This window comes from Grus americana, chromosome 2, assembly GCF_028858705.1.
Source record: "Grus americana isolate bGruAme1 chromosome 2, bGruAme1.mat, whole genome shotgun sequence".
Lineage (NCBI taxonomy): Eukaryota > Metazoa > Chordata > Aves > Gruiformes > Gruidae > Grus > Grus americana.
Window position 1 is genome coordinate 107,112,875 of NC_072853.1, and position 60,948 is coordinate 107,173,822.

Here is a 60,948-nt window from a genome sequence, read left to right on the forward strand (position 1 = left end):
TATCATTCTGTATTTAGAAACCTTGATGTGCAGCCATGGGCTCAAAATTATCCATTTTCATTGGCTAAGTAGAAAAGGGAAAGGCACAGCTTAGCTCTAACCTAGCCGAGTCTGATCCCCCCATCAAATAAATGTTTGAGTGCTGATGCTTTGTGGGGGCTGACTTCATAAAAGTTTAACAGAAGATGAATGGATAAATTATCAAAATTTATAATTAACTCTCAGTAATTGATAAAAGGCAGTTGAACTCCTATGGAGATCTCTTAAAAATGCCCTGACTCTAGAAAAAAACACTTGCTGTCTTTAAGACATTAAAATCAGTAACTCCTGAGTAGCTGATTATTTGGTAGAGGACTGAATGGATTTGTGGGTTAGGTTTTTTTTTGGCTGGCTGATGGTTCTTGCTTCCAAGGTCCATAGAACTATGTCTTTTATTATTTTACTGTTTTTACATTCACTCCTGAAAAGAAGCAGAAAAGACATTTTTGAAAGACTTTGTCCTTCCACTGATCTAAGTGCCCTTTATTCACTGTACCTAGAGCATTTCCCCTAGCTGTCTCTGGTATTTCGCTGTTGTTTCTGTGACATTTGGGCTGCTTGTTTCTCTTCTGAGTGCATGCACAACCCTACCCCAGCAATGCCCAACCCCTGTGTTTGTGTTCAGCTCCCAAAGAAATCCTTCCACCCACACAGCTAAGCATCTGACCAGCCATGCATGTGGCCTGTGTTTTGGGCAGTGGCTCCCTACTGCTTCAACAGTTTCCTTGAAGAAGGAAATTTAACTGTTCCTAATGTGTACCCCAATGAAGGGTGACTGCTACACTCAGCAGCTTCAGCTACATTTCATTCAGTGTTAACAGTATTTTTCATTGCGAGTAATGCAAGGATTATTTGCTTTCTTACGCTTCAGCTTGTTGGTGGTCTTTCATAACAATGGAATGAAATGATATGCAAAGTTTTAACCAGCTCTCATTTGCTTGGAGTATTATAAACCTCTCTCTATTCTGTACTGAACTATGCCAGTGTATGAACAGTATTTAGGGGACATGATCTGTGCTATTTAAAGGTATAAGTTATTTAGATGCCTGTAATACAATAAATTAAAGTAGGCACAGTTACCGCAGCAATCAGTGTTACAGTATATCATAATAGTGTGAAAGGTATTGCACCATATGGAAATAATAATGTCTCCAGAAGACATAAAATATTGCCTTCATCTTACTACTACTAGAATATTTTTAACGCACGGTTGAAAATCATGGTACTGTTGCTTTTGAAAGTGCAAAATTCACAGTTTAACAGATTAATTCCAAATGTAGATTTCTTCTAAGAACTTTGTGTTTTTATATCATCTGTTATTGCCACATCTTGCAGATCCCACAACATAGGACAGCAGATGACTTAGTTCAAATGATTCTCCATTGTTTTTAATATTTTTAACATCCCAAAGGGGGGGGGGAGTTATTTATATGTTTAATAATTTCCAGATTTTTGAGCTGCTAGTCTGTTCAGTTGTCTGGAAAAAAATCTGATGGCTATTATTCATCTTTTTCGGTCAAAGATAGTTTTGGACCTCTGGTTGGATTATTAAAGCAAAACTGCTCAGTTTTGTTTAGGCATATTTTCACCTTTTGTTTATATCTAATTGAGAATATTTTTTTTTTTAAAAGCATTCCATTGAGTTCCTTCTTCTGGTCACATATATGGGTGTGGGAATGACTGTATGACCCACATTTTTTGATGGCAAATTTAATATAGTTATAAATGCCTACATCTGCATACATTTCTCCATATAGTTATTGTTATTATATATAACTATTATTATATATAATAAAATGTGATTCCTATAATAATAAATATTTGGGGAGGTCAGGTCCTTAGATTAATATAGAGGTTGCCTATCTTGGAAAATATGACCTAATCTCTCCTAAAGTGGCTTTAAATTAATCCAGTCTCATCTGAGTAAATTCTCAGTGTAGACTGTTATAAGGTAATTCATTCCTTAAGCAGATTTAATTTAAAATACTAAATAACAAAAACTTCAATTGCAAAGAAGAAAAATAAAGTCATGCATTGCTTTCAGATAAGCTGATTTTTTGCAGTGCTGAGAACTTAAAGGAGCAATGAAGATTTTATGGCAGTATGAATGAAACTGGCAGTATGAGTGAAAGTCTTACGGTTTGCTTGTATGTGTTATCAACAGCAAGGCTGCAATAGGCTTTTTCTTGAACTTACTGTTCTCATAATTTGGGGTTTGAGAAGTTCTGATGCAGCCTTGTCTGTCGGTAGACCAATTATCATTTGTATTAATTATAAAATGCTGCTATGGCTTATTCCTTTCAAAACCACATTGGACATCTATTTTTTATTCACATGAATAGGGATAAAATATGCAGTTGTATATGCAGTCCATGGAAGAACGTGACCATAATTGTTGTGCTGGTGTTTTCCTTAGAGAGGCAGTTATGAACTAAAACCAATTTAAGGCAATTAATTAGGGTGGTTAAAATGAAGAGTAAACTTTTTAATGGAAACATGAAAAGAGACAGCCTTTGTCTTTGGCTCTTGTCTGGAAAAATAAAAACTCTTGCTAGGAAGTTTGATTGTGGATGGGCCCAGAAAGTTCAGGAAGCATCTGCTTGAAATCACTTTTCCAGTAGACTGAAACAGTTGTACGTTGTACAAAATGCACATAGGAGGGACACAGCTGCAGAAATAGGACTATTATCTTTGTCAGTACAAGCCTTTCCCTGTCCTCCTGTGATAACAAAGCTATATATATGTAGTTTTAAATACTTATATATATATATATATATATCAGTAAAAATTGCTATCGTCATACTTCTGACCAATCTGGCAGAACTCAACAAAAGATTTTTAGTGCAGAAATAGTCTAAAGAAGAGACTAAGATATAGAAGCCAATAAGGACAGGGGTAGACTGATCGTTCTACAAGTCTGTGAAATCTTTCTTGTTTGTAGGGGGAGGAACTGCTGGGCAATGTGAGAAGTTGCATCAGATTCTGTCAGCTTTCATCCATCTAGGACAGCTTCCTTCAGAGTTGAATTCTGGATTTAAAACCACCATCCGATACATAACAACTTCTTGAACAGGTTGTACTTTGAATACCATCAAATAATAATAATGCTTAGTGTTCTTTACATTTTCTAGCTAGTGAGGTGAGAGATGTATTCATTCTCTTAATCTCCTTGTGAAGTGTTATTTTCCCAAATACACTGCCAAGTGAGATCTGATACGCAAGGCTTCATTCTCTTTCCCCTCCTGCCAACTTTTCACTGTTCTACCTCCATTAATTTCAGCGGAGTTGTTCTTAATTCTTAGCAATGTTATGAAAGGACAATTAAACCAGTGAAAGCACAATGTGAAATGGATTCCACAAATTATGTGACTGCCATAGTGTGCCGTCCTAAAACTAACTCCCCATGAGAGATTATTTTGTTTAACTGACAGCTAGTAATGTTTCATTTGTAGAGACATGCTCCACAATGACTTCTCTTCAGACATCATAGAATCATTTATGTTGGAAAAGACCTTTAAGATCATTGAGTCAAACTGTAAACCTAACACTGCCAAATCCATCACTAAACCATGTCCCTAAGCACCATGTCTACATGTCTTTTAAATTCCCCCAGGGATGATGACTCAACCACTTCCCTGGGCAGCCTGTTCCAGTGCTTGATAACCCTTTCGGTGAAGAAATTTTCCCTAATATCCAAGCTAAACTTCCCCTGGCACAACTTGAGACCGTTTCCTCTCATCCTAAATGCCAGTAGGTGAGCCTCAAGTGCCCACATTTTCAAGTTACTTTAAATATAATGTTCAGTAATATACAGACCACAGTCCTTTTCCTCTAATAAACAACAGAAAATTTCCAAGGGATTGTGCTGCAACTCCAGGTGCCTATAAAAATCTACATGAACAAGTAGTTTGTTGCAGTGCTATCAGATCAGTAAGTTGAAACAGTGAGCACAGAAGCTCCTATTTCTGTACTAGGTGCACATCAGGGCTATAGTTTGGACTAGTCTGTTAGACCTAATGTCTCTTTATGCACATGGATCGAAATGCCACTCATTAGTTCAGACCCAAATGTCTCCAGGTCATCAGGAAAATTGCCAATGACTTCAGCAGCAGGAACAGGATTTGATTTAACCCCCTTGTTTTCTGGTCACGCCCACATATATAAAAAGGAGATGTGCATATCTTTCTAGCATCATTTGTGACATTTATCCTTCTGAGAAACTACTGTACACAGAATAAGCAGAATGTTTGTTTGTATGATGTGATTTGACTTTCCAGATTCTCCTAAGAACTGACAGAGTTTGTGGCTCAGAGCCAAAACCAAGACATACAACACTCTTGTGGATTGCAGAGATAGGCTTTGTGCAAGGATAACTATGCTGAAATTTGGAACCAGCCTATTTACAATCTTTTTTTAAAAAATCATGATAATTTTCTGGCTAACCTTCAGGGAGATGGAATTTTGAAAAACAGAACAACAAGAAGCATCAGACATCACGGGATACTAAGCATGCATCATCAAATATGTCATATGTATTTCTATTCTCTTTCTAGGTATGGCTTCCCAGACTTGCGAATGGGACTATATTTAAAAAAAAAAAAAAAGTTAAAAGTGTTTTTCTATTGTATTCCTGGGAAATTCTTCCTTTCAGTCTGTAGCAGATCTGAGGATCCCTTTCTATAGTTTCCACATCCAGTGGCCAAATTCATGTACAAAGCTATACTTCAGGTAAAGACCTTAACTAATGGCATCCTATTTGATGGATTTAGGATCGGATCAATCATAGTGATACTACTGCACTGTGTCAGTCTTCTGTCATCAAGAGATACTTCACTGTTGTGGAGCCATTCAAATATTCCAGCAAGTATTAAACTCAGCCATGCTTTGATTTTGTTATTCCTGTTCTGCTTTGGGAAAAGGCTGAAATGCTCACTGATGACATATTTGCAATCAACAAAGCATCTATTGAACAAAACTTGCTTGGGAAACAAGCAATTAATCGCCTCATACATAAGACTTTCTCTTACACTTTAAGGTGTCTACACTAATCCTAATAAGTATAGCAAACTTATTTTTCCTACAGGAAGGTACAATTTTTGTACCCTGATTTTGCTCCTTTATACTTCAGTGCATGGTCCTGCACTACTCTTGTTTCACACCATTGTAAAGAAAATAGGTTTAAGACTGAAAACCTAACAAACAGGCCTGTTAGGCATATATTGTGCAATAAGTGCTATGAAGTGCGTAAAGCTTCAGAATCTACAAACTAGTATCTTTTATTGAAAGTATGCCCTGCATGTCCAAGAGAACAATATTATTTCTGAATTCTTAAAAATATGGGCCTACATTGGGGGGAAAAAAAAAAAAAAAAGATTAATTTGGAATTGATATTTGAGACATTTTACAAGGGGTCTGCTGATCAGAAATTACTTAGTATTTGGTCTGTGTCAGCATTCTCATGGTGGACATCAAGATTATTTAATTAATTAGCAAAGGTACTCAAAAGCTGCTTATAAAATTGAAAGTATGCACACTGCTGTCTTCCAAGAGATGAAAATCCTAGTCAAAGAAATGCAATAGGTAAGTAAACTGAAGTAGAGTTGGAACTGGTGGTAATTAATATGAGTGTTTTTCCTGATATTATTTGCATACCTGAGTTACTGGTAAAAATTATGTGTATAATAATTGGTTATTATAAGATTGTAGTCTATCACTTCCTTAGGCATTAGCACCCAAAGGGTTGAGATACATAACAGTAGACATTCATATAGACCTGAAACCTTCCCCGTGTGATCAACAGAAGGACGGACCTCAACTCCTATGAGGCCAAAGAGGCTTTGGGTATCCCATCCTGCCCAATGTTGGACTAAGATGCTTAGTCTATACCCAAGATAAAGCAAAACAAAAAAGTAGTGTTGCAAAGAGAGAAGGTATGCCAAATATTGCCAATTGATTTTTTTAATTATTTTTTTTTACTTGCAGACACTTGTTCAAGTGTGTCAGTAAATCTAGCTCGAGCAGACCATACACTTTTGAAGCAGCAACATTTCTTCTTTTACCTCCTATGACACCTGCATTTTGGAACTTGCACAACATTCAGATTGCTGGCTGTGGTGTGGATGTGGAGAACATTTGGTCCAGCAGCAATCTTTTCTCTACTTATGAATTAGTCCTGAGAGCTAGATTTTTTTTCTTCATTTCCTTCTCCTTCTAATCCCCCTGTTCTCTTTAAATTCCATAAGACTTTTATTGCCATGACACACTACATAATGTCTAACTAGTACATAAAAGAGATGAACACCTCTCTGGATAAGACCTTTGTAATAGGAAGCCTATCAGCTATCTTCCCTTCTTCTATTATGGTTAACAAGACATCTCAATTAGTAAAAGGGAAGTGTTTGATAACTGTTTCTGTGATACTGCCAATATATGTCCTTTCATTATGTATGCCTCTGGTAGCAAAGAAAGGCACAAATCCTGAAAAGTCTTTGCTAATGTGTAAAATGTCTCAATGCAGTTGACTTCCTAACAAAGGATTTGTTATTTCTCCTTTAGTTTCCTGATTTTATTTGCTTCCAAATTTGGTTCTCATTTGTTCTGTCACACTGAATTCAGATTGCCATCTTCAGACAAACAGCACAGGGTGGCATTTGTGAGGAATCAAGTACATTTTCTACTTCACAAGCCTGCATGCTTGTCTAAAGAAGGGGAGCCAGAAAATGCCTGAGATGTTCATTTCTAGCCCCAAACCAGAAGCAGATCTGCAGGAAATTTTCATTAAACTATGTTTTTACAGACAGATGACAAATATGCTGAGATCTCAATCCTTGCCTTTGTGAAACAGTGATCTAGAAAGCATCATTTAAATTAAGTTTAAAGTACGTATTATATCAACTGACTTCATTGTAAATCTGAGTATTCTTCCTCTGAAAAACAAGAACATACTGAGGAAATCCTACTTTCTGCTGACTTCAGAAGTTTATTGTACATAAAACTCCAAGGTCTGCAAAAAGAGCAGAAAGACCCAAATTAAAGGATGCTTTGTAAATATGGATTTAGCCCTCAACCCAAGATGAGCTATATATCTCTAGATTTCTGTGAAGGCTTTTTTTTGGTGTGAAAAAGGAAAACAGTTGCGAAATTAAACAAGTTTTAAAATGGCATTATATAGGGAAGCTCACATTCTTGAGAGTTAAATTTTGGGTTGTATAACCATATACAGTACAATGGGACTACACTAAAAAGTCTGAATTTCTCCAAAACGTAATGTAACCATGCAACGGAAAATAGAACTACTACAACCACAACTCCAGTTCCCATGTCTTGTCCCTGTAGCAAACGCAGCCACCAATAAACAAGTACACAAAAGGTACAAGTTCAGCTAATGCACCAGAGAGAGCTGAATATGAAGGAGGGGGGAGAATAAAGTGGAAGGGGAAATAAAGTGCATCCTTTTTGCGCTTCCATAAATTACACGTTCACTCCCTAGAGCAATGGGAGGAGGACGTGAGATTCTCTGAAGCACAGCACCTTTCAGCTGTTCTTCTGCTTTCCATCGTGTAGAACAGACTGTAGAGGTTCAGTATAACCCTACATGACTTCTGTCTCTCCCTCTTCTCTCAGTAAAACTGAATAAACAGGGAGAAATTGCAAAGTCTATAGAATAAACAGGAAATGTAAGTATGGAAGTTCAGATTTGGTACAGTTTTATAAACAGTGCTGCTTTGCATATGTAGCCCTTGTCCTTGTCCATATGGAAGAGTTCCATCAATATTACTAAGGGTTGGTCTATATGTGTAATTCAACTGTTAGCTGTGTTGTTGGGGTTTTTCAGTTTTTTCTTTATAAATTTCTTATATAGCTTTCCAGATACATTGGTATCAGTCTTCCGATTGCCAAGTAGGGCTTTGAACCAAATTCTGTCATTCATAAAAATGCATTGTAATGCAGTTCCCATTGGTTAAGACAGTGCAAACAGCTAATTGTTTAGCAAAAGCTGTTAGGGCGACCTTATCTTTGACATATCACTGGCTTTCTACCCACTTACTGCAAAGGTGATTCAGCCACATCTTTAGCAGTGTTAATTTTCCAGTTGGAGTACTTTTTGTTCAAAGCACCATGATGTTGCATTAACCTTGATTTATGCTGTTTAAAAATATATACTAAGTTCACCAATTCTGTATTAAAAAAAAAAAAGTGGACCACTTTCATTTTGTGACATTGCAAATATCTCCTTGTATTAACAAGACTTCAAAATGGTGCACCACAAAGTTAGTGGAATGCTATAAAAGAAAGAAGAAAAAGAAAAAAAAAAGTCTGTCTGATGGTGGGAATCAAATTTCAGTGTGATAAACACATTCATGCCACAGTTTGAAATACAAGTTACATTAGTATCAGTGTGTAAGAGGTGTACGACTGTTGTGATGGAAAAGGGTTGCTCTCTTTCATTCCTTTCATCCTCTAATTCCCTTTCCCCCATTTTACTTATCTTCTCTCAGCATTTCCCCGGCATTATTGTTTCAGTTTTGAAAGCAGCGTCCTATAAAAGCTCACCCCAACTGAAAAGGTGCCTGTATACACACAGTGTATAGTGCTACCCTACTATGTTACTGCTAGAGCAGAAAGGAAGAAGGTCTCCTCTTTCTGCTAGACCTAATCTGAGTTCTCCTGATACATGCTGCCAAACAATCCCAAAGATTTTCAGACTTCATCGCCTATAAACAGTTATTAAAACCAAAGTAAAATAAAAAGGTAACATCAAGCTTTTCTGCAACAGACTAAAAAAAAAAAAAGCCCCAAAACCAAACATGCAGTATATTGTGTTTGATCAATTCCCCCTTTGTAGATGGGCTCACACAGATTTATTGAGCCTCTAATTCAATCCTGGACAACCTGCGACCTCTTTTGGTCAATTAACAAAATGAGCAAGAGGACAAAAGAAGGCTGAAAAGCCTGGGTGCAGTCACCAACTGGGGCATTAAGCAAGATGGATTTCTCTTCCAACACATCTTTAATTTAATTTCCGGAGGAAAAGTTTCTACCTACTCCTACACCATATTCTTCACACATTAAGTCAGGTACTTTTTATCCTGTAATGTATGGTTCCTTTCAAGATGGTATCAGAAAGGTATCATTACTGAATAAAGAACAGAGAAAACAAACTGAATAGCTGATTCCAATTATCTAAAAAGATCTGATTTGTATAAAGTGCAGTCTTTGAGATTTGCAATATCAGGGCCAGTACCTTGAACAATAATGTACATACTCCACTCTTCCACTTGAATTTGGACACATGAAAAGCTGATGAATTACTGGAAGGTGAGCTTCACTGTTAATGATGAAGCCGTCGTCTGCCTCTTATCATTCCTGTGGCAGAATATATTTGTATAAGCCAGTATCTGAGAGCATTATTAGTTTTATTTTGCATGAGGAGCAGGCTCCTATGGCTGAAACATCATATATATATCTCTCTCTCTCTACGTATACACCTCACCATCCGCTTCCGCATCAGCTCGCAGATCTTCAGAAATGATGGTCACAAATTTTGGCATTGCCAATTCAGATTTTTTCCATCAAAATTAAGCCAAGTTAACAGGGGGAGTCAAATAAGCCAAGCAGAACAGGGGTGGAATTTGCAGTGGCTACAAACAGAACGCAAACACATGCATTGCACAAAATCGACGTCAGGCTTTGCTGTTAGGGTTTTTTGGGGTTGTTTGTGTTTGCTTTTTTCTAGGTACGCAAGGATGTTGCAATGGAAACTATTTTTTACGGATGGAGGAAAATGTTTTAGGAGTTCAGAAAACACTTTAAAATGATAGTTAAGGGAGGTAGATCCACGAGGCGGGGGCACCACATGGACCGAGTCCTGTGCCAGAGAGCAGTATCTGTGCAAAAGCGTGTGTGTGCGTGTGCGCATATACATTTCCCCTCATCATCCTAGGAAACGCAGTTCTCATGTGAGCTGTAAGCCGGTCCCAAGGTATGCCCTGAACCTGCGTGCGTTCGTGTGTGCGCGTGAGCAAAGGCACGCCTCCTCGATGGCCGGGGCTCTCAGTCAGCCCCAAAGCAGACAGGATTGTAGACAGGAGTCCAAAAAAGGGCACTCTGCGCGAGCTTTGCTCGTGTCTCCTCTGCCGGTGCCAAGGAAACGAACGCAGACACACGCACACACCACTTTTTCTTGAAACAAAAGGCACACGACGTGCCCCTCTCCTCAAAGCCCCTTACAGCTGATTTCTAAGAAGTGCCCATAAACCCCCGGCACCGCCGCGCCCTCCTCCGCCCCCCCCCCCCCCGCGCACCGCCCTCCCAGCCCTCCGTGACCGAAACCTGGATTTGGCGAGAGCCGCCGCTCCCCACCGCGCCGCGCCGCTCGTTATTCATGGCGCGGGGCGGGCCCGCGGCCGCGGCGCTATATAGGGCGGGCCGGGCGGCACGAGGGGACAGATGGGCGCAGAGTGGCGGGGAAGGGAGGCGTATGGCAGGCGGCAAAGAGAATAAAAAGAAGGGAACCTTGCTTTCTTAATTTATTTTTTTCCCTCTTTTTTTTTTTCTTCCCTCACCTCCGCTCTTTCTCCTTCTTTCTTTTCTGAAGCGTTTTTGGACTGTCTGGGTTTGGCTTTTTAAATATTTTTAATTTTTTATTATTATTATTTTTAGAAGGCGTTTTATTTTATAATTTTTTCCAGAGTGTTGTGTGTGGCAAAAAAAAAAAAAGTTAGTGTCGAGCCAAGTGATTCAGGCGCTCTGCAGGGAGGAGGGGGGGGAAAGAAGAAAAAAGTTGCCTTTGTTGCTAGCGAGCTCTTATTACCTTTACGTGATTAAGGGCAGGCGGCTGAAGAGAGGGTCGGCGTGCGTGTGCCGGCAGCGCAGCTCTCCTGCCTCCCCGCGCTGGTAGGGGTACGAGCGGCTGGCGGCTCCTCTCCCCGCAGCCCCTCGGAGGCAGCGCGGGCTGTGCGCGTTGCTCCGCTCCGCTCCCCTCCGCCCGCGGCGGCCGCGCTCCCGAGGGCGAGCAGCGGCGTGTCCGTGCCCGCGCGGGGCTCTGCCCGTCCCGCTCCCCGGCCGGGGGTGCGCGGGGGCGCCTCCCGGCGGCCCCCCTCCGCCGGTTGCCATGGTGCCGCGGCCCGGCGTGCTGTGGGCAGTGGCGGCGGCGGCGCTGGCGCTGCTGGTCCGGCGGGCGGCGGCGGCCGCGGCGCTGGCGGGGCCGGTGGTCCGCTGCGAGCCTTGCGACGCCCGGGCGCTGCAGCAGTGCAAGCCCCTGCAGCCCGACTGCGCCGAGCGGGTGCGGGAGCCGGGCTGCGGCTGCTGCCTCACCTGTGCCCTGCGCCAGGGGCAGCCCTGCGGCATCTACACCGAGCGCTGCGGCGCCGGCCTCAGCTGCCAGCCGAGGCGGGAGGAGGCGCGGCCGCTGCAGGCGCTGCTGGAGGGCCGCGGGCTCTGCACCAACGCCACGGCGGGCGGCAAGCTGCGGACCTTTCTCCTGCCGGGACCGCACGCTGCAGGTAAGGGGGCTGCGCCTCGGGGCGGGGGCGAAGAAGCGTAAAGAGATCGCGTGCATGCACCCCTCTTTTCTTGTTCGCTGCTTCTTTGCCGTTGGTTGGTTGGGTTTTTTTTAAATAAAGTTAAAAAGTAAGTTGCTCGCAGCAGGAGAGGGGGAGGCGCGGGCAGGTCCTCTGGAAAGGCCTTTCGCTCGCTGCCCGGCGCTGCCGGCCGGCTGCCGGTCCGCGGGGGGCTCCTCGGGCAGCCACGTAGCCCAGGCCGAGATCGTTTTGAAGGAGGGGTGCCTCTGCCGCAGGAAAGGAAAATTTACCTCTTATACCTTATTTATGTATATATTAGTTTTCCTCAACGCTGATGCTAAGAAGTAGCTCCTCGCAAAAGAGCCAGAGTTGCTCCTTTTTTTAAAAAGAAGGGGGGGGGGGGGGGGAATTCCATGTTGCTCCTGCGGGTGCGTGCGGCTGCCAGGCTGCAGAGCCTGGATGGAGAGAGAGTGAAATCCTCGCGATTTGTCCCCAGTGTTCCTGGAAAGAGAGTGCGAGAAAACTGGAGAGTGTGGGCTAACTCCTGCGCTATAGCGTGGCTGAGCACAGAGAGAGAAAGAAAAAAAAAAAAGAACTTAAATATTCCCCTGGGCCGGGAAGGTGGTTATTCGGAACAAAGCATTTGCACAGCGGTATTTAAGAGGACGTTGTTTTTTTGCCTGCACTGCAAATAAATCTTTGGTCAAACGAAGCTTTCCTCTTACATCCTTTTACATGTCTTGTAAATGAGACATTCACAGAGCAGGTTTGGTTTTGTTTGAAGAGGAAGGGATGATTGGAAAAAGTTCTGTTAGCATGCACATTTGGAAACTCAAGACAGGGAAACTTGGGATTCAGATCAAGAAAGCACAGTCCCTCTGTGCAAACATTTAATTAAACTGTTTGCTAACCAACAGGAAGTATGTTAACAGTTGTTTAATAGAAATGTGTGTCAAAAGGCTATCCACTGTTTGCATTTTTAAAAAGCCAGGATTTTTTCTGCTAGGTTGCAGGGACTCTTTGGCTGGCCTTTCCTTAGCTGAGGAAGTGGCACCAGTGCTCCAGTTCACTGGCTGCTATGAGAGTAGGAGATGCCTTATTATACTTATTTATGTGCTGCTCCCAAGCTGTGGCAATTTGAATCAGAGTTCAGAGGTACTCACTGAAGTTTTAAATCTCACTGGAACATGGAGCAGCTTCCTTTATCACATGAACTTGGCTCTGAATATTCATCCTTCACATGAATTGGAAACAAGGGGCGTCTCCTCCGTATTTGAGAGTTTGTGCTGTTTAATGGAGGGGTAGTGCTTTTAACAGTGACTGTTAGAGAAGGAGAAAGGGGAAGACAGAGCTGCATTTTGCTGAAAATCTTTCAATTTTTAGCCTAAATAGTCAAAATAATGAGTTCCTGTTTCTGCATTCTTGGCTGAGAGAGAACTCTGATTTTGAAATCAGTAGGACCTTTAATTCCTTAAAAAGTGCAAAGTAGGACCCTTACAGTTCACGTTCAAGGAGTGAAGGTTGCAGACCTGGGGTGCAAGAAGGAAGAAGTATGCTGAATCTGTGTGACGCATAGTACCCACTTCCTCACAGGAACCATTCTGCTTTCAGCTCGAAATCCAACACTCCCTGGTACACACCTTCCACGAGCAGGATCACATCATCTCCCTTATGCACAGCTAGGTCCTGCATCACGTGCTACGCTTTTGGTCATTTCTAGTTTACAGAAATTGCTAGAAATCTGTACGGACTGGTGTATATTACAGTATCTTCTTAACAGCAACTCTAATAGGCCACTGAGTTTACAGTTCAGTTTATTGGGGCACTAAAGTCCTAAGTAGCAGTGTGCATGTGCAATCCTTCTAATCTGTTTTTTTAAAAGAGATCAAGTAACTCTCATAGCAATTTTGTTTCTGTTACAAGGGTGTAAAGCTAACATGGCACCAAGTTTTTGAGTTAATCAAATATGCCTTATGTTTTAAAATGTAACATTACATCCATTCCGAATTGAAATGTAAGAAGTGCTATTGAAATGACCAGCCTGGTAATTGTTTAATGCACATTAAGAGTATTTTCTACTTATATTTTGGTAGAGGAAGCAAACTAATGAACTGGACTGATTGCAGAAAACCTAGTAGACATAGTATTTATATTTAGGAGATTCAGGTTTATAACATTTTATTGTGTTATTTCTTGCAAACTTCATTGAGAATGTGGAAAAAAATACCACTGTTTAAAAACAGGACATTAAACCACCAAAAATGTGTTCAAATACCACTGAGAGTCTGAGTTAAACCCACAAAAGCCAGGAAATTTAGATTTAAGACATAAGCTTCCTTAATCCATTTGCACTGGGAGCTGGATTTTCCTGGTCAATTATGTCCATTGCCAGCAGTGGCTACACTAAAACCACTAGTACCGAGATGTTAACTTAGATCCCTCCTCCTCTTCCTCATGTTCCTCCCCTGTTCCTGTGTGTTGGCAGTGGCACTGTACTGCCTGTGTGAGTCAATGGGCTACGTGAACGTGGGCTTTCAGGTTTAGCACTGAATTTCTTGGCTTTTGTAGTTTTTCAGTGAGCCATCAAGTAAAATTTTAATATAGATTTCCAGGATGTTCCTTGCACATCAGTTATCCTTGTGCACTCCCAATATGATTTCCTACATACACACACAAAAAAAAGTGGCCAGCAGCCAAGGCAGCAACTAGTGGGACTTAGCTACTTAGCTGGTAGAAATATCTAAACTTGAAACATTCCCTGGAGGAAATGGAGCCAGTTACAGTTACACTGCAGGAGTCTCCTAAGCAGGAGAAATGCAGTGTAGACAAATACCTCAGAAGGTACAGGAACACTAGGCTTATGCAGTATTTTGGAAAAATATGCTTCTCCTGTATTTTTGTGGATGGTAGTTTAAAGAGAAAATATTTTTGAAGCTCGTAATGAAAGCAGATGTTTGTCCTTTGACACCGTTACAGAATGAATGGTTTTTTTTTTTTTGTCCATTACCTTTAAAATGGATTTTGTACACTTAGAAACGTTTCTGATTTTAATAGCAGAAAAGTGAAAACATGCTATTTTTTTTCTTTCCTGTTCTGTATGTTGAATAAAATCAAGAAAACTAAAGTGTTAAAAATAGCTGACTAGAACCATGAAACTCAACGTGGTAGAATTTATTGTATTAACGCCTCCTTAAAAGGAAAAAGAAAATATTACCTTCCCGGGGAAGACAAGAGAGTCACACTACAGCCCATAAGTTACCCAAGCCAGCCGCGTTTAACTGAAGTTGATTAAATCAGCCGTGGGTCAGCAGTGGTGGAGGGGAAGGCTCCGCGCCCCCGGCGCCGGTGGGGCTGCTGCGGGCTCCCGCTCCATCGGCGGCCGCTCCGCCGGCGGCGCAGACCCGCCCCCTCCTGCCGGCGGGCGGAACTGCAGCGGACACCGAGGGGCGAGAAACCGGGGCGGTGGTGGCTTGCAGCGAAGTGGAGGTAGCTAGTTTTCAGGTGTTGGGCTGCCAGCGCGGGCGGTGCAGTGGGGTACCTTGCAAGGCTGCCGGGAGCAAGGGGATGCTTCAGTTACAAAAGTCATCTCTTGGCAACAAAGGTGCTGATGCATGCGGAATGCTAAGTTGCTCATCTTTTTTTGTACGTTGCTATTTTGTAAAGGAAAATTAAGCACGTAGACTGATCTAGTGGCTTGTTGCCCTTCCAGACGCAGCTGCCAGTTGATTAACATTGTTTCTTCACTGCATTTGTTCTTCTCAAAGGAAATTCCAGTGATTCAGAAGAAGACGACCGGAGCACCAGCAGCATAGAAAATCAGGCCATCCCAAACTCTCACAGGGTGCCAGATTCCAAATCGCATCCACCACACACCAAAATAGATATCATCAGGAAAGTGCAAGCCAAAAATACGCAGCGCTATAAAGTGGAATATGATTCACAGAGTACAGATACACTGAATTTCTCTTCTGAATCCAAACAAGAGACTGAATACGTAAGTACTTCTGTAAATGGAAAGACATTTCCCAGCATGTGACTGTGCGCATGTGTGTGTATGTATACGTGTGCTGTGCGTAAGACAAGATAAATACATAAACTAAATAACTGAATGGTGGTAATTGTTGTAGCCATTTAGGGCATTCTGGCTGTTTAACCGGTAAAACTATTGATTCTGCAAATGCAGACAATCAGCAAACTGAGGAGATCAGGTTCAGAAAACACGGAGGTCTAACGCAATGATGTTTACGTTGATACAAGTATGATTTTCATTAAGTAATTTCTTAGAGATTGAAAGTTCTTATTCTGCCTGTAATTATCACACATTTGTGTGGCTGGACTTGGGACAGGTTTAATAGTGTCATCATTAAATTTGGTTGCAAACAGCACTATTGGGTTGCAATAATGGAAAAAAGATGTTTCACATTCAGTGTAGTGGCAATGTGTTCACACTCCAAAGCGCAAATCAGGGGAGATAAACTTAGGCTGGGTTGAAGGACTAGTATCTGGACTGATTAGTCATTGTTTGTATGATGTGCTGAACACCGCCTCCACTTGCAGTCATTGTTTGGTGCCACTGCCTAAATGCAAAGGCTCACGGGCATACAAGCTGCCATTGCCTCCTACTGACTGTTGCCCAGTGGATTTGCAGGGCAGCCGGAGGGTGGTGATTCTGAGGGGAGAGTAATTCCTGTTCCTGGACATCCTGGATAACCCAAGTGGTTATCCTTATGCCTGTGCCAGACGGCCTAAAAAACTATGTCTGGATATACTTTGGTGTTTAATCTAAACAGTCGTCGTGAAACCAGATGTGGCTTCCCATCTGCAAAAGAAGGTTTTGAAACCTGTATGAGGTGGAAAGTTGTATCTGAAGAGAGTGTGGTCTCCAAGTTAACACAGCAAGGGTGGTGAAGTGTTTAGTTTGTCACTGATGTCCAGCTGTCTAGTAAAAACATTACAGTATCTCCTTTCTAAGGTGTCCTCCTCCCAAAAATATGAAGTAAACTGCCTACAGTAAAAAAAAAAAAAAAGCTTTGGTAGCTCTGAGAAAATAGGGTCTGGTCTTGACTAGGATGAACATTTCACTTACGTGGTAGTTGGGCCCCATGAGCAAAGACATGCCAACTTAGGCTGCTGGTGTCTGTAAGAAGTAGAAATAAGTCCATCGGGGACAGGTGCCTTTGTCAGCAAACGCCCTTCTAGCTGTGTCTGCATGTTAGCTTTTGGTATTGATCTTGCTGACTTTGGAAGCCTGCTTCAAAATAATAATTAGATAAAAGCCGTTGATCTTTTTGTAGGCCTAACTTGGGACCACATCTTGAACGTGTGTGATTTGCAGTCAGCATGTCTGAGCAGTTTCATTTTTTTAAGGAATGCCAATAAGAGCAGCAATTTAAAGCACATGTTTAGAGCTTCTGAGATTGATAGTGAAAGAAAACATATGAAAGCAGCAAGGAAGGTCTTTGCTAACAAAAAAAATCAGTTTTAAACTCCAGTAGAACTATGGAGTCTTTATGCTTTCAGACACTCACATGAAAGGCACTTTACATGAGCAAACTATTAATATTACCACTTGAAAATATAAATGTCATTACTCCAGTAATTAAAAATTGCACCAAATGAGACTTTGTGTTGATACAGCAAGTTAAACATTTTAAACCCATGCAGCCATGCAAAGAAATTTTTTCAGGTCTCTGCAGAGTAAGCAGGCTGTTGGACCAAGTCAGTAATGTGCCCAGACCGGAGTATAGCTAAGCACAGAGTTTGTAGGCTGCGACTCTTGAATCCCGATCCCACTGCTGACACTGCCTTCTTGGCCTCTGGCAAAACGTGAACTCCTCCGCTCCTGGTTTTCTGACTGCAAAGTGGGGCTTGTAACACTTTACTCCCTACCCTGAAGGGCTGCAGTGAGAAATAATTAGTTGGCATTTGAGATATGCTCTTAAAAGTGCTTCTGGAAGTTCTTTTTGGTTTGTTGTCCTAGAGCTAATCCTCACTACATTGTTGTCAGCCTTTTAAAGATGGAGAAAGTGCGGAAAAAAGTGAGATGCTTGTCTAATGAGAATGTTGTGTGCAACCATTCCTTTGCATGGCTGCATCCATTTGGTCCAGTTGAAATTGGGAGTTGTTGCCAAAGTTGCAGTATTTTTCTATATACATGTACATTATGCCAAACTACTTGTTTTCAAATAATCCATTTCAATTAAGCTTTCAAATACAGCAGAATCATCAAAATGAAATCGCATTAGGGAAAATCTACCAAGCGGTGTATTTCCAGTTGCCTACCTTCTTCTTTTCCCACTTGGTGCAAGACCAGCTTTTCCAAACCTTGGTTATGTTATACGTGATTGATTTACATACTGGTTAAGCCTTCCCGTAGGTATATGTGGCTGAGATTTCAACTGGAAATGCCAGTCTGTGCCTCAGCATAGCTTAGGACCTTCAGTGTTTAGAAATTAGTTTATTCTGAATAACGCAGAAAGTCAGAATTTTATCTGTGAATCATCTGCCTTTTGACATATCCAGCCATCCCTTTTTTTAATGGATTTGTTTGGGTTTATGCTTCTTGCCCTTTAACTCTTGTGTCGAAGACAGCATTTGGGAATGAGGTTTCATCTGTGTTTTCTAAAACATGCTTGTTAACAGGGTCCCTGTCGTAGAGAAATGGAAGACACTTTAAACCACCTAAAGATCCTGAATGTCTTGAGTCCCAGGGGTTTTCATATTCCAAATTGTGACAAGAAAGGATTCTACAAGAAAAAGCAAGTAAGTACAGTCTTGATCATTTCAATGAATGCACTTTACATTTTTTGCATCTTTGCTGAAGGATCTTGCCAGCAAGGAGCACTATGTATCATTTTACAGAGGAACTAGTTCATTTCCAGTTTTAGGACCTGATCTGATAGTGCTGAACCTTGTCAAGTGGGGACAGTGTTTTTATTTTCTGTTGGTCATGACAACAGATTCATTTGAGAAACTTCATACCTAATCACACATGGGTTGGCTGGTGTCCTAGATACTAATGTCCTTTGGTTTAAAAAAAGCAGTGCCTCTGTAATAACCCACAGAGCTAAATGTTGCAGTCACCATATGACTGCAATAGATCAATGCTTTGAATTGTAAATAGCTGCTTCAGAGTTCCTAGAAGAACTGCACTGGATCATATTACAAAAAGCAACTTGAGAAAGGTATATATCTGTCCTTTATGGGCTACACAGATCACTTCCAAAATCCAGGTCATGTTATCATGAAAGTGATACATCTAGTAGTTACTCTGCAGCAAGGATGGCTTCTCAGCCCTCTTTGGTTCTGGGGTTGTGACCTCTCTTGACAAATGCAGACCTAAACTGCAGGTATTTATGCTTTAGTTGTGTCAGACTGAACTACGGCAGCATTCCCCATTCAGTGCTGCCCTCGAAGCTCATTCAGGAACTTGGGGAAGTGCAAGACATGCCAGGTTCTTTGCTTAGTGTCCACATCCCATCTAATTCCAGTATTGAGTTAGTGATCTGCCTCCAAACGTGTTTCTTGGTATAATTAAAAAATTTCCTGAATTCAGAAGTTTCTTTAAGATTTTCGTCACGGCAAACCCTCTGTAAGGACAGGTTTTGTTTGTGGACCGTCTTGTCTCTCCCATTTGGGTTTACACGAGGCAGCCTCTCTCTGGTAACCAAAGGAGTGGCTGACTCTGTGTCACTAGCTAATGCAGTTCATTGGTTGGAAGTGAGAGGCCAACCTCCAACCAGGCAACCTTATTTTAGGAATGGTATCTCTCCATTTTTTGGCTTCCAGCTTTCTTAGAAACAGTCTTTCCCTTCCGGGTATTCCCTGGAGCTCTGTGTCAAGCTGGCAGTGTCAGGTGGGGCATTTGCAATAGGGGTGAGGTTTCCAACCGTCCCTTCTGCCATCAGCCCAGCATTGACTGCGCTGTTTGACCTTCGATGCATGCTGCTGAGCTTGTCTACGGTCTGCAGCTTTTCCCGAGCAGGTGGTGGCAACTCCCAAGCAGGGACAGTGTTTCTTTTTGTCATCTGGAGTTTTGAGAAGCCCGTGTCATTCATGTCCCGCTGTGTGTAAACTAGCAGAGAGCAATGCTCACATCTCGGTCTGCGTTTGTTCAGAAAATACGTTGGACTGCTATGTGGAGCGAGGTTAGGATTGTGTTTTGTGCCTGTGCCATAAAAGCATTTGTTTAGCTGCTGTAGAACAACACATCATTTAAATGTGTTCAAGGCACACAAGTGTACCGTAGCCCTATTCCTTTTCTAGGTATTACAGAAGACCGCAGATTGGTATTTACTTTGTTCAGTAGATCTTCCTTTCATCCGTCTTCAGACTCTGAGGTTTTTGCTTCATCAGCAAAAAGGTAGTGGTTTGCACGCAGTCTCTGGCATGTGTATGCAGTAGATCAGATCCACAGTAAGCACGTATTAAGGTGCCTTACTTCAAAGGATGACTGTACTTTAAAGAGCAGTCATAGTTCTGCTACTGAGGGAGGAAAAAAAGGAAATACAGAGGAAAAAAATAGGAAAGACAGATAATACCCTTACCTAGTCTTTGTTCCTAGAAGTTGGTTTATGAGAATAAGGTGTTGGTATGGAGCAAAGGCATGCTTCTGCCATCTGTGTAGTGTTTGTGCTGCCTGGACACTTTCAAACTGCTTTAGGAAAGGTTCCTGTGCTCTGTGCAGTAGCCTGTCAGGACAGCAAACATAGAGGATGAAGTGGCACTTTCATACCTGGCCAGCCTTGTCAAGTGCCATGCCAATTTACACAGGTCCCAGTAGTTTCAGTGGTAGTTTGAGACAGCTCAGGATCTTGCAGGAGATGCCCACTCACATGTGAGTAAATACTCTATATGAAATGCAGTTGGAGTGCTTCTGCTGTAAATGAACCTTAATCAACCCTGGGAACAGGCCTTCACAGGTAGGGCTTACAGAGGCAGGCTGCTTCTCATACAAACAAAATACAAACCAAAAATAGTGCATTTGACTTGCCCTTGTAGAATTAACTCCTAGAAAAAAGCATCAGTTTGAGAAGTGAGTGAGTCTCGTCCAGACTGAATTCACTGTCTGCAAGGCAATGCAACAATTGTGTTTGTTTGGTTTTCTTTTTGGAGCCTCAACATGTAGGTCTAATATTTTAGGCACTGTAAGCAGGTGTCTAATCTCATTAACAGAATGCTAGGCTATTTTATTAATTTCCTTCATTGCTATTATTAGCAGCATTCAATCTGTAATTCAATTATATTCCGTTGTGACAACAAAATTCAGAATAATAGGTTAGGAAATAGACAGTAAATCTGTCCAAAAATGAGTGCAAGCTAGGTATTTTTAATTCTGGAAACAGCTGCCAAAAGCACTGCCTTAGGATGATAATGTAGATAGGTGTGTGATGGTAGGAATCTCATAATTATGACCACTCTGGAAACCATTAAAACTCATTCAGGAGGCACTTCACATGTTAGTATATTCTACCTCCCTCGTCACCTGCTCTTCCAGTCAAGCTGAAAGCAGTTATTTTTCAAGACATTTCTGCACATCTAGAAATTGACTTTTGAGGAACAACCATAGGGAGTAATTTGCATGTGTGAAACAATTTTAAGAACATAAATTTATCTGTCAGGGTATAACATGAAAAATATTTCACACCTTGTGTTTATATATAAACTTTGTTTAAATCAGGCCTATTAAAATTTAGAACTCTCTGTCTTAATAATTCACACATGTAAGGTTGTACTATTCAACTGTGGTATATAGGTATATTTACGTGGAATAGGTTGATACAGGCACATTTCTGCCTCAAGCATGGAAAAAAAGGTTTTGATGAAATTAGAATTATTATATGGGGCAATTCTAGTAATTGCCCCGTATTTGTATACCGGAGCCAGATACTCACCTAAATGTTAGCTGGCATTGTTCCACTGAAAACAGAGCTGGGCTTGGCGGGAGCCAAAACGGCCCGAGGTATATGTTAGTGCTGTCTGCAGTCTGTTCCAGGAGACCACAGTTGTAGTTCCACGGAGACCTCTGGGCTGACCAGGAATTCAATAGGATACCATATGTTTTGCTGTGCCCCACAAATGCCTCTGCGGCACTTCTTTGTGGAAGGGAGAGGGGCAGGTGGCATGGAAGCTGGCAGCTGGTGTTTCTATCAAAAGTAATTATTGGCTCCACCGCTTGGGCAGCTTTCCAGCTTTTTGGACTTCTGAAGTCATACAGAAGAGCTGCGCAGAGTCTTGAAATGGAGTACAAAATTCAGAGGAGCGGATATTTATATATATTTTTTCCATATGAACTGTCCACCACTTCTGCAGGGAATGCATGCTAGCTGCTTCAAGATAAAAACATCACTTTTGAATCAAAAGTGCTTTACTACTGATGCCATGGCTGAGCGGGTAGTACAAAATCTCAGATTGGAAAAGGTAAATTGTTTGCTCACAGAGCGTTATTTCAGCTGTGGAATGATCTAAGCATTTCATTTTCCAAATGGGTTGTCTAGAAGAAATAAAAAAAAAAAAAATAGTAGTAGGGAAGGTGTTCCTGCAGACTAACTTCATTTTTTAGTTAATTCCAAAAATTGATTATGCAACTGTAAAAAGCAATCAAAACCTCCAACAGCGTGAGATAACTTTAATTGATCATTTGTTTTGAGAGTGATGCAAGCCTATGAATCAGCGAGAGTTGTGTAACACGCTTCATATAGTACTTCTAAAAGGGGAGGCTGTGTTACTATTATTAGCAGAAGTGTAGTTTCATTACTGGAGCACCAGGCTGGCAGCCAGAAGCCCCGTGCTCTATTTGGGCTCCATCTGTGCCTGCTCTTGGGAAAAACAACTCAAGAACTGCTGCCTCAGTTTCCTTTTCTGTAAAATTTAAATTGTGCAAAGGCTGTTGTTTATGAATTTATGAGTTTTGAGCATGAAGAATTTAAGTCTGTAAATGTTAATACCACTTAAGCTAAAGTCCAGTCCAGTTGCCACCAAAATTGAAGGGAAATTTCCCATTGACGTCAGTGGACTTTGAGCAGCCGTTCACAGAAATCCTGGAGAGTATGCACAAGCCCTAGTCAGGCTATTGAGACAATATACAGGTGTAAAACTTATGTTTAAAGATTTAGTACAGAAAACCAGCTGAACAGGTAACTAGAACTCAAATGCAGCTAACCACATAGTTTAGCAAATTATTAATGTAGCTGTTCTCTCAGTAGGTTTGAACTTCTTCACCCTCTCCTAAAGTAAGCTGATATGTACTTTAAGCTCAATCTTGTCATCCTGCTGCCATCCATTTGCATAGGGCTAATGCAGGAGGACTGCAAATTCAGACAAGAGAAGGCATTGCATTATTTCTGCATTGGGCTTCTTACTCAAAAATATATCACAAAGGTAGATTAATTTGCAGTTATGGTAATTAGCATTACCTCATTTACTCTAAAATAAAATAAACAAGATGGAAACTTGTTCCGAAATTTGTGTCTAATGTGTGATCTGCTCCCATCTCTCTTTAACAAGTTCCAAGTGAGGAGGACTGTTTACCCTGCTCCATGCTGCCACAAATTGCTTAGCTCAGAGGCTAATCTGCTGGTTCAGGCTGTCCCAGGAGTGACCCATATTCACAGTTCTGCCCAAGATACCACCTTTTTGCCTGAGGTCCTAAACTAGATGTGGAAAGGATCAGGCACTTTGGGCAGCCCAACACTTGCTTGATGTTTCCTTGTGTACCTACACATGGAAAAGACACTTTGCTTTGTGAGCCACTGCCATATCCACATGGGAGATGGGGACATGCCTATTAGACTCTGGAGAACAAGCAGTTGAGCGGTAATGGCAAACTTTACCTGACTTGTACCAGCCTGAACCTCTGAAATACTTGAATTGCTGTGAGTGTGATCTCAAAGGCAGCATTTGCTCTGCTTGCATTACAGCCCTGACAGTGCTGAGGGCCATAAGTGGCTTCAGTCTAGCCTATCTTCCTTCATGTTGGTGATGCAACAGATGAAACCTCAGTCTTTGAAAAGCTAGGTATATTTGTGTCATTGCCTCCTTTGTAAGTCTGTCCTGACTGAACAGCGACCTCTGTTAGCATTTGCAGCAAATCCTGTATCACCAAATCTCAAAACTTGAGCTGACATGGAGGCTGTCTTGGCAATGAGGTTGACCATGGCAAACCTAGTGAGATAATCTGTGTCCTGGAGACACGTGTCTTTTGAGTGCAGGGTACCAGAGGTTCACAGTATGTAACTGTGTCCAGGGCTGCATACTGAATGCAACCTGCAGCAAGTCATCTCCTTTAGTCCATTTTTTAACATTCTTGGTTCCTTGGGGAAAGCATTATTTAGTACTTACTGGACTTTATAATGCATTTTTACTGCATATTTCTAAAGAAGTTCAGTGTCATTGCCGTTCTAGTGGTAGTTTCAGGTTGGTCAGCATTGCTGGCAAATTCCACCAGGCAAATTCTAAAGCTGACATAGGTTACAGACTGGTATATAAGCAACCTTATTTATAGGAAAATATACATGTAAAGTTCTAGTACGCCTAACAGTTGTTGAAGTGTTAACTCCATTACAGAAGGATTATGTATCTCTTAATAAATGTTAACTACAGTGTTGAAATTCCTCCAGCAAACAGATGCAAGCCAAGGGTGTTTATTGCTGCAATGGCTCTCTTTGCCAGACCTGTGCTTTAGCGTAGAACAAATCTGTTAACTTTCTTTTCCAAAGATGGGTCCCAGTCATCAGCCCGTACTGGTGCAAGTAGTCCTGCTATTCAAAGGGGGCAATAAGGCTGTTTTCTGGTACTTCTTAGAGCAGTTTTATTATAATTAGACCCAAAGGGGTTGACGGGCAGAGGCGGCAAGCTTTTATTGTAATACTTTGTAGTGGTAATAAATACACTGTTTGATTCTGTCGGATATGGCCAGGATATGGAAGTGCAGCGATCAAATGAGCAGGAATCCCTGCTATGTAACACTAAGAGCTGAGAAAGCAAAAATAATGCTAACTGGGTCTTTTATTCTGTTTCAGTGTCGCCCATCCAAAGGCCGAAAGAGAGGTTACTGCTGGTGCGTGGATAAATATGGACAGCCACTTCCTGGGTACGATGGGAAGGGAAAAGGAGATGTCCACTGCTATAACCTGGAAAGCAAATGAGGGCTGGGTGCCAGCTCTTCTGGCATCTGTGCGTGGCCACTGGACCTCACAGAGACCTTGGAGGGGCTGGGCAAACACTGTGGACTGCGTTGTGCGTGGAGTAACGAGCTCTGCCTTTGTGGCCGATGGGGAGTTGCAGCCTCTGTGGATGCTGCTGCAGCTGCACCCCTCCACCGACACGCGTGGGACTTCCTATAGGACTTGTAGGGAGCTCTGAATTCCCACGTAAACCTGCACTATTGATACCCAGAGAGAGAGAAAAACAAAAGGCACTTCAGAATGGATTCAGGGAGTCTCCACTGACTTTTTAAAGAACGGCCTGTGACCAATTTGATCCCGAAAGATACTGGTTTTTTATTTTAAAGAATTTATAGATTGTAAGCTTGTAAAAGTATTAAAGCAAAAAAAAAAAAAAAAAGAAAAGGCAAAACAAAAAAACCATGAGGATTTAAAGGTTAAGCTTTTTTTACAGGTCTGACGGGAAACTTATCTTCACGGGTAAAAAGTTTTATAAAAATCTCAAAGAACTTTTTAAAGAAACGTATTTCTAAAATAAAGACATGGCTATTTTTTCTGTAAAATATATTATGAATATTCTGTTAGTCTGTATTTAATATAATTGTTTTTTAATAAACTTTATTTAAATGTAACGTGAATACCAAATACTACACCATACTTCTAGTGTATACTTCTGTATGCAAGGAGAAAGTAAGGGTATGGAATGATTTACAAATATGTATAGATCCATATGCATACACACTGACCTATTCTAGATAATAGAAATGAATTTGTGGAGCGAAGGAAGTGTTTTCAGAAGATACTAAGTTTTGTTATCTGAAGTAACTACAAATACCAAGATAATAATTTTTAATTTTTTTAAAATTATTTTATGTTATTGGTATTTGTAATGTACCCATCACTGAATTATGCCACTGGAAAGGATAACAGTTGCACTGAAGCTCTTGGTAAAGCATTCTTCTGTCTGTCCTTTGCTTCAGTTTGTGCAACAGAGCTTACATTTCCTCCGTTTCCTGCTCACACTAATATACAATATTCATGAACAAAAAATTGCCATTACAGTACCACCCTTTGAATTTGCTTATTTATTTTGAAAAGCTGTATCTATTCTGTGTTGTCTTGGTACACTCTACCAAAGCACATACTCTGTATGAGGAACTCCTGTTTAAAACAATGCTGACAAGATGGGGGGATCGTGGACCTGTGTGTTGAGACCCATGCGCTTCATTTACGCTGCACACAATTGTTGCTTGCTTTGACTTTGGTAGAAATTATTTGCCTGCATCTAAGCATGGAACAAGAACCATTGGGTTTAAATATTTAAACCAACTGTCTGCCATGATGTTACATGCCCTTTTAATCGGAAGAGAAGTGATTTGGTTTTGTTCTGGTATATGATGTTTTTGCATAAGGAAGACTGGCAATTTTTTTTTTTTTGAGGCTGATGATTGTTTACTGAACTTCATGACAAATTCTGTATCACAATGAAATCTGGATAAGGAAAGGTGGCCTGTGAAATGTAACATCTCTCTGGAAAGTAATGCCATATTTTGTATATGTATTTATTTATATATTTTATATAAATATTTTATATATTTATATAAATATATAATATATTCTTATATTTGTCACTATAAATGTTTGATGTCACTGTAGAAAAATGACCCCATCAACACTGTAATTTCCTGTTGGGTTGGGAACTCTATATAGAGACTGAGGGCAGTGGGTTTCCAGCCAATGGGGCCAGAGGTTGTGCTGATGGAGGTGAGACCGCGGAGCCGAGGAGCCCGTACCTCTCCCATCCCACAAATTACAACCACCTTTGTTCCTGCCAGGAATGGCAAATGTCTTGAAACTCTGACATGGAAAAGTTTGGATATGCAGTTTGCCAGGATCGAGACAATCACCGTAAATTAGATATTTAAAGCCTTAGCATTAAATGTATTCACTGAACAGCCCTGTGTGCATTCTGCACATTTTTCTAATTTCTATCTAATTAAATGAGTTCACATCATCATTAAAACTGAAATTTTTTAACCTTAGAGTAAGAAAAAAAGTATACATGAAGTGATGCTTACTCCAGGCTAATACAGATTTCCTGACAGATGGTTACAGAAAGCTTTGTGAGGTGAAGATTTATTGCAATATTTTTATTGCTAATGCAAATGTAATGCCTGCAAAGATTTGTTGGCAAAAAAAATAAATGCTGGGCTTTTTTTTTTTTTTAAGTTGTAAACCAGTTCCTTTCAAATAATTTCAGAGGGAAGAAAGTTATATATACACCAATATGTGCACACTTAATCATAGATATGAAAATAAGGGTTGGATTACTGAAAGTGACTTAGTATTTCCTCCTTTTTTTTTTTTAATTGCTATCTTGTGAGCCATCTGAAAAAGAAAAGCAGCTTCTCACAAAAAAAAGGTGGATAACTGCCTTGCAAGCCACATTTTGCCAGTATGCAAGAAATGTTTTAACAGCCTGTGGCAGTATTTCTGATTTTGTCAAGTTTTTAAGCTTTTTATGTTTTGCCCTACCATTAAAATCAAATAAGTATAGAAGAAGCTGGCTAGTAAAGATCCTTAAGTAATATTAAATTCTCTAATCTATGCAGAGCCTTAACTTTATTAAAAAAAAAAATTACATCTCAAGGAACTCAAACTGATTCAAGCAAGCAATCTGTCACATGAATTATTTAAGAAATTGCATTCAGCTCCTTTAGTGGTAGTAATGGTCTTTGATACGTAACAGAGAAAACACAGCCATAAGGAGAAAAAAAAAGAATTGCATGGTTGTGCAAGTCAGTTTGGTTATTTTGCTTCCAACAGATGTCTTTAAAACAAAGACTGTGTCTAAAAATAGCAAAAAAAATTTCTCACCTGTAATTTAAAGCTTCCCCTTGTTCAGAAGTTGCCTTTTAGATATTTTTACAAGCACAGTTGCTTGCAGTAGTATTGGATACTTCCTGTTGTCTATCTGATGTTCCTGGCAGCTGCCGTTCTTGGTATGAAATGCAAAATAACATTATTACACCCCTCCCCCCCCCAAAAAAAAATCACTCTTTAAAATTAAGTGAATCAGTGGTGGCTTTTTCCTTTTTGTTTTTTTAACATTCCTATTTCTATGAAGACAAGGATTCAATTCAATAGACAAGTTACTTGTCATTCAAAGATTTTTCTCATGGCTATGGTAGCCAGGCTGCAATTCAAACAAAAATATTTGTGGGCTACATCGAAGCAGCAGAATGTGACCAGCATGAAGCAAATGTACGGTTCAGTATCAATTCATCAGTTCAGGGGAAGATCTCCCTCCATGCACAGGTTAGAAATGTTTCCTGCTAAGAGCTGCAATGAGTGGAGGACTTTGTTTTTGGTGGCAGAAATGGCACCAATACGTTAGAAAAATACCTCCTGTTTTGGTGCCTTCACTGCCTTCAGCTCAGCAGGTTTATTTTTTTAAGTGAGTATTTGTCAGCTTTTTTCTTATTTTTAACAAGCTCGTTCAAGAATCTCAGGTGATTTGGGTGAACTTTATAAAGTCTCAGAAAAATCTTTGTAACTGCTAACAGTATTTACACATCAAATATTTGCATGGGAAGGCACTACAAAAGCTTAATGTATGTACTGCAAAAGTTGGTAATTTCTTTTTGAGCATATTTCATCTTTAGATGCTACATGGGTACCATATGTAGCCCAGATTGATGTGGTAAGTATTTATTTTAACCAGTGTAATAAATAGTTGCATAAATCCCTATAATTGACCAGAATGCAAGTAAAAGCTGCCTGCAGGCAGCTCTATTATCTTTCGAACTATTTGAGAAAGTTCCCTTTTTTAACAGACCTACTGTTCTATAGTCTTTTGAGCTCAGAATATCCTCTTCCACCTTTTTGGCATGCACACCTTTCAGGGCATAACGTTAGCTATTTGTGCACAGGGGGAGGAGGCTTCAATGAATACCAAAACCACAGAATTAATTAGTTTTTAGTACAGGCTAAACTTTTTATGACTAAATTCCATAGAAACCTTAACACAGCATAACTCTTTATTGAACTGAACCCTAAATTTAAGTAATGGTTTTACAAACCTTTTGGGAAATCATTTTTTGGTATCTCTAGTCACTCTCTAAAACTGTGTAAGCAAGGATGGCTCCACAGAGATTTTACGTATTAGCAATAGGAATTATATTTAAAATATGAAAAGTGCTGAGCGATCTTCCTGGATGCCAAAGCATATTATAATTAAAATTAAATGTTTATATGGGTAGCTGTTTTATACGTGGTCCTGCTGAGCTTTTAGGAACTCTTCACATCTACTAATTTCTATGAGAAGAATATGCTTGCTTCCTACATTAGAAGGGACCCCTTTTTCTTCCCCTACTCCCTCTTTCTTTCTGAGAGATCCAAAAATAAGATCCTATTGTGGTCTAAGCCCAGCTGGCAACTAAGCAGCACGCAGCCCCCAGGTGGGATGAGGGGAGAGAATCAGAAGGGTAAAAGTGAGAAAACTCATGGGTTGAGATAAAGACAGCTTAATAGGTAAAGCAAAAGCTGTGCACACAAGCAAAGCAGGACAAGGAATTGATTCACCACTTCCCATCAGCAGGCAGGTGTTCAGCCATCTCCAGGAAAGCAGAGCTCCATCACGCGTAACAGCTGCTTGGGAAGACAAACATCATCACTCCGAACGTGTATTCTCCTTCCTTCTTCCCCCAGCTTTATATGCTGAGCATGACTTCATATGGTATGGAATATCCCTTTGGTCAGTTGGGGTCAGCTGTCCCAGCTGTGTTCCCTCCCAACTCCTTGTGCATGCCCAGCCATCCCACTTCTGGGGTGGTGTGAGAAGCAGAAAAGGACTTGGCTCTGTGTAAGCACTGCTCAGCAGTAACGAAAACATCCCTGTGTTATCAACACTGTTTTTAGCACAAATCCAAAACATAGCCCCATATTAGCTGCTATGAAGAAAGTTAACTCTACCCCAGCCAAAACCAGCACAGATCCAAAAAAGAGTGTCAGAGTATTCTGAGGACAATCTTTTTGTGGTCAATATCAGTAATGCCTTCATCTGCAAGTGTGCAAAATTTTGTTTAATGCCATTAGAAGACAAGTGTTTTGGTATGTCCAGAGGACCTGGGTATCTTCTTCCAACTGCAAAATATTTAACCTTCATTTGATTTTGGAGTCTCCATCCTTGGAGATATTCAAAAGATGTCTGGACATGGTGCTGGGCAACTGGCTCTAGGTGGCCCTGGTTGAGCAAGGGGGTGGGACCAGGTGACCTCCACAGATCCCTTCCAACCTCAACCATCCTATGATCCTATGAACTTGTCAGGATGTGGTATCTTGGGTCCAGAGTTCCACCACAGGAGATTGTATTATACAATGCATTGATTGAGGAAATGCTACATTTTTTTCTGCTAAACAGAAAATTTCCTGGTAAAATGGCAAGTAGTGCAAATTTGATTGCCACCAGAAGTTTCAGTTTTAAACCTCTGCATTTTATGTATTATTTCATCCATTTGAGATTTTGCAGCTATAGAAGCATATACACGAGTCAGAGAAAATCTCGTTGTAAAAACCTTTGGTTTTGCCCTGTACATATATTTTAAAATGCGAATGACTTCAAGGCTGAAGGTTGCAGCTGAAAAAAACTGGAGACCAGGTATTAGCAGAAGCAAAGGGTAATGCTGCAAATCTCAGTTTATCCTTGCAGAATGTATGCCCTGCTGCAGTATGTATCCTGGCTTTCCACTTCCGCTGACCTATCCAAATTCCTTAAGAGCCTTTCTCTGTCACGGCTAATTTCACCCCACTGCTCTCTCCGTGAGTGGGGATGTAAAGAAAAGGCAGCAAAGTTATTGCTGCAGAAAGCAGCTGTGATTTCCTCCAGAAAAATCTGTGAAGCTGACGAAAATGTCGTTGAGAAGGACTGCTTCCCACAGCCACGTGTGGTAAGAGATTCCAAAAGTGGGGTAGTGAATGGACTTGCTTACAAGAGCCAGGCTGAGTGTACATTTCCCCTCACTCCCTGCAACTGGAGAGCAGAGGCTATTTTTGCCTGCTTATGCCACACAGAATATTCAAGGTGAAGACTTGTTTCCTATGTCTGCTACATATCACATAACTTGCACCCAGTAAAAAAGACCTAACTGACTGAGCTTGAAAAGCTGATTATTGCTTTATCACAGGGCTGCCACACCTTCAGCCCTCAGATCCTGCCATGCATTTCCACAGCTGCTATTACCCCACTCCCAGAGACATGTTGCTGCTCTTGTTTTTCTGTTCCTTTGCTGGGGCTAAATGGTGAGGGCTCAGCTACCAAAGCAGCAATAAACAGAAGCCACAGGCAAAGAGAAAATATCAAAGATGATGATGATAGAGCCAGTATTTGCTCTAGGCCTCCAGAGACATCCCACACTAAGATGCTTTTCCAAGGAACCTCAGCATCTACACATCAGCCCGTTGAACTACAAAGTGCCGTCAGTGAGAGAGGAAAAAATCACACGTCACCACTGGCATAATTATGCAATTAAAAACCTCAGTGTAGGCACAAACGGGCTGCTCTTAGTGTAACAGCAGTTGGAGGAGACTGAGAGCAGGAGGAAGACTGCCTGTGCCATGTTCTGCACGGCACGACTGCAGCAGGCGGGCTCTGCTGGAATAGCTGTGCCCGCTGGCCAGGCACTTCCCTGCTGGGAAATGTGGTTCATAAGGAAGCAGCAAGGAGCCAAGCATGTGTGCAGCCCTGCCTTCCCCTGAGTGCCCTTGTCTCTGCTGGGCTGCCCATACTGCCACTCAAAGGTGATAATCCAACACGGAGTCTGAAAAGGCGAGCAGAAACTTTCACAAAATGAAACAGCCAAGATCTGAAATGGGCTAAGTTTAGATTTGTTCATTTGATCTTACTTTAACATCCACGAGCACCCTTGCTTCCACGTGTCTCCTGCGGGAGGTTGCCCCTCTCCCTGGGCTCTTGCAGTAGCTTACTTGCAGATGAACTTTGTACCCCGGGGGAGGAGGTAGGTCAAGAGAGAAGGAAATGAGGGAAAATAAAATAAAATAAAATAAAATAAAATAAAATAAAATAAAATAAAATAAAATAAAGCAAAGCCCTGGTTTGTTGACAGACCAATCATCCGAACTAGGATGACATGTCAGTAAGAGAAGCCCTCCACTTGCCCCAACTCTGCTACAGTTATTCACTATATACCATCTATCCAAGTCTTAAAGAAGGCAAATGTGCTAAACACAATTAGGTGTTTGTTGACATGTTGATACTGCACTTTCCTGTGCAGTCTGAATCCCTGCCTGATTCTCAATGCAATGTACAACAAGTGCATAAAATAATTGGTCCATAAATACGAAACGTGTCAGCAAATTGAAAGCCTGGGACCTTGTTGTCAGTGCAGCCTGAGGCGGCTGTTTAGGCTAGTGGTTTACCAGTGAAGTGATAGCCAAGGAAAAGTAGATCCACTTCAAAGGTGTTGTCTAAAGACAGAGATAGGACTTGTCCATTTGATATGCAGCATGGGTTGAAAGTTGAGCTTGAAATAACTCACTTGGATTTTTTTTTTTGCAGATTATTATTATTGTTGTTGTTATTTTTTTTATTATTATTATTATTGGGTGGGTGGGGATTAGTCATTGGTGGTATTCTGCAATAGCAAGGCAGTGATGTGGGTAGAAAAATAACATTTCTATTTCCACAGAGTCAGTGCTGCTAGACTGCTGGTAAAGCACAAACATCTTTGGTTCTGACTTTGCAGAAAAAACTACTCTGGTTTAGTATTTTGTCTGGGCTCCCACGTAGTGTCTGATGCTATAGGAGCTGAGCACCTTCCAGGAGTGCAGTAAATCCTATGACAAGCCTCTGCCATGTGCCATTCTTCTCCATCCGACTTTTCTTCCCCTTGAGGAAAGCAAGCCATGTGTGACGCATTTTCTGTTTGCTTTTTTATTTTGTGATGTGTTTAGGAGTCTTATTAGCAAGTCCAAGGTCAAAGGAATATATTGTTTTTGGAAAGGATAAGGCTAAATCTTGACGTGCTTAATATCTGATCATGTTTTGGGCTGGGTCTGCACAAAGCTGTTCCCTGCATAAGTTTTGCCTTTGCAGAGCGTGTGTCCTTATGGTAGAGAAGTGACAGAGATGATGATGAGCTTTCAGCATTAGCGTTGGCTGCCCTCCACTCCCATTTTCTTTCTCTCCTCCTTTCTCTCCCCTTGCCTCCTGCCAGCACTAGCTGACACAAATGTGTCTCTGCTGTACCCCAAAGTGATGAGCGGAACTGACTCAGTATGAGCAAAGCCCAACACCAGGTGACTGTAGGTTATCTTGGACAGCTTTAGGTAAAAAAGAGGATAGAAACTAAAGTGCAGAGGGCAGTGACCTCATTTCTGTGCTATAAGCATTTTGCATCTGGCAGTAGGCCAGGGGCAGGAGGAGGCATGGCTGGAACAAACCCTGCTGCAGCAAACCTGGCAGGGTTTTGGCAGGAAGAAGCACAAACTGAGTAGGTAGGGTTCTCAGATAATGTGAACCAAACATTACAGATGCTCATCTAAGACCTTCCTACCAATTAATTTTTTTCAGGTGAGGTGGGAGGGGTGCAAGAGGGTGTGAAGGGAGGGAGCTGAAATAACAAGGAACAGTACATCCCCTTTAACCATTCAGCTGCACACCAGATGAACTGAGCTGCTAAGAGCATCCTGCGGCACCTTCACTGTTTCCCCACTCATTCCCACCAGGCTTAGCTTGCCAGTGCAGGTGGGACCACTGCAGCAGGCACACACTGAAGCCAGGATTGCCAGCTGATGCATGCCAAAAAAAAATAAAAAAGAAAAAAAAGCCCCACAAGCAGAAAAAAATAATCAAAACAAAGGAAAGATACAGACCTTTGAGTTTTCACCCTGTTACTGAAGGTGATCGTAAAAATCAGGACAAATCACAACACATGGCATCTATGGCCTAAATGTAGTCCTAGCTCCTGGCAGCACCATGATAGGGGAGATAAAATTTGCCGCCTTTGCCTCCTTGCATTAGTCCTAATCCCAGTATATGCAAGAGTCTGGCCCAAGTCAGCCCATCCCAGAGCAGCTCAGCAGAAGCCTGTCCTGGTGAGTCCTGGCAAGATGTCACATGAGGCCAGATTGCACATAAGGAGGTACCCACCCCCTGTTGCTTTCAGTGGGACGTAAGGAGCTAAACCCCTCTGAGAAATTGCCCTGTCATGCCTGAATGCTGTATGAAGCAACTTCTGCTCCTGGGACTTAACATTTAAAGGAAAGAGTTCTCTTAAAGACTTGACCCTGTTAAAAACTCTTGCAGCTAGGATGGGAACCTGCCACCCTGAGAAACATTGGAAGTACCTGTCCACTGCAAACAGACTGTGCTATTAATAATTATTAATGTGATGAACATTTCCCCTATATATATAATGATCCCAACAAAAAGGACCAATTTCTGATCTTTAGAGATCAGCCTTTACACAAGGTTGATGGGATGAAAGCAGTCAGAGTGCTCTTAAGCGTGCACTGTAGCTGTGAATATGATTTCCCCTCCTTTCTTCACCATCTTCCCTTGGCAGTGCCACATGACAGTTGTTCAGTGCTGGGTAGACTCCATGAAAGGACTCTAAGGTTCTGCCCAAATTTGCTGCTGCTTCATTATTTTGATACGATGATTGCCAAGCATTTTGACACAGTGAATGTGGTGGTGTAACCGTTTTATCCACGTCTTACTGTAGCTCATTACTGGGAGGTTAGACGTTAATTATTTATACCACCAATGCCATCAACTGCTTTGCAGTGCTTTCTTTGGGAAGATCTCAAAACACTTTACAAAGAAGCTCAGTAGTATATCTATACTTTTAAATCTGGAGCAGTTTATTACACCCCAATTGGATCAGCTGACATTGAGATGCAAATACAGCCAACACATTCAGCAAGCACAACATGCGATGCCACAGAACTGTGATATGGACAGCAAAGATCTCCACGCTTTGGCTTTGCAATTTCTACAAGCCGCTACCCGCTCCCATTTAAAACCCAAAGCTTGTGCCAAGAAACGGCAGGAGTTTACCTCCTGCCAGGCTCTTAGAAAATGTTATTACTCTCCTCTCAGGCTGTTTTCTCAGGCAGGGCTGGTGCAGCTTGTTTCCACCTCTGGGACTTGCTAACTCCCACACCGGTTTCTCCATGGACAAAACCAGCTTGAAGCTGGCAGGGCAGTCACTTGCTTTCTCTTTTTTTCTCTGCAACCCGTAAGTCGAAGGAACATGCGGGGGAGGGAGAAGGACCACATCCCAAGCCAAGGGGACCCTCTTCTCTGCTTGCAGCAAAAAGGGTAAGGCCTTTTTCCCAGCCTCCCTTTTATAATCTCTGACTTTCTGTGCAAGAAATGGCTCTTTCTAGTCTCGATGTCATCTTTTAAGTGCACTAATGCTGCTGCCTTGGGCTTCTGAGTGTAGAAAGACATCCAGCTTTCCTATCCAGAAAACCTTTTAGTAACTTCCTTTGGAGGCTGCTGCTTTGCCCCAGGCAAAGGCTTGCAGAGCACAGCCAGGATTGGAGAGGACGGAAGAAGTGGAATTGGACGGGGAGAGCAAAAGAAGAAAAATCATTGCAGGAAAACAGAACTAGGGGTTCAGGAGGCAGATTTGCAACAGGCATGTTTTCCTCTATGCTCCAACCTGCTGCTGCAGTGTCCTGCCAAGGTTGGACTGCTCAATGGGCACACACACAAAGCAAGAGACCAGAACAGTGTAGAAGACACTATTTAATAGCTCATCTTAAATAACATGACAATGTCAACATGTGAACAACTTACGCCTGTCAAAGGTGGCACAGAATATCCTGCTGTGTTTTGCCATTTATCTGGTGAACATGTTTGGAAAATAGAAACAAATACTGTCCCATCAGGAGCTTCAGTATATAATCAAGGTTTAGACTTTCTTTTTTAAGAAACAGCTTGACATTGAAACAGAGGTGCAAAAGCAACATGATATATAAACAAAACAGGTTTTAAATAAGTTTCTAAGGGTTTTCTCTACTGAAAGCTATTTTTTAAAATTCAGTTTTACGTCTATAAATACATAGTACAAAAATGCAAGTTTACAAGCCATTTTTCCCAATAGAGTTGGGCCATTTGAAGTTTTAAGTAGCAACATTCCTCCAACATAAGATGCATACATTTAAAAGCAATAATATTAAGTATTTACATATAAAGTTATGAAGTGTTTGAGCATATAAATTAGTAACAACACACAGAAACAAAAATACACGTCCTGTGAAATAAATAATTCAGCAGCTTTACATATGAGGGTATCTATAATATTATACAAACAACATATACAAGATTGTAGGACTTGATCTTGCAGTTGCTCATTATCTGTCACTCAAGCATCTGACTAATCCCAGTGCAGTAAAAAAGCTACTTTATGGGGTTACTCATATGCTGAAAATCAGGTGCATGAAACGGCTCCTGACTGAAACAGCTCCTGACTAGATCAGGCCCCACAGAAAACTTGGTGTGAATGAATATGTTTATTTTTAGTCTTGTGAGTTGAGATACTGTTGGCATTCAGGGTCTCCTTTCATTTCTGGAGATCCAGGAATTCTTCTTCCATTTTTTGGATAGACACACCAGCATCCAGCAGACTCTCCATCCAGTGAAGTTTCACACTAGAATATTATTAGCAAAACAAAACCCACAATAAGTAACTGTAAGCAGAAGATTATCAGTGAGATACTGCAAGTAGAGGTCTTGGACAGAACTAGGATCAGAAGGTGGGGACCTGTGGTGCACAGACCTGTTTTGAATGTGGTGGTCCCTGCTCCAACAGAGGCTTCAACCAACACGCTTGGTTAGGGAGCCGTGACCCAAGCTCAGGTACCACAACAGCAACTTCAGATTTAAAACAGTTTGCCCACTCCTTGTTAAACAGCAGTATAAACCAGAAATATCTTCCAGCGTGAGAAACCAAAGCAAGGCAGAACATACGAGCTGGCAGGGTGAGAGCAATGACTGGATGGTCTGGCTCTTCGTGCAAGGAGGCAAATAGAGTGGGTTTTTTCTTGGGGAGGGGTTTAAACACATTTCTGTTTGTGCCTGATTAGATCCCAAGTCACATTGTGAGTCACACAGTGGTGCCATGCCCAAAAACAAGGAGCCTCGGTGACACAGGTTTATGCAGACCTACTAAATTTGTGTGCACGACCTGTGGTTACAAGGGTGTGGCTTGAGGTTTGGAGCTTTAGTTAAATTTGCAGATTACTCTCGGTGTAACTTGCAGTGGCTTTTTTTGAGGCTATAATGGCAATGAGCATAGAACATATTCCATAGGCAGCACAAATCAGTATTTTTTTCTACTTTCAGAAGGCTAATTTTGCTCCAGAGAGGTTTTTTTGCTGCCAGTGTGAGTTTTTCACTGCCTGGGAGCTGAGCGCCTCCTTTCTCCATAGTGATCAGTATATATTCAATGGGCTTTGCAGGCAGCATGGTGGATATTATGAATTAATGTCAACTGGGAATATGCTAACAAATTAGGTACATGGAGCTTGATTTGGCTGGGGAGCAGACAGGGTTAAAAGATTTTGGAGAAGGCCTTGTGCGCACCTGTTCTGTGAACGGAAAAGACTCCTGCCTCTATTGCTGTCAGCCCACAGCATGCGGCTCACTTTTAAGAGAAGAAGGACAAACCATCTGCTCCCACTACTAAGTATCCCTGTTTTCACAACCTGCTTTTCCAGCAGCTGCAAACTCGTGAGTCTGGGAGCAGAGGGCTATGAAAGGGTTGGCTGTGTCAGGCTGGTCGCAGTGCTGCTGTGAGCAGACAGGGGAAAAAGCACGTACCTGTTTACTGTGGTAAAATCCATTCTTGTTGCAGTTGGGCAAGTAGAATTTGTAAATCTCCCCTCCGTTTCTCTGCTGAGCCTTCGCCAATTTATACAGGGCTCTGTAGAGCTCTTTCTGACAAGGTCCCTACAAGAATACCATGCAAAGGTTGGCAACACCAAAATCACAAAGACACCAGCTAAACAAAAAGTTATCAGTATAAAGCTAACAAAAAGCTGAAAATACTTATTAGTCATATAATCTGCACCAGGCTGCTTTGCATGTAGTTTTTACTTGCTTCAGTAGGAACAGGGCCAGAAAATTCTGGTGTTGCATTTAGGCCTTTGTTTTTATTCTTTGAGGTATTTTCTGTCCTCAGAAACATGAGGATTTAAGTCCTTAAATTGCCACACAAGGAAATTTAACCTGTACTAAGTAAACACATTACTGTTCAGAGGGTACAATCTCTCCTATTATGGGGAGGTGCATGTTAGGAGGCTGGTGTACGTGAGGCTAGCCACGTTTTCTGGGTTGCCATGGCCCTGTGCTCTGTTGATGTATGGAGAATAGGTGCAAGACATATATAGACAGTGCAAGAACAAACATCTGAATGTTTGTTATCTTTTGTACAGGACAGAGCTGTCGCCAAAGCAGAATAGAGAGCACTTCTGTGGCTCTCAGACCCAAATGCAAAGTTCCTAGAACTGAGTATGAAGATTATTTGCAATATTCACTGTTTTCATAATTTGCTTGCTCCCATTTTCAAAGTCACAATTGCTGCGTATTAATAGTACCTAACGTACTTAAATGAGTGAAAGGGTATTAGAAGTGACTGAACAAATATTTTTACTTTAGAGTGAAAATAATCATACCCTCAGGTTTTGCAAGACCTCCCCATGTCAGCCCCTCACATAAGCAGTCCTATTCAAGTCAACGGGCTTATATGTGGCTCGGGGTGAGAAAAGCAGAAGCCTAAAAATCAGAACTGGAGCTAACAGCACTTATGTATAATAGTTCAAACTAAATCAGTGATTAACTCCTGTTCTGGATGTGGAATGAGGCTTCCTAGGGTGGGGTGGTGGTTAGTAGGTGGTGGGGTGTTTTTTTTGTTTTGTTTTGGTTTTTTCCACGTTGTCTGTGACCATTATGAAACTGGGCTTCTGTGGTGCCCAACTCTTAATTCAGCTCCGTGCTGCGAGTGGTGCTGGCTGCCTGGAACTGGTCTGACTGTGGTTCTCTGGTGCCCTCAAGTGGAACACGGACCTGTTTGCAAAGGCCCCACACCCCCATTACCCACTGCGATTTCGCAGTGTTTAAGGTAAAAGCTTATTTTAATTGCTGACCTTTCTGTCTTTTTACGTGCATCTACTTAATAGTGTTTCCTTGTGATCAGAAAGAAACATGTTTTGGTTTGCATTGGAGTTTCACCAATAACTGTATGTAAGGACTCTTTTATTTCACTGAGCACTGGACAAGTGCCAAATGCCTTTTGTTTTTTAACTAGAATACAAAAAAGACTCCAAGATTTTAATATGGGCTCCTGGAAATTAAGGGCCCATGTTATAATATGATATGAAATGCAGAGAAAGATTCAGCCTCTGCATGGAGTCTGTATAGGATATATCTGATGCACACCTGTTTTTATTGCTCCTGCTATTTTGCCTGTTCCTCAAGCATCTGATGGAGGCATTCCAAAAGTCTGTTTGCTGGCTACCTAAAATACTGACATCTCAGTGTTACTGCTAGAATTTCATATACATTTTCATTTTGCATTTTGAATCAATAGCATCTACTGAAACGGTCTTTGAAAAATTTGCAAAGAAAACCCACCTGCTCTTTCCATTTCTTGAGTTCAGATATTCTCTTTGCTTTCATGTTTTCATATGCAGTGATTGCATTCCAGGGGATGGATTTGTCCTGGCCTATGGCAAACATCAACTGATAGCTCAGCAGTTGATCCTGTGTCATTTCAGTGCTTTCCAAAGGCATATCCTCAGGTTCAATAGAGTCTGGAAAGGAATGATATTAAGGTGAACATCTTCAGTGAACTTTCGCATTTGTTTCTCCAAGTTAAAATGTAAAGAAAAAGAATAATCAACAAGAACAACAAAAAAGTAATACCTAAGACAGATCCATTACAGTAATTCTTGCAGGAGTAATAAATTAAATGTGCAGCACAGCAAATTGATCTTGTGTCATAAATGAGGATGCATCAGCTGTTCTCTAACAAGTTGGTTATTTTATGATCTTTCAGAAGCATTCTAATCCCAAAGATGAAATTGCAGCCAGGCTGTTAGAAATGAAAAAATTTTCTTGACCACAGTGGGTTGTAGAGACTTTGCTAAATGAGAAAAGACTGGAGTTAAACTTGTAATGAATTTAGATTTTTGCCAGCATTATGTGTTTCAGTTTTTATTCAGCAGAGGAACTGGTCCACACCTGATCCCATGGCATCCTGTACTTTGTTCCATGGCTTGCCTTGCATATAAGAAAGGGTTGCAATTCACAGGAACCAGCAGTAGCTCACGCTGGCCTGCAGTGGATCAAATAGCAAGGGAATGGCAGAAGCTGTTGGGATCTGCCTGATCATGGCCTGCACGCTAGTGCCTAACTCAGCGTATGTGAACTCTCCCACTGGCAGTAACAGCCCTTTGCAATTGCAGGGGCTTATCGTGGGATAAAAGTTTTACATGTGTCTAAATAACTTGTTGGATCAAGGTTGTAAACAATCGTCCAATGGATTAAAAAGCACCTGTTTTTCCCTTTGACAACGTTTAAGAAAAAAAATGGAGATGGAAAATTGAGGAGGGAAAGAAAGATTAAAACCAAGGAAAGAATCAAATCAAACCAAATCAAATCCTAGGTCTTTTTAACTGCAGGAAGCTTAAACACTCAGTTTAGCCACTGTTCTCTCCCCTCCCCACTCCTTCAAGTACAAGAGAAACTCCACTTACTGCCACCAATGGCCATTGTTATTTTGTCAACAATGATTATTTTTTTAACGCTATTGAGTTACCTTAATCACCACTGCATGAACATAGCAGTTATGATGGTGAAAATAATAATAATAAAAAATTATAAAATAATGAAATAACACTAAAGAAGCTCCTGATCATCACATAGCATAAGATGTTTGATATGTCTTTTTGCTCAAAGATAGTTTGGATAGCACTGCACTACTTCAGATATGTTTTATTCTTGAAATGAAGCCAGGCAGAAAGCCTGTTTAGGTCTTTTCATTCTCTATCATGACTTTTGGAGATGGACATAAACAAAGTCTAGAAAACATTTGTCCTACTCTAGTTACTGTTTACTACTAAAGAAAAACTGTCTATAGCTTCCCAGAAAGCTTACTCTGATTATTCTGCATCATCCCATTACTACCCTTTAGGATTGTCCTGCTTGCTGGCTGTGGCATAACAGCCTGCTGCAAACATCTCTCGGCTCCGCACCAGGATGCGTCTCACCTGGCACAGGTCAGAGAACGTTTTCCTGGAAAACGCAGTCTGTCTCCCCTATTTTTCAAACGCCTGCCTAACTCGGCTCATTTTTCCAAGCTCCTGACGCTCAGTGCCCGCAGCTCCTTCCCTGCTCTCAGGCGCATCCCGCCTGCCGAGCCCTCGTTCCCCCCGGCGAGGGGCTCTGCCGCAACGCCCCGGCGCGCAGCTCCCCAGCCCGGCGGCGCGGAGCGGGGACGCGATCGCGCGGTACCTGCCGGCTCCGCCGTGCGCATCCCTCCGGCCTCGCTGGCGGGCAGGCACGTCCCTTGCCCCTGGATGAGGGCGGAAAGGGGCTGGGGCTCTCCCGCGGGGACGTGGCAGCGGAGCCCCTGGCGGCAGCGGGCCGTGTAGACCCCGCACGGCTGGCCCGGCCCGAGGGCGCAGGTTTGGCAGCAGCCGCAGCCGGGCTGCCGGGCCGTCTCCGGGCAGCCGGGCGCGACGGGCGGGCAGAGGGCGAGCTTCTCCTGGGTGCACGGGGCGCAGTGCACGGGCTGCAGGGCCACCCCGGCGGCGAGACGGGGGCCCAGGAGTGCCGGCAGCAGCAGGGACGGCAGCCAGCAGCGGCGCAGCAGAGACCGCAGGCTACTCATGTCGCTGATGAGGAGGGACCACAGAGAGGGTAGCTCAGCAGGCTGAGGAGCAGGAGGCAGTTTACATACATTCAGCTCGTCCGGGCCATTTATACAGTGCTTTGCCTGGCTATTAATCTTTAACCCCGAGTTAACTATTATCTGCACAGGAGGGCTGGAGAAGCATCATTTCACTGGCAGTTCAAGTCCCTGACCACTCTTCCCCTCCCCTTTCACTTTCCCCCTTTATCTTTTTTCTTTCCTCCAGACATGCAGGAATGCTTTTATTCCCTCACCCCCACCTCTCTGCCCTAGCACAGTTAACAAGGAAAAATGTGGCTGGGTGGAGGGGAAACGGGCAGAGGCGAATGGATGAGTGGGAGGTATCCCCTCCCCTTTTGCCTGTCACAAATATCTCCTGTCTCCTATTCTTGACATTTGGTAAAAATGTAAATGTTTAAAAAAAGGGGGAGGGGTGGAGGCAGAGGAGGAGGGAAATCCCATTGAAACTAAAGCAACTGACTTCATATTTCCACAGCAACAAATGCAACAAACCCTTGTTTAATTTTCGTCATGTGGCTGCAGGTTAGGAGGACACTGACATACCAAAGAGGAGGCCCCAAGGGTAATAAAGCCATCAGGATCCTGTAACCACTGCACACATGCACGTAGGAGTCCTTGCGTTAACCTCCGGGAGGGGCTGCGCAGCCGAAGCTGGAGAGATGTTCCGCATCTGGGCTCAGCTTTGCTACTGCTGCTGGGATGAGAGGAGTATCAGTCCTCAAAACATGCACTTGGGGGAAACCAGTGTTTGTCAAACAGTCCAGAAATAAATGAGATAACTGCTTTTCTGTCTGTCCTGTTACCCTCTCCATCTCCTCATATACCACCTGGGGGGGGGGGGGGGAAATCTTTCCTTTTCTCCTTTGCATGCAATGGTTGTCACTACAATAAAAGCAAAAGTATTCAAACTTCACTGTGCTGAACAGATTGTTTTATCCTGGTATTTGCAGTATGTACTGAGCTTGAAATAGCAAATTCCACTGTCAAGTCATCTAATGTAGCGTGATTTTTGTTTGGTTGGTTTTTTTGCATTTAGTTCTCCTTTTTTGTAAATACACTATTTGTATGAAAGAAAGTGAAGCAGAACTGCAGAGGATTGTTTAACGTTCTATTATTCACTCTTCTTTTTTTGGTATTAATGCCAAAGGTTTTATTTATAATATTGTGCATTTTTAATCCCCTATATTCATAACTTGGTCATAAAAATATTGTTATTGGTTACAGACTTTTACAACTTGAGACATTTTCACTTAACTACTTCACCTATTATTTTTTTTTTCTTAAATTCAGGTTGTTCTAGGGATCTCTATCTGGATATACAAAAGATGGCAGCCCTTAAAACTCACTAACATTTTTAAGCATTTTAAACAAAACTAATTTTACAGATTTTAAAATAATTCTGTGGACTTCACAGGAGCAAATTTTGGCTGAAAACCTAGGGCACGACAATTTCTGCAGAACATTACAATTAGACTTTTCAAGCTCTAATGTTCTTTCACCCCTTTCATTTCTAATTTTTTCTTGTACATCTGTCTTATAAAATCACGATTCTCTTGCTGTTCAATGTAAGGTGAAAAATATACAGAAATATGTCTTCTTTCCTCCCTCAGGTAAAAAAGAAAACAATGCAAAACAAAGTCCCTTTCATGAAGAAACATGAATAAAAATTACAAATGAAAAGTAGACCCAATTGTAAAAGGACAAAGACCCAAAGAGCTCATATGCATTTGTATATGTGTATGCATGTATTCATTCACTTACCTATGTATGTGTCTGCTGTGTTAGATAGCTTTGTATGAACAGAATTGAGGATCATTCTACTACTGACTGCTTAACATAAGCTACTTGGCCCTGAAATGACTGTACTCCAGAGTGACTGCCACTGTCCTGCCTGCAGTTTTTCTGTGTTAAAAAAAAAATGATGTCAACTGAGAGGAAATAGCTTTTAATGATACACATGAAAGGTTTTTAAAAAGGATTTTTTAACTCATTACCATAATTATTAAGTAACTAGATAAAGACAGACAATGCGAGAACAGAATCCTTGTCTGACATACAGACTTACATCACAAAACTTCCATTAGTTTCAAAAGAATCTCATTCTTCCAAAGCACCATCATGTTTTCAGGTCTTAGGCATATTTTTTCTTGCTGTGGGGCAGCTGGCAGTATCTGAACTGCCCAGGCAATTCCTAACAACTGGCAGCCTTTTAGAAGCCAGATTTTTTCAGTTTACCCAGTAAGATAAACAAAAGATAAACAAAAAAACCCCCACAGATTATAAAATATTTTGACAGTGGTTTTGTTTTGTTTCCTTTATGATTGCATGTCAACTCTAAATGATGGCCCAGCCTTTTTTCCCTTGCTGTCTCTTGTACAATAAAACTAAGGAAACCTAAAACTTTGCTAAAGCAGACTTTGTGAGCAGATGTTCTTCTGCACAAAAGGTAGACCCATAAAAATCAGTCCCTTCCTGTTTCATTTATATAAATGTAATGAACATATGTTAGAACAGGTTATGATAACTTAGGGCAGTATTAGTCAACAAGGCCATGCTTTTGTATAGGCCATGGGACATCAATGAAGTGAAAGTAGTGTATATGTTTATGTAGGCTCTGTTTGATGTAATACTACAACTCATCTACCAATCTCCATCTCTGACCCTGACATTGCTTTAAAGAACACAAACAGATAAGAGTCAGGAGGTTAAAAACATTCATGATGTAAAGTTGTGTTTACTGAAGACTTTTGACGGTAATTTTTAGGTGTTCCAACTGTTGTCCCCTAATTTGAACCACTTGTCAAAAGACACCACATGAATCCTAGGCAAGGGTTACTTTTCTACAAGACTTTTCCCATTGGTTTCTCAATAATTCTTAGCCAATGACCTCATTTTGCATGTTAAATAAAGTTTGGGATTTTTTTATTTTTTTCTTTAAAGCCACATGGAGTGACTCATAGAACATAAAGTTTTATATAAGTTTGTGTACAAGTGATCTTTATCCTCTAATCACCAAAAATTCAAGTGACTTGCCAAATAATTTCCTACTGGGACTGCTTCTCTGGATATGTTTAAAAAAAACCCCAAAACAACCAGTGGAGTATCCTCATTATTTTTCTTTAGGTAAGAAACTAATCCTGAATTGCAAGCTTAATATCCAAAACTACTATGTGATATACACACACACACGTATATGGCAACAAGCATATGAAGAGAAATAGCTATGATAGAAATATTAAAAAAACCCCTAGTCCCTTCTCTGTCATTTGTCCCCTATCAAAAATGCTTTATTTCAGCTCTATGGGTTATTTGGACTTTTTTAGCCAAGTAATTGACAGTGCTTAGGTTATTGATGAATAATTTGATTCAAGCATTTATTGGTTGTTTGTTGTCACTTTGAGGCAATGACATTTATGCCATTTGGTATTATTTTTCTATTCTGGTTGGAAACCTCTTTGAGGTTTCCAAGTTTGTGTTGCACTAATATTCCCTAACTTTTGCAGACTGATTTTTGCTGGGTTTTTTTGGGTGGGGTTTTTTTTGTTTGTTTGTTTGTTTTTTGTTTGGTTTTTTTTTTCCAGCAATTGATTTTGCTAGAATGTGGAAAATATTTTAGAAATACCTAAAACTAAAACTGCAGAAATTGTAGTGAGAGAAGAAAAGTGAGAGGCTGTCTCATGGCTAGTCTACCTAGGGAAGCCTATGGACTTTTCATCAAATCACAGGTCATCAGGTTCACAAACAGAGAGGAAAAAGTAATTTATTTCCTTGGTGGCACCCATAGTGCTTGAGCACTGAGTAAAACACCTTGTTCTCAACATTGTGCATGCATAGACCAGCCAGATAATTATTTTCTAAGAACTATTGAGCTCTTCTGGCAAGAGAGGTTAAAGTCCTCTAGTCATCTTACCATGGGCCAGCTGCTCCATGCAGTGATGGAACGAGTGTGAGTTTGCCTAGCTGGAGAAATAATCCAGAAACACTTTGACAAGAGGTAAAGCTGAAAGCACGCTGCAGAGTGTGAGTTCCTGTGTGGAGTTAATATAAAACAGCTTCTGCTTCACCCCAGTATACTGTAGTCAGCATTACTAACCCCAGGTAGGGGTATTCCTTGGGACCAGCCATGTAAATTAAGGCTTTTCAGTGCCTACCAGATTGAGCTATGGCTTAGCAGGGGCTTTGAAAAATTTAAATGATCCCTTTAGCACTGGCTCCAGGCACCTAAACTAGCATCAGCTGTTTAAATCTCTTTGTATTCTTCAGCCACTGTGTCTCTCCGGGCCCAGTAATAGAAAAGAGCACCACCAACTAAGTAATGTGCCCTTTACTGCAGTCCCTGAGGGCTGTAGGCACTGATGACACCAGTCTCCAGTCCTCACTACCATTAGATTTACTTTCTTAAGTGGTTGCTGTCTTACGCTGATAAAGGAAAAGGTAAATCCCCCAGAGATACACTCTAAAAGTAATTTAAATATAATAGGGTTTTCAAATACATATTAAGACATCTCATGTGAAAGACAGTTTGAGATAGTAACAGAAGGCTACTGCTTACTTTAATGTCTGGGTCTGTCACATGGGCTAAATGCCAGGATGCACATGAAACTCCCCTTTCCTCCCTAAACTGGTACGTGGCTTTCCAGGAATAAGCCTTTCCACATGCAGTAGGGAAAAAAGCAGGCAGTACTGATGGAGAAAAAGTGAGATCCAGACCACGGGCATCATAGTCACAGCCAGTTACACAACTTAAAGGAAAAGTGTCTGTGGGACAACAAGCTAACAATAATTAATTTATATTGGTTTATACCTCATCAAATGCAACAGTGGATATTCTCTTTCACGGTAGAGAGGCTCCTTTAAAGGAGCTTACTGCTAACCCTGCAATGGAGGAGCCCCTGATGTTTCAAATGCCAGCTCCTTTCTTCTGAGGTTTCACAGATGCTTTTCCCCTCCATGAGTATCTTTGGCTGCTAGTACTAGAATCTAAAATGCTCTTCTTTCATTTTTATCCTTTTAAAAATGCTATTAAAAATAGGAACGTCATAGGACCCAGACCACAGTAAGTTAAGAGTTCCATTTTCTCTGGTTACCCATCCTATGAAGTGGGAAGCCAAAACTGGGGGACGAACATGACTGGACTGTGCCTGCTACAGAAACAGAGGCTGGGCTGCAGGCAGAGCAAAAGACAGCAGCCTGAAATTCTCAACAAGAGAGCCAGAGGGCTGTTACTGACAACAAAATGATATGCTGTTAAAACAGGAGGACGCACGTCTCCGGATCATTTACAATTGTTTTCCACATGTAGGTTATTCACTTTTGCACTGGTTCTTATGAAAATAAAACAGTTTGCCCAGCTGCTTTTGTCAAGAAATCTGTCCCTGCCTTTTGTCCTGGGACATTTCTGATTTCAGCAATGTCATTGCTATTAATTATTATTACAATGTTGTTGCTAGTAATACCAAGAATACTTTATTTCAGGTTTCAAAGCCTCTATTGTTTCCCCAGAGGGAGAGAGACAGGACTGTGGGACTTCAGTCAGTTCTAGAGAGCTTGAGGCTTGCTTGCACGGAGAACTGAAACCAGGTAAGCTGCTGCTGGGATTCATGGTTGCCTAGGCTATTCAAACATCACCACCGTTGAATTAGTATCTGATAGTTATCAAGTGTGAAAGCTTTTGATGCTCACTGCAGCCTTAATCTGCATGTATTTACTATTTCAAACTCTTTGCAGGGGATCCACAGTGAGGTATAGGCAAGTTCACACTACCCAAAGGGAACAAAGATGGTCAGAGGTGCTGGCCTCTGCTTGGGACTCCGGAACCTTTTGTTGTGATGGGGGAGGACTTGCTTTCTGAGGGAAGAGGTAGGAGAACAGCATGATGACAAAGTAACCGTGAGACACAACAGCCTTGTTCAGGCAGGTCACCCTGTGTGGCACCTACTCTTGAGTGAAAACACCTCAGCAAGTATTTCAGAGAAAACTGAAGCTGCTAACTTTACTTGTCAGCAGTTTTAAGGCTCCCTGAAGGAGAGCACATTTTGCAAATAAACACGTGAAAGGGTTAATCCAACCTGTTATTACATCAAAATCACACTGGAGATAAGATTGAATGTCACATGAATATTTGCCTGATCTACTGTATAAATAATCTCTGCCATCAAACACAGACATCAGAGTTACTGGATTAAAAAAAAATAATCAATATAATTAATGTATAATGAAACAAAGAAAAAAGCCAAGATTAGATTGTCAAGGCATTTAGTTACAGATGAAAGCAGAGTGCCTCTCTTTACAAATAGGAATTTGACTGCATTCAATAAATGATTGTGATTTTACATTCTGTAGCAAAGCCACATGCAACAGAATAAAACTTCTAGTGACCCACAGCTTGGTAGTGATGGGGCAGTTGTAAAAACGAAGACAGACACAGAGAAGAGTTATTAGACGTCTCAAAAACTTTTCTCTTATGAAGAAGTCTGGTTGATCGAGCTATTGTAGAAATGCTTGTGTGTGTAAAAGTAAGACTTTAATTTCATTTTTGTTGTTGCTGCTGTTATTATGATCAGTGACTGGTTGACCATGACATGGTCAACATGACAAAAATAAACAACCCCTCAACACCACCTTCTTTTTAATGTCATTTTCTACATTTTCATATGTAGCACTCCCCACTCCTCTGATTTGATAATTTTCTCAGTCTCAAAGATACCTATCTAGTGAAAATATGTTCTGCAGACTTAATTAAGTATATGCAAAAAAATTTACACCTTTTAAAATAATCAGTTCAAGTGTTATTTTCCTTTAACTCCACTGATTTTGCATTCTGAGAAACTGGAATGGCAAATTGACCGTTTAGGTGTCATGAGTCTGCTACTGTGGTTTTGCTTGCCTTATTCATCTCTTCTCCAAATGTAGTCATTACAGTCTTTTCATTTTGCTGGTCTCATGTAAGGGCTTTGCTATGTGTTTTGTTTTCTTTAATCAAATTTTATCATCACCCGGTTGTGGCCAAAAACCCTACCTGCTACTGAATATACTAGTCAATGTCAGGATACACTATTGATTTGTATGCTTGTATCATAAGCTTTGTAGTATAATTTCCAATCCTATGATCTCAGTGGACTTTTTGTCAGCTAGCCAGAGGCATTCGGGATGCCAAACAGCTCTTCTTTCTCCACCATCCCAGTTCAAACCCTTCTTTCTTCCCTCTAGCAGTTACAATTATAGTGCGTATCCACATTAGCAAATGTGTTGTAATTAAAAGTTTTTGACTGCAATTGTAAGCTTTCTATCTAACTGTAATGGCTTCCCTCCCATGATGGCAAAGCCTGTTGCTGTTGTTGAGGTATGGTTTGTGCAGGCTTTGGGTTTTGTGTGGTTTTTTTTTTCTTAGAGAGAAGCAACAAGTGTTAAAACACCCATCTCCTTTGTATGAATACTCTCATGCAGGACCAATTTGATTTAATTGCATGCTGTATGATGCAATAAATTGCTTGGTGCTCTCTTGGCTGGGAAGTATACATTGAAACCCATTTCACCTAGGCATCTTATAAGTGCTTTTTTGGATCCAGTTCCACTCCCAGTAAATTTGTCAGCAGTGCTGCCCATACTTTCTCTCCTATATGTGAATTTACATCATCTTTCCATACTAGAAAGTTGGATTATTCTATTTCTAAGAAGAGAACCTTTGATTTCCTATCCTAGAGGTGTATTTCTTTTCCCCTTTCATTGCTGCCATCTCCTCTTTAGAAGATGTAAGATGTAAGCTTTAGAAGGCTTATGGTATCTGCCAGTAGAAGACGGTCACTACAGGAAACAAGCCTGCAATGACATGAAGAGCTGAAAGCAGAAGCCAGTTAGAAGGGGACATGTAGAGCTGGGAAGGGCCAAAAGGACAAAATGGAGGACAACAAAAAGGGATCAAAGTGGCAGCAACAGTGAGAAGCAGAAAAGATATGATTTATTTATTTTTTCGCTCCATGGGAGTAATGAAAGATGTTTTCCCCCTTCTTCTTTCCATTTCTTCAACAAAAATTAAATAAAACAGAAAAAAACCCCCACAAAACATCCAAGAAATAAAATACCACAGATGCAAGACAGTGAGTCACTGACCTATGATGCAAGTTCAATCTTCATTTTTAATGAATACTTAGGCAAAGTAGAACAACTTTGACAGGTAACACTTAAAAGCCTTGACTCCAAAGTAAGTCTAGAGATGGTGATTACTGCCTTGTGACCTAGGACACTTGGTTTCAAGGTCCTGTCTCAGATGAGAAGGGGATTTGAAATGTGGTCTCTTACTTCCCAGAATTTGATCCTGTGGGCTGCTGAAACTAAAGGCAGATAGATATACCTCCTGTCTGACTAGTGTCTGCTATGCATCTCCTGCACACACCTCCCATTTCAGGGTGAAGAGGTGAGACTGGTGTAAAGTATTGTGAGATCACATGCATAGGCAGACCCAGGAGGCTGGCAACCAGGAGCTGCTGTCAGGTTCTACAGGGTTTGCATGCCCATTGGGACTGACTGCACTATCAAACAAAATTTCATTGTATAGGGGCATTAGGTACCTACATAGCAGTACAAGGACCGAGCAGCAGATCGGAGGTTTTGTGGGGGTGGGTGAGCTACATCGTAGGTGGGGTCCTAGGATCTGCGCCAAGGTCTAATTTTTAATGACATTTGAAAATGTTAGCCAATAGCTTCAACTGGTCCAACTTTTCTAGATGCTGCTAGGCTCAGTCAAAACTTCAGTATGTTTGTTAATTTTTTTTTTCTAAACCAGAAGTGTTGAGGAGTGAGCTGTTTTAATAGGCATTGTGGACTGCAATGACAGATGGAGCTAAGGGAAACTTTTCTGCTTGTGTGTCTTATAGAACAATACGCACTGGAGTACAGATCAGTGACACTGCTGTGCAATTTATTACTCAGGGTTTTATCCATAGCAGGAACGTAACTACATTGTGATTTAGAGGGAAAAAAAATAAAGTCTGTTTTTATTTAAGACTTTTCCACTTTTCCTAGTTATCCTAAAATTGTTCAGCTATGATCAGCAAAGAAGTAACTTAATTACCAGTTCTCTGTTATTTAAATATGAAATATGTTAAATATGTGTGCTAAACATTTTTCTCTTCAATCTGGCCTCCTACAGAAGCACTGCAGCTGGGCAGATCACTCCCAGCTCTGGCAACAGGAGTTTTACCATTGCTTCAGTGGGAACAAGGCTGAGCTCATAAATCCAGTGTGAAGACATTTCTGTCTCTTCCCTCTGTTCTTGGTAGTGTTTTTGTTCTTCTCCATCCAACATCATGCTTAGTCACCATCAGCAGGTAGATTGTGTAATATCCGTTCAGAGACGAGTGTACTGAAAACAGTTCCCTAGGTCAAGGTCATAGCTTAGCTCCTAAAGGAAAAATACTGCCCTAAAAGAGTACCCTTCAGTGAGAAGGCTGTTCTGAACTTACAAACACGTTCAGTGTTGCATTTGAAAGCCAGGACAAGAGCAAGGCTTGAGAACCTGTTGCAAGTCCGATTCACATTCATCCATGCAGAAAAAGGGCTTTTTATTTTACAAAACATGAGGCCTTGGGGGTTATCTTCTCTTAAGAATCTGGTGTCTGTAGTCCCTAATCTTCTTCCAGCCTCAGCACCTGCAATCTATACTTAAGGTCACTAATTATTAGAGATCTATTTTTTGGAGGTGTTGAACTCTATGGCTCCCTTTAAGTTTGTTTCTTTTTTTTTTTTTTTTTTTTTTTTACACTGTGGTGATATTGCAATATAAATATGCATAAAGGAACTTTGCACATGAAGAGAGTTGCTAACCAAACAGTAATTTGCCATTGTTACCACTAGAGGATGAACATTCAACAACATCGAAACTGCATACTACTCGTGCCTCTCAAAGCCTATTCTTTTCTAAGTATATGTGTATACTATACAGCTAGTTTTCTGTTATCATTAAACTTAAATGTTAAACTCCAGTAGATTTGGGAGTCTACTGGAGAAACAAATGAAAGTGCAAACCCTGTAAACAAAAGAAATACTACTTTTTTTTTTATTTTGCCCCAATGGATGCACTTATATGCGAGGTACAGCGTAGTTTTGCATGTGTAGTTTGATATGTGTAGGTTCATATTTAAAACCCAGGATGTTAGGGAATATTGGAGACAAACCTTTCTTTGGGAACATCATTCACTAGGGGATAACATGTAGATTGGTGTTATATAAGTCTGGTTGAAGTCCCTCGGTATTTTAACCTATAATTAACAGTAATACTGTTGATGTAGAGTATCAGACACATTTCAGAAAATCCTTGAAGCACCAATTAACTCTATTAATATTTTCTCATGAAAGTCTATCAGAGCAAGATTGTAATTTTTTTTCAAATTCATGAGGACCTACTTTACTGCAAAATAAATGCTATATAGTCTTTTGTATTTCTTTTTAAACATTCCAAAGAGGAAATAGAAGTGGTTTCCAAAATCCTGAAAGCCCAAAGGTTTTGTACACGTTTGCCTGACACAGCTTAAGGACTTGCAAAGACCCAGTCAAAGTCAATTCTGTGTTACCACTTGGGGCAATTTATTTCCCTCCACTGAGGAACATCTCTGGGATCTGATTGGAACCAACTAGTTCTGTGACTTTGGTACGGCAGCACCCTTGTTCCCTGGAAAACTTTTCCAGCGTTTACGGTGTTCTGAATCTTAGAAAGTTTTGTGTTGTTCTTGGCACAAACCCAAAGACTCGTTAGATGTTAAGCAGCCATATTCCCCAGATTCCTCTTGCATTTGATGTAGCATGAAGCTGGGCCTAAGAAGGACTTTCCCAGCAACTACATCCCTGGTCTGCCAAGGGCTGGAACTTGGTCCAATTTGCCTTTAATGACCTTTCCACTTGGTGTAGCATCATGAAGGGAGTCAACCTAAGGCACTTAGGGGTATGACAGCTGAGTCTGAGTTTTGGCAGAAGACTGACATCAGGTATCAGAGGGTATCAGATGGGCAAGCAATCCAGCAGTGAAGAGCAGATATGGAAGACAGAAGACTTCTGTGTCTTATAAGGAAGGAAGCCACTGTAGACCAGATTGGAGAAGACATTAGATAGAAACATTTGAAGACCAAGGAACTGGATGGGCTCAGGCAGGAGTGAAGAGTGACTTTGAGAGGTGACTGGGAGAGAGAAAAGCAGAAGCAGTATCAAGACTTTCTTAGACCAAGATGAGAAGCCTGAAGAAGGAACAAGTGGAACTGGCTATCTGGGAAGGTACAAATAAACAAGAGACAGAACTGGGTCATTTGGATTAAGCATTGGGTCATATGGCCAGACTAATCTGCACTTGTTCCAGAAGTACAGGAGGGTTTTACACTAACCTTGCACTTGCCTCATCTTAGTTCAGCCCCTGGCACAGATCATAGATGCTGATGAAATGCCTGCAAGCTCAAGGGGAATCGCAGCACATCTGCAACCATGCCTATTTTATCTCAAAAGCAGCTTGAGATCTACATCAGCCAGGAGCTCCCTGGTTGCCAGAGGAACCTGTGGAGGCCAGACAAGCAGCCTGGGTAACACACACAAACAAATACCAGAACATTAACTAAACATCAAACTAAGTGAGCATGCCTTGGCTGGTGACCTGAGGGGCAACATCACCCCACTGCCCTGCTATGGCAGAAAGCCAGGTCTGAGGACACGGCTGTTCTCCTGAGAAACTCTGAAGAGTTTCACTTCAGGAATCATTAGCAAAAACATCCTAATTCCTTTTAAATCCTGAGAGAGGTTGTAAAACCACAACTCCACTCTTGCATTTTTGAGCATAACACAGATGTTATTGGTTAGCCTGTCTCATAATGTTGGCTTGGACCATGCTTCTGTTTCTCTGCCATCTTGGACATGAGCTCTTACAAGTTTCAGTGTGTGGAAAGGAAGTGTAAAAGCTTCCCTTGCTTCCATCCTTAATTTGCAGCTTCTTTTGAACAGGACCTCTCCCCTTTGGGGTGGTTATGTAGTGCCTGGGACAGGCTGCAAAACCATTATAGCCAGGAAAGTGCACGTGCTAGAGCCACACAAGTGCAGGGATATGCACATGTACATGGTAAATCTGTTCTGGGTGCCTGCTGCTGATGCCCCATAGATCACTTAAAAATTTAAGCTCTGCTTAAAGATTAAGTAACAGACAGCAGTAGAAACTAACATGAGCCTTATGCTTTTTGCATCACTTCTTGACTGATGCTTCAGAAAGAGTTGCTGTGAGCTAAATTGCCATTTTGCCAATACAGCTGTCAGGGAGATACCCTTCTTCCCCCTCCATGCTGTAGCTCCAGAGAAAAAACAGAAAACCCATACCTCCTCATAGCACACAGCTGAGCATTAAGGACCTCCAATGCAACAATGAAGTGCATTTACAGTCCAGGGCTGGGACAAACTGATTTTTGAACCAAAACTTCAAAACAAACTGTTATTAATTAGTAATCTCTAGAGGCTGGCCTCCCTCCTTGGTGCCTCTCGCTATTTCCTCATCTCCCCAGCTAGCAGCAAAAACATTCCCGATTGCATCAGCTTTGATTACTCTTTAGACAAGGAGATTCTCCTTCAGCTAACCAGGATTACACTCTATGTGGCCACCAGGACTTTGTCACTTAAGGAACATCAGCAACCCTAGAAGATTTGAATGCTACACAAAATAGAATGGTCAGGAAGAGCTGTGGCAGGATGAAGAATGATTCTTACAAAGTTCTCCCTCCCTTCTTTGTTCCAGGCCTTCAGTCATTATAAATTAATATTGGGTCTCATGTAGAGGCACTACTTAATTTGTACCTGACTCCTCCTAGATTTGAGGGGCAAAAAGAGTCACAAAAACAAACAAACAAAAAGAGAACATTTTGGAAGGAAAGAGGAATTCTAACAGGCACTAGTCAGGGGTGTGATTTATTGGAGCCAGCTATTCCCACAAGAAGGATGCGATAGCAATAATTCTATAGGTAGTTCAATCAAGCTTCTTCAATTGTCAGTTCATGTTCAGTTGCCTCCTCAATGTTTTTAAGTTGACGAAGCACCCATTCTCTTTGTTTCTTTCTCTGTTATAGAAAAGAAAATATTTAGTCAATCTAATCCATTCAGATGTCACCTGCTTTAAACAACATACACAGAGGCATTATGAACCAAACTGGATTTTGGCTGAAGTTATCCATTTGTTTTAAGCTAAGAAGCCTTTATTCTCAGAGTGGGCAAGTTTTCAACACACCCATGAACAACATGGTACAGGGGAAAAAGCAAACCAGAACAGAATTTGATGGCTTTACACTGACGTGACAGTCTTCAGAGTCTAACTCTGCTGCCTCCTTATCCTTTCTACGGGCTTTCCACAAGGCCCTTGCCGATAATCAAAATTTTAGGAAATTGAGTTCTCACGCTCCACAGATCAGAAAGTTAAAACCTACATAAGGTCTATTAATCTAAGCTTTCCCCAGGAAAGCCTACACTAATCAAAGGACTGCACAGAAGACCCCATTTGCAATGACTGGCATTCATTTTATAAAGCACTACAATTTGGATTAAACAAGGAAAGAAGTAGATTATTTGTTTCTCCAGTTTTAGATAAATTGCCAACATAAACTTGAGAATTTAAATCACTGGTTTCTTCCCATTCTTAAGTTTTTCTTTAGGAAAGATATATTTAAGATATATTTTAAAAATGTACTTTTGCACTAGTGGACACAACTAGTCGTGCAAGTTCACAAGCTGAAGCAAGTACTGGTTTGGAAGACAGCATCCCTCCCATCCAGTCTGTGATTAGGAATGATACCACAGAGTCTAGCACATTATGACCCAATTCATAAATATATGTTCTCACTGGTAAAGTTGTGGAGATGTTCCATAACTAAAATATTCCCATACTACTAGAAAGACCTGTATATATTAAGCATTGGTAGGAAATTGTATAGCTGAGCTATTTCATAACTAAGGGAAAGCAATTACCACAAGAGCTTTATCAATTTTCTTCTTTCTGGTTTTTACTATCGGGACATCTTTTACCCCTGGTATTCCAGTAACAAGCCATGAAGGTCCACTCTTGGAAATTACTGCAGCCTCCTCAGATGCTTTGGCAGGAGCTTCAGTTTCCATGTTTGGGACAACCTTGTCACTTTGCTCTTCATTTGATTCATCAGAGGCCAACACTGTGGAAAGCCTCCTTCTAGAAAATACAGCTCGAGAGCTTTGGCTTAATTCTTGTGAGTCAAACACTGTTGAAAGCCTTTTTGGGGACATATGAGGGAAGTATGCTTCAACACCTACTAATGAGACTTGAGCTAACGATCTATTTAAATGTGATTGTGGCACCGGAGATCCATAAGCTCTCTTACTGGCATCTTGGTCCTTGATTGACGGATTTGTCAGATCTCTAAGAGATGGCATTGTTCTTGAAAGCACTGAGTCCACTGGAGTGCTGTGTTTCACCATTCTCTTTTTCAGAGATCTTTTAACATTCAGAAAAGAATCTTCTTCCTCTGACATCTTGAAGTCAGGTTTATTGCCTTAAGAAAATAAGAGAAAATTGTATCATTGCTCACCTAGTGAGAGATACTATGTAAGGTGTTCAGAAGCTGCAAAAACAAATCCAAGGTGTTCCTATTTTCATGTCTTCATTCTGTCTTTAAATGGACTTTATCCTTTGTATAGATCAGTGTTCTTCAAGGGTTTAGAAGAGCCACGTTGAAAACATAGCATTAGAAGACAGCTTGCCACACATACAACATTAACTCCTGTCCCAGCCCTCTGCATGTGGAGCTCTACATATATTAGAATTTTAAGATATTTCATTAACTGCAACATCATTAAGACAGTGTTTTCTCCTTCAGAGTACACATTGCAGTTGCTAACACTCGGTAGATAAGTAAAAGCTGTTACATGCTAGAGGAATTTTTGCTACACTGTGGTAATCTGAGCGCTCTAGAGAGATGTGCAGAGACCTTCTGGATTCAAACAAGCATCTCTTGCTCCAATTGGCATTTTGTTTCTCATTTTCATAAAAGGGGGCTCACAAACCCCTCATTCCCTCCTACTTACTTGACATTTGACTTACTACTCCTGCTGATCCTAAACTAACTATGTTCTCTGCAAGTCTGTTTTCAACTGAGTTTACAACAATGGCAGGGTTGTTTTTGTTAGTAGTGTTTCCCCTACCCATTTGTCAGCCCCCAACAAAAAGAACTTGACTTCTTACACGTGGAGAAGCCCAAGATAAATATATCCAGCTTAAGATATATTTAAGAAAAATATCTTAATTAGATGAGCAGTTAAGTACTTCTAGTAACTGTTGAACTCATTGCTTTCATAAGGCAGTTCAGATATTTCACACAAGCTGATTGCACGAAGCTCATCAAGGGGGCAATATGTTTTAAGTACTGATAGTCTAAGCCCTGTAGATCAAAGATCTTGGTGGGAATTGGGGGACAACACAACAACGAACAGGTACACAGGAGGACAGGGGCATGTGTTCGCTGAAGTAAAAGGCATCAGTTCTCCATTCCTTATCAATGTTTTGCACCTGTGTAGGATCTGATTTATCAGAGTTTCACATCCACTTTGTGTTTCTAAAGAACAGGGGGCAAGAGGGAGAGCACTGACCCTTCAGTACAAGTCAGGCGTTTTGTGGGTTTTTTTCCTCCTTAGAAAGTGGAGGGAAGAAAACACCACTCTCACTATTTCTCCTCTCACTCCTTAGCAGTGCTAGCTTGTGTGATACATTATAAACAGCTCTCAGCCTACAGACACTGCCTTTTCCTTTCCTATTCAGCCCTATTGACTTCCCTTAGTCTTTATCACAAAAGCTTACTGGCAGTAAGCTTGCATGATTAAACTTAGAGAGGGAATAAGAAGGAGTTTTCAATGACCACCCCTCTCTCCCCCAAGCCCATCCTCCACTATACATTTTGCTGCCTTCCCCTTACTCATTAAGGTTTAGGCTGTCAATTAAAAGCTACTTTTTATTTAAAGTTAGCTTTTGAAGAATGTTTTCAACCAAACCTTCTGAGGAAAACAACAGAATGTTTTTTTCTTTCACACTTTTCTGTGCTTTAGAAATACACATATACAAGCAACAAACTTATTCTGTTCAGTTGTTTTAGTAACAATATTATAGATAAAGGAGGGGAGAAGTCTAAAAACAACAGAGAAAGATGAACCATTTAAGAATGTCAGAGTCTACCACAGAGAATGTATCTTACAGCAACTTGACAAAAAGAAACCAGCCTTACCAGACCTCCCAGGTTTCCTCTGTTATTTTCCTCTGTTTCTCAGGTGATCTGGCTTAATGTGCTACTTCATTTCTTATAGCTCTGCTAGCCTCCCAATATCCTTTGCTGCAGAGACTCCCTAAATCACACATTTAGATTTTTTTAGGAGTTTCAGCTGTGTTTCTAACTGAACAACTACTAAATAAAAATCTGGGATGAATTAATCATAGGAAAATGGGCTAGCCAATTTATCAACATGCTATGTTTGTTGCTATTTAATCTCTGCTGCTTGCTGTCTGTTTCAATCACAAAAATACATCTAGTGGTTAATTGGCTTCACATAGCTGCTTAAGGCACATTGAAGATCTGTCACAAGATGGATTTATGTTGATGGAGTATATCTGTTCCTATACTGATTTTATTTTTTCACGCTTCTCTTGCCCAAAAAATAAATGAGAAAACAAATGTTAAATCTGCCATGAAAAAGCTTTTCTTTTAGGAAAATAGGTAGTGAGAATAAACTGCAGATTATTTTACTCCTGTCTGAATTTCATGGTGTTTGCAGCTAACAACTGTGGAAATAGCAACATTTTATCTTGAAAAAAGTGGTTTCAAAATATCAGCTCTTAGATGATAATTGCATTGGTCTGAAATGGTATGGTTCAGATGGAGGACCATAATTTTTGTTGGCAAAGAAAAGCAGCTGGACTGCACTAGCCCTGCTGAATTGCAAGTCAGCTCTGTGGTGGGTGGCAGTAAACAGCTGCTATCACAACACTGTAGAGCAAGCACAGGCGTGAGGGAGCATGTGCACAAATATTGGGGTAGCCCCTTTTGACAAAGCGTGACCTGTGGACCTTTAAAATATGAGCTGATCAGACAGACCTAATTTCAGGGCTTTATGCTGGTGACCTGAGGTTGTAGAGTGCATCTAGCGCAGACAGAGGGGCGAAGGGCTGATCATGCCAGGATTTGAACTTGTGGTTCCACAGAGTCTGAGCATTTCAAACCTAATCATAAACCACCCTCTCTTGCTGCATTAATTGCACTATGAATAGAGAATTGGAGCTACCAGTTCAATATTTAGGAATAACAGTCTGTCAGTATATGGGGAAACTTGCTAGGTTTAAATTATGTGCCCCTAAGGAACTGAAAGAGAGCTTGAGAAATGGAGGCACTTTACAATCACATGGATTGCACGAGTAAACATCCTGGAAATAAATAGTCTGTCCAGGATAAGCTATTTATTTCCCAAACTCCCAGGGGAGGTTCCTACAGGAATATTTTGAGAACTAAACAAAAAATATTTTGAGATATTTATGGCTGGTCAAAAGAAAAAAAAAATTCTCAGTCCTTTATAAACATAGAAGAGGCTAGACCAACCCTTACCTCATTTTGAATATTAGTAGTTAGTTTTCAAACTAGTGGCCTTGTGGCTTGATGAGCAAACCCACCAGGTCAGCCGTACTGTACATTGCAGAGCTCGCAAGCCAGTTCCTTATATAGCACAGAGCGGAGAGTGATGTCTTGACATAGTGTTGCAATGTTTGCGCTGTCCTCCTGTGTCAGTGGGACATAATATCACCTCTCCCAGTGAGGCAGTGGTGCAAAAAATGCTGCACAGCGTGAACCTACACGAGAATATTTTTGATGGGTCTGAGCAAAATTGACATTTCACTGGACCCCTTCAAAAACTGCTCGCCTTGACTTCCAGCTTGTGCTTTGCCCTCCTTGCCATGCTTGCTCTCACTCTCCAGTGCATTCTTTTCATGACATCTCACAGTCCACCAGTGCTCTCTATAGCTGCATCATCTTTCTCCATACGTTCCATGGCCTTTTCCTGCAAACTTCTTAAAAAATAACCTTCTGCTTTCCTGCAAAGCCATTACTTGCCATTTCTCTAGTTCCTTGCCAAATGTTCTCAAGATATAAATTAGGAGATTTGCAAGTTGTTCTCACTGTTAGCCATGGTTTCTCTTATGTCCTACAGATTTAGCTTTTTATGAAGTGGTGACAGGATGTTGCAGAGAACAGGAAGGATGTAAGTATGCAGAGATCAGACAGAAAAGAGTCCAAAATTAATGTTAGCATGTAGAGCTCAGCAGACCAGCTGCAGTAATGATATTACCTTGGCCTTTGTGTATCTGTAGCCTGGATATGAAACACCCAAGCTCTGGCACAAGTGGCACCTTGAAGGTTTCTTGCATCTTTCAAAGAATGACATATATTGTGTGTTGCACTCATAAATTCATTATGAACCATTCCTTCACTAAAATTACATTCCTTGATATGACGATCTTCCTCCACAGCAGTGTCTACCTGATATGGAGCAATAACTCCATAAGACTGGATCCAGCTATTTGTTCTATGTTTACACACCTTCCTCTCTTTTGCTGTGTGATGCAAGATGGCACACAATTCTAGCAATATTATTATGCATCTCTGTATATTATATCAAACCTCACACAGCTTTATGTTTATGGTGTGAAAGATTATTTTGTTGATCACATTTTAGGAGATAGCTTCATCTCCCTTTCTAAATTTGTTCCAAAAATACAAAACCCATACAGGAAATGATTCAAGTATTTTTACTGCATTCCCTTGTAGAAAACATGAATTCTGAATATTTTTACTTCCAAAACTGACAAAAGTGGGGAAAACAGAAACAGCACAGTGTTTTATTCAAATTTCAGCCCTTTCATTCAAGTTCAAACGCACAAATTCATTTCTGAGACATGGGAGTTTGAGGAAGCCTCATCTGGAAGAGGACGAAACTGGAATTTTTCAGTGTACCAAGGCTTAACATACATGCAGGGAGATAAAGGGACACCTTTTTCCCTTAGTGTATGGTCTAATCTGAGAGACTGTGCTTCTTCAATTGCTGCTTTATTAATTTCTTCATTTCCCACTCTGATGATGTCTCCAAACAGTTTTCCTGAAGGGAACTTGGATGCTGAACCAGCCTTTAGCTCATTTGCTTCCCTAACATACTAAATTGAATTGGATATGTAATTCTAGTTTGTGAAGG

The 60,948-nt window shown here is 41.1% G+C and overlaps 3 protein-coding genes across 6 annotated transcripts; 1 reads left to right on the forward strand and 2 right to left on the reverse strand.

Moving 5' to 3' along the window:
- The first annotated feature begins 10,493 nt into the window (after positions 1 to 10,493).
- On the forward strand, positions 10,494 to 26,930 carry IGFBP3 (insulin like growth factor binding protein 3). Its single transcript, XM_054814356.1, has 4 exons — positions 10,494 to 11,543; positions 15,326 to 15,555; positions 18,204 to 18,323; positions 24,581 to 26,930. The coding sequence occupies exons 1-4, from the start codon at positions 11,153 to 11,155 to the stop codon at positions 24,704 to 24,706; spliced, it is 867 nt and encodes a 288-aa protein (XP_054670331.1). The 5' UTR covers positions 10,494 to 11,152; the 3' UTR covers positions 24,707 to 26,930.
- An 8,550-nt stretch (positions 26,931 to 35,480) lies between these two features.
- On the reverse strand, positions 35,481 to 41,921 carry IGFBP1 (insulin like growth factor binding protein 1). Of its 2 annotated transcripts, XM_054814358.1 has the most exons (4): positions 41,268 to 41,921; positions 39,387 to 39,565; positions 37,575 to 37,703; positions 35,481 to 36,403 (listed from the first exon to the last, which is right to left on the reverse strand). In XM_054814358.1, the coding sequence occupies exons 1-4, from the start codon at positions 41,644 to 41,646 to the stop codon at positions 36,272 to 36,274; spliced, it is 819 nt and encodes a 272-aa protein (XP_054670333.1). In that variant the 5' UTR covers positions 41,647 to 41,921; the 3' UTR covers positions 35,481 to 36,271. The 2 variants fall into 2 exon arrangements, with proteins under 2 accessions (XP_054670333.1, XP_054670332.1); XM_054814357.1 differs by having other exon boundaries at positions 35,481 to 37,703; positions 41,268 to 41,814.
- Positions 41,922 to 52,131: 10,210 nt separating this feature from the next.
- CCDC201 (coiled-coil domain containing 201) lies at positions 52,132 to 59,380 on the reverse strand. 3 transcript variants are annotated; one of them, XR_008575637.1, is made up of 3 exons: positions 57,942 to 58,003; positions 56,049 to 56,219; positions 52,132 to 54,761 (listed from the first exon to the last, which is right to left on the reverse strand). XR_008575637.1 is itself a non-coding variant. In XM_054814360.1 (3 exons), the coding sequence occupies exons 2-3, from the start codon at positions 56,197 to 56,199 to the stop codon at positions 54,675 to 54,677; spliced, it is 624 nt and encodes a 207-aa protein (XP_054670335.1). In that variant the 5' UTR covers positions 56,200 to 56,219; positions 59,310 to 59,380; the 3' UTR covers positions 52,132 to 54,674. The 3 variants fall into 3 exon arrangements, 2 of the variants coding, with proteins under 2 accessions (XP_054670335.1, XP_054670334.1); XM_054814360.1 differs by lacking the exon at positions 57,942 to 58,003 and adding an exon at positions 59,310 to 59,380 and having other exon boundaries at positions 55,663 to 56,219; XM_054814359.1 differs by having other exon boundaries at positions 55,663 to 56,219.
- Between the last annotated feature and the right edge of the window lie 1,568 nt (positions 59,381 to 60,948).

Bases quoted from the DNA above. Each gene is read 5' to 3' on its own strand.
- IGFBP3 (XM_054814356.1), top strand. From the start codon at position 11,153: ATGGTGCCGCGGCCCGGCGTGCTGTGGGCAGTGGCGGCGGCGGCGCTG. The intron at 11,544-15,325 runs GTAAGGGGGCTG...TTCTTCTCAAAG, and splicing joins GCCGGGACCGCACGCTGCAG to GAAATTCCAGTGATTCAGAA. The intron at 18,324-24,580 runs GTAAGTACAGTC...ATTCTGTTTCAG, and splicing joins GATTCTACAAGAAAAAGCAA to TGTCGCCCATCCAAAGGCCG.
- IGFBP1 (XM_054814357.1), bottom strand. From the start codon at position 41,646: ATGAGTAGCCTGCGGTCTCTGCTGCGCCGCTGCTGGCTGCCGTCCCTG. The intron at 39,566-41,267 runs GTACCGCGCGAT...ATTCCTTTCCAG, and splicing joins GCGCACGGCGGAGCCGGCAG to ACTCTATTGAACCTGAGGAT. The intron at 37,704-39,386 runs GTGGGTTTTCTT...GTATTCTTGTAG, and splicing joins TCAAGAAATGGAAAGAGCAG to GGACCTTGTCAGAAAGAGCT.
- CCDC201 (XM_054814360.1), bottom strand. From the start codon at position 56,199: ATGTCAGAGGAAGAAGATTCTTTTCTGAATGTTAAAAGATCTCTGAAA. The intron at 54,762-55,662 runs GTAATTGCTTTC...TTTCTATAACAG, and splicing joins AAATTGATAAAGCTCTTGTG to AGAAAGAAACAAAGAGAATG.